This window comes from Ambystoma mexicanum, chromosome 2p (assembly GCF_040938575.1).
Source record: "Ambystoma mexicanum isolate Mex_15411 chromosome 2p, UKY_AmexF1_1, whole genome shotgun sequence".
NCBI classification, from domain to species: domain Eukaryota; kingdom Metazoa; phylum Chordata; class Amphibia; order Caudata; family Ambystomatidae; genus Ambystoma; species Ambystoma mexicanum.
The window spans coordinates 399610567-399682655 of NC_090923.1; positions in this window are offsets into that span (position 1 = coordinate 399610567).

Here is a 72089-nt window from a genome sequence, read left to right on the forward strand (position 1 = left end):
ACACACACACACTCAAGTACAAAATAGTCAAAGTGTTGCGCACACACACACACACACACACATTCCATAACATTTGAAATATAATGCATGCATTCAAACATGTCTAAAACGTCCTCACAGTGATCTGGTGCTTTAGTTTTTGTTTCCTGACTAGAAGCATTCACTGTCACCCCTTCAGAACAGAAGGAACAAGCGGTCACACAGGTGGAATCATTGGTTTGGTTGTATAGTAGAAAAATGTACATGTTGGCCAGTATGCGCTCAACAAATCCCACATGCACACCACTAATTTCTTTTTAGGTGCTCTCTTATAATCAATTAGTCAGGTCAGTGGGTATCATGGGGATGCACTGCATGAATATATAATGGTAATAAAGGGGGTGGCTGCCCCAATTCTCCTCTGGCTCTACTCCTGAATAAAATTGAAGAATGAGAAGAAGTTTTGTTAAAGCACATTTTTTTAAAATGTAACTAGCACCATACATATATCAATGCCACCACTCATGAGTGCAACTCTTGTGCACTGTTCCTTGAAGGTAGGCACATGAGGCAGACATAGAAAGTTGTGGAAGCACAGGCAGAGGAGAAGGTGAAGGGTTAGCAGATATCCTCCAGCCTTTTTCATCCTATGCTGCTTTGGCTGTGACATTGACACCTGCTGGCTTGAAGGACATAACATAGCTGTAGCTGTATCTGCAAGCAAATGTACAAACGGCTGTATATCATTCCAAAACGTCGATTGACTATCAAAAGGTTGCCCTAAATATTAGTATTTCTGTGTGACAATCATGTTTTTTCATGTTTTTTTCAGGTGCTATTTTGTGAACTGTATGAAGAATTAAAAGTTGTGAGGCACTACAAATGAGTGATCCAATGTCTGTGACATGATTTAGGGATTTGGTAGATCCAACCCAATATTTATTTTGTCCCTTATTTTTTACCCCATATGACTTGTTGTGTATGGCTGGGTCATGAAAGCTAACGGTGGGTTACTGGCAACCTCGCATTACTGTTTCTGCCGCCTGACATCCCGGTGTTATTGGGATATCACAGGGGTGGCGGTACAGTAAGTTCCCATAGGACTCCATGGAAATGGGAACACTGAATCACCGACACTGTTGTTAATGGTGCCGGTGCTTCCGTGAATCTTCTGCTAGTAGGGGCCAGACCTAGCGGCAGGTCAGGACTGCCGCTTGTTCAGTGGCCCTATCAGCAGACTCAGAGTGACCCAGTCCGGAAAAGGTGCCAGTAATGTTGTTACCGGCACATTTATTTCCGGACCGGGTCGTAATGAGGCCCGTGGTGTGATTGTGGTGTGATTGCATTTGACTTAATGCAAACTTGCTCTGATCTTGTCTACAGAAGGAGTCAGACAACACACAACATTCACGCTAATTTGGGAGTGTGGGTTGTCTTGATTTGGGTAGGATGACAAAATATATCAGTGAGTTGACAGAGAGAGTGCTACAGACTTCCCCCAAGATATCAAAGCAGATGGTTGCTCCAGCACATATGTGTGGGACATGGAACAATCACTGCCTAAAGTCCCTATTTGAGAATTCCAGCAGGATTTATGTTTCCTTTTAGGTGTTTCTTCTTCCCAAGGTAACTGCCATCCAAAACGGTGTTTGTGATCTTCTAGAGACATTGGGGGCTCTCAGAAAATTCAAACGCTCTGTGTATCTAAAGGCGTGTGACTGTTTTTGGGTAAGCTGACTAACTAGAACCAATAATGTGAGAGAGGTATTTATCCACAAGCATATTTTAGATTGGTGTCACTTAACTAATAATGGATTGAAGTTCAAGGAAAATCATGTTTCCTGAAATGAAAATTATATTCGCTTGCCAATCATTTAAACTGCATCAAAGATAACTATAACATAAACATATTTGCAAAGTGTAGTGTTTTAACATTCACTAACATTGGGAATAAAATAATACGTGAGCCATCTAGATGTTCTTCTGCTGTACAAGTCCAATGAGGTACAGATGGATGCATGCAATACATATACCCGAAAAATGCTTTGTACACCATTTTAATATTGAAGCACATACAACATTGCTAGGATGAGAGAAACTATCCTGGTGGTCATTTTGCATGTGACCACTACTGCACACGAAAAAAAGCAGATGAGCGTTAAAGCTGTGCAAATCTCCTTAAAATCTTCCTGCACATGCACAAATGATGGATTTGTGTGAGTATGCTGTATGCAACAAAATAATCAGGATTTCTAACATTTTCAGTTGAGGTTTTTAAAGCCTGGATTTAAATCTCACATGCAGATTCAATTGACGTTATACTGTTCACTTGTGATTCAGTCATTCTTGTGGAGATGTGTCTGAGAACCTAGGTTGAGTCTGAGTTCAGGCATGCATTTAAGAAGCGGCAACCTCCTGTTTCCTTTATATGTTGTGTTTGGCTGCAAGAAGTTGAGAAAATGCTACAAGGAGATTAGGCAGACATTTATTTTCTTACCAGGTGTAATATTGTGTGTTGTGTGAACCCTTTGTTGTTCTTGTTGTTCTTGTAAGGAAATGCCATTCATTGGAAAGCCATATTGTTTTGTGAAAGCAGTTTGTTTGGAGGAAGCCATTTATTTGCTGTTCTGTGTGAAAACTCTTATGTTTTTTGTTGAAAGGAGTGGCAGGGTTGGAGTAAAAAGATACAGCGCTGTCCATCAATGAGTACAGTGATCTTGATGTGGTGGTATAAGTGGATCTAAAACTAACTACTGCCCCTACATCAAATGTGAAGCAGGGGAGACAGTTGGTATAATGAGGGACAAGGAAAATCTAATTATTTCTCTTCCATCAGATACTACTCAGATTGTTTGTGGGACTGGTGGCTATGATGCGTCCAGGACTAATAGTGGTCATCACCATGATGGTGAGAGGTCAATATGCCGGGAATGGAGAAAGAATGAAGTGAAAAATGCAGGTGTGAGTGTGATGGAGGGAGAAATGGGGTAGTGGCATGCAGGAATGGTGTAGGAAAAAGAGGAGGAGGAGCATGCAGGTGAGCGTATCGTAGAGTAGGAAAGCGGGGATAAGGCACATGGAGATGAGTGTGGGGTGAAAGAGACCACACAATGCAGCCATTAGTACTGGGGTAAGGAGATGAAGGCACTATGTGTAATAAGTGTGCAAGGAAAGTAATCACTCTGGAGGTACACTGTGGGCAGGAGGAAGTTGCCACTGGCAAGTGGATTTTGTCACTTTTACCAGGTCACTGTGAAGATGGAGGAATTATTGAAATGACAACTGCTGTGCAGGGATGAGTAGTGGTTTCTAAACTCCTATTAATTCCCACACTACTTTTAAACTAGAAGTGATCTTGGTTATATAGGTAAAACAGACCCAACATGAACATTATGCCTCTTTCATATCTTTCAGGTAGTGTGGGCTGAAGGAAGGCTATATTCTTCCAGAGTGGTGTGAACCAGCATGGATTCATCAATAACAACAATAGTACTCTGTAACAGATTTTAGAACACGGCACACTCCAGCCAGGGATTCTTTCCACTGACAATGAATGTGGCGCACAACAAAAACACAATTAATTCAAATTTCTAACATCATCTACATTAACCTTTAATAGAAAGGAGAAGCAAAATTACTTTTCTTCAAAATGACAGATGGCACACAGGTTATGCACTCCCCCTCCAACACTTCTCCCAAACACCTACTAACGAAAATGTTTGTGGATCGAAAGTTGTGGCAAGAAGTCAGTATAAAGAGGGGCAAATCAATTTTTAAATTCAACTCACCACCCAGGATGGGAGGCCGGAAACAAATTGAAAACCTTCAAAAGGAGCAAAATGGCATATTCAGATTTTACTGGTTACTTGTACATTAATTTACAATTGCAGTGGGAAAGCCAGGACAGAAATATGTGTGGCAGCACTTAAGAGACAAGGAAGCTTATAGACTACTGAACAGGTCACCAAAGCAACGTGACACAGGTAAAGGGAGGGAGGAAAACAATGCAGAATAAAAAACACACGTGACAAAATTGCAATTTCTTATTTTAGACAGGCTTTAAAATGACAATCAGCTAAGAGAAGGGGCTTAGCTGTCAAAATCGGAAATCAGTTTTTGGATGAGAAAAAAGGACACATAACAGGCAGGATTCTGAGGGGAAGGGAATCTTCTTGATGGGATTATGTTTGGGTTTTCGGAATTAAGAGAAAATCAAAATACACATGCAAATACAGTTTTGGCTGCACAATGACCAGTTCTACTGAGGCTATATTTTAATGACTATATTTATTTAAAAAAGGCACTTGACTTAAGGTGGTTGAATTTGAAGTGCAACCAGCTCACTGTGGATCTCTTTGTAGGGGAATAATTAATTTATTTCAAAATGGTACTAAGGACTTACACAGATAACTGAAATAATTAGAAAAGGAATACACTAACAGATATGGACTAACATAGATTCTTTTAAGGAAAAGGTGAATAGATGGCACTGGCAATTTTGGATTGTGTATGGGACATTAAGAGGATTTGAATAGGATGCAAGGGTATAAGAGTGGGATATGCAGTGTTTGGGTACTGGGTGATATTATACTTACAAGATAAGCTTGAGTTTGGTAATTTGGACAGCCAGTGAGGCCTCTTGACAGCAGGGCCAAGGATCTGGTCACTGGGACAGCAGGGTCAAGGGATCTGGTCACTGGGACAGCTGGGCTCTCCTTGATGGGAACAGCTGGACAAGGTCTGGTCACTTAGCTCTCCTAAATGGGATCAGCTGCCTTTCCTCCTTTCTCCTTGGACGCTTGGATATGGCTTGATCTGCAGGGCTGGTTCTACCTGGATCTGGATGGTCCTGCCTGGATGGGATCAGCTACCACTGGATTTGTTTTTTGAGTTTTTGAATCTTTTGAATATCCTATGTTTCCCTGTCTCCTGCTTATATAGCCAGAGCGACATCATAGAATTTTACAATCTGGACGGAAGTACTCTGGACTTACTCCTCAACTGGGATAGGTCAGGCTAGTGGAGTTCCCTCCTTCCTTTGGGCTGATTGGTTCAGGTGAACTGACATCATTTTATGTGTGTACATTTATGACCTCCTTTGACTCTCAAAAGTTACTTTTTACAAAAATAAGTTATGCAGAAAAACGTCAAATCCATCCTAGTCACCATCATAAGAAACAGATATGCAGATTCCACATTTAACAGGGAATCGGACAGTCCAATCACCAACTGTGTGCAAGGTAGAATCGCTTTTTGGCAAATTTGTATCCATTTCTAGGAGAAACAAAATGGCTACACATATGCCCACAATAATTGTGTATATTTTCACCATGTTTTATATCGGTATCATTTATAGTTCACCCAGAAATGCATATTTCCTGCAATTTCAGTTCCCCAGGTGCTAGGAATATATGCTTAGTCTCATTGTACTTGTTTAAAAATCACATGAAAACTGTCATAATATCACATTGCTGCTTATTCAGATTGCGGGGAAAAATATCTTAAAGTATAAATGTCCTTTATTGTCAAAGGGGTAAATTTGTCACAGATGTGGGTGGTGCTACAAATCCACACAGCAACTGTCTTCCCCAGGGTCAGTCTGAACAAAGGGGTTTCATGATGTCATTTGAAACCAGGCAGTTGGGCTGGGGAGGGGTGTCAAAGGAAATCACACTTCTTGGTGAAATGTGAGTTCCCCTTGGATCCTTTGTTCCTTTTGGGTAGGGATGCCGGCTAGTCTGACGAGGCTGAAACTCCCACACTATGGCCCTTTCATGTGCCCATGGGGACTGTTTCAATTGTGGAGGTAAGGTAATCTTTTTCCCATGGAAGGCAAGGCACCTTTTGAAGTAAGTGCCTGGGCAAAACCTGTTCTAATGATTTCAATTTCATTTTCTTTCTTTCAACAGAACCCAAGCCATTTTGGGAATAATTATAATGTACATTTTAGGTTGCTATGTCAAGCAACCCCCCCACATATACAATACTGTTTTTGTGTGAGCAACACTTTCATTTGTCAGTTCACGTTTAAACAGCATTACCCTGATTTTCAGAAGAGTACATTCACACGTGTGTTTATTTCAGGTTTTTTTTAGTTTACCAATGCCTTTTTTTCTGTGCACAGTTTCTGGTTAATTAACCTTCTGGAATGCTTTTACAGATAAGATCAGTTTCTGGACACAGAGAGATATACTGCCAAGTATTTCTTTGAAATTGACGTGAGAAAAAGAAACACTGCTTTATTTCTTTCATTGACAACAATTTTTTTTCTTTTCTAGGCAAAAGTCCCAATCCCTTCAAAGTCTTTCCCTTATTCTTGGAGCATGTGTGTTCCCAGTGGCAGAAGGGGAGTCACTAGGACTAGTGACCAACAGGCAGTGTAAGAATAGGTTCTTTAGTAGCAAAAGTTAGAGTTCCTTAAGAAGAAAAATGGGCAAACAGGTGAGTACTTTACTTTAGAGTTGGAAGAGAGTCCAGGGGCTTCGCAGAAAACACACTAGTGCTACACAGAAATCCTAACAGGCTTAAGGTAAGTACATACGTAAGCCAACACAGTAACTTTGCATGGAAGAAGATTTTGAAGCAGGAGAACTTCAGGGTCTGCAGCTAAATACCCGGTCAGTGGATTCCTTGTCATGGTGACCTCAGAAGGAACTTTGCAGCAGAGATCGATGAAGAAGGCTCTAGGCAAGGTTTCCCTGGCGTCTGAATGCAGTTCTGTGGATTTGGCTTCTTTTCAAGGAGCACAGAAGGTCCAGCACTCTGTTGAGGGGACTTTTCTGACTCGATTCATGTCTGTGGAGATCCACCAGGATGCCCATGAAGTTTCAGTGAGATTTGGAATTCGGAAGACTGTGCACCGCACAATGGCTTGTAGTCCCAGGGTATTGCAACAACGCAAGGTTGCAGCAACGTGTGGGATGGCTCAAAATGCAGGTCTTCTTGATTCTAGTGGGTCTCACCAGATTCTGGGTCAGGGTCATCATTTTTGGAGTCACCATGTCGGATGGAAGGAAGGGCTACAGCAGTCTCTGGTTACACAGCAGGCTCTCTGGTCGCTGGAAATTGTTTCAGCAGTGTTTCCTTCATCTTCCTATTCAGTTTTGGTTCCAGTGGTTGACTTTTCTTCAGCTTCCAGGTTCACAGTATTTATTAGGAACTACAGCACAACCTGTGCATTCTCTCCCTGAATTTTACAAGAAGGGGCGGTACGGTTGTCCAATTAGGACAGCCAGCCCCCCACTGGGATTTGTCCCCATTCAAGCAAGTTGTAAAACAAAGGGCTGTGGAGTTTTGGACTCCTCCCTCACTTCCTACTCTCACAGAAAGACTGGGGCCTGGGCAGATATAAATCACACAAAGGTATTTTCTGCCCTGGATGTCAGGGGAAGGAACAACAAGAAACACTAAAATGTCATAAAAAGAAGACAGGGGCCATTTTGGTAAACATGGACACCCTTAGGTCCCTTTACTGCAGCTGTGAAGACAGCCCGCGGTAAAGGTTCACCACATTAATACAAGGTATCACTGCCACCAGCCATTGAAGGTAAGCTTGTCACTGTCACAGAATTGTTACAGTTTTAAGGTGAAAGGGGATACATTGTAAAACCCAGCACTCCACATAAGGTGGGGTGTGCTTGTTTCACAGAATAAAATGTAAAAGGGATCCAAAGATCCTTTCTACTCATGGGAACTGTAGTTCACTCAAGGTTAGCACAAGAAAGTTAAAAGGGGAGCCCCTAGGGCAACCCAGCAACAACAGGCACTTATTGCCTATAAGTTGTTAAAGAGGATAACTTTAAAAATACACTGATTAAAAGAGTAAGAGATATGTGAGTGTGGAAAAAGGTTCCCACTCACAGAGGTATTATGGATAAATATCCCACTAATAAAGCAAAAAGTCCTAGGGTTGACCCAGATCAGGAAGATTTACCAGTTCTGTGAAATTCGTACCTAACACGTTTGTTTCACCAGGTGATGATGATACCCTGTTTGTTAATTTCCAGCATTGATATGGACAATTCTACATTATTGCTGAGATATTCTTGTGTAGTCTTTATTGAAGAAGAAGGTGTTTTTTCCTCCCCAAGGTGCTTCGGTATGACAAAACAGTGAGTATTTTGAACTCACACATGCCTATGGTCACTATATTATTAACAACAGTTGTATGCCTCTCAAAGCCTGGCTCTATGAGCAAGATAGGTGTCTGACTGCCTGAACTCTCTTCCACTCTGTGATTCGGTTGCATACATCCTAATGCGCTCCATCCATTGACCTTCTTGTATATTGTATGTATATTGTATATTTCATGTATATTTGTATATTGTGTGTCTTCAGGATTGTATGTATATTTGCAACATGTAAGCTAAGCACCCAGTTGTCCAAGGGCTTGTTGTGGTCTATTAGTAAAATAAAATAAACTAAAAAGAACTTATATTGCAGTGTAACCATATCTCACTGCAACAGATGGAAGTGTTATGCTTTGAGCAGATTTGCACCTATGACAAGGGTGGTCTTCATGATGCATTGCATGTATGTGATTACAGGTAGATGAGAGAGTGTTTTGTTTTGTATTGGTTTATACATTTGTTTCAATTGATGCATATTTTTGTTTTGTTGTTTCATAGATACCCATTTCACAGTTTTTATATTATTTTGTATATTGTTTTATAGGCATGAGGATGCTGATGTATGGTGAACTGTGACTGTTGTGACTTTATTTTGGATTGCTTTGGACACTATTAGTGAAGTTGGTATTTCCTCCTATGTTGATTGATGCACATCATGAATTCTAGTTGAAAAAATTGGTATTATTTATATTATTTTGTTTGGGAACTTTAAATTGTTCACCCTGAGGAAGGAAGAGTATATTTCAAAGTGTGTCCAAAACAAGTTGGTGTTGTACTGTATGAGGATCAGTGTACTAAACACCTAACTGGCTGTTACATATTATTATATTATATATTTTGGCCATTTTGTAAAAAATTATTGTGTACTTTTTGAGTCCCTGTTTTGTAACTTGTGGTGGTTTACAATAGTCATGTAGGTGATCTTGAATATTTATATTTGATTTGCTTGATGTCACTATGTAGTTAATCTGCTACGTTTTTCATGAAATCATTTTTTTCATTAATCATTGAATGTTTATGTATCTCAGATTTTGGACACAGCTCGCTTTTATGTACTTACAATTTTGACCCTGTAGGGCAATATTGATTAATTAGAATGTTGATAGTTATTTCTTCATACTCAAGAATATCATATCTTTTTGACGGTTTTCTATTTATTTCTTTTAGACAGCAGAGCATCCTAGTGTCTATGGAGGGAACCTCTAGATAGAGGCAGTTGTATTTTCAAACACAACAAAGATTGGTAAGTAAGAATTCTGATTCCGATTGTGGGAGTGGAATGCTGGCAATTGCAGTGAAGAAGGGCCATTATATCCAATAGATATTTCATATGGGTCTCTTTCATACGTATGTCTCTCTGGTGCACAACACTACAGAACTAACTTTAGAGGTCTTCACCAGCTGTTTAATGGTCTTGGGAAAATACTAAGTTCCCTAAAGGGTCCTTACAGGACGTGGTGTATATTGCATGCATAGCAAATGATGGGTGAGATCTCTTTCTCCACTAATCCTGAACCACACATGCCTTTCTTGTTTTCTTTGAATGTGTGACACTTTCCAATCCAAAGCCATGGCTGATACAAACCATTAAGAGGCAGGGAGGATGATGAGGTGGTTATTTCTGCAAACTAGGAAGGTTAATGGAAACAGCACCACCATCACAAAATGTTTTCTACCTTGTTTGCTGGCTGAGGGAACTGTCCAACAGCTTTAGTTCTCCTCTCCCATTTCAAACCCAAACCTGGGGAAGCTGATCTCAGTATCAGTGTCACAGACAGCCTAGGAGAGATTGCTTTGTGACCATAGGAAACAAGATCCACTGCACAAGTGTTGTTGATAATCTGTTTCTCTGTTTGTGACTGTACCCTTTGGTTAGTGCACAACATGTCTGTTTAAAAAGGTATGTTGTGAAGATGCATCCCAGCCTCATGAAAAAAAGTGATTTATATATCTGTGTTTAAAATTGGCGATCTATTACTCCCAGAAAACTATCGGCTATTATCGCTTCTCGATAGCACTGGGAAAGTGTTTACAGGGGTTAAACGTCTGCAGTTCTGGGTTTCAGAACAGAATATCCTGAAACCATATCAGACAGGTTTTCCTAAAGGTTCTTGCACTACCCATAATATATCATTGCTAGATGCAGTGATGGCGCAGGGTAAAACCAAGAATAGGCCATCAGTTTAAATCACTATTATCGATTTCTGCGCTGCTTTGACCAAGTTAAGCGGGAACTGCTGTGGTCGAAATTGCAGGCACTTAGGTGCCCAGAGTGGGTGCTGCAAATTTTAGTTGCACTACATACGGGGACAACAGAGCAGATATGACTGGGCAATAATGGCTTGTTATCTGAAGCAATCAGCATTAATAGAAGGATAAAGCAGGGATGCCGACTTGCAGCACTGCTTTTTAACCTTCATATTTCTGATCTCCCTTCTAGAATGACTGCCGTTGGTAAATGCCCGCCCGAAGATTGGGTCAAGTACAGTGGCAGTCATGTTTTATGCAGACAATGTTGTTATTTGTGATCAGATCTTTTCAGCTATGAAGGAAATGCTATATGCATTGGCCTGTTACGCAACACATCATGGGTTATTCATACATTTAAACCAAACTAAATCAATGTTAGTTTCATCGCGTATGGAAAAAATGCCCCCTTTGACCACCGATTTTGGTCACATTGAATATGTTCAGCAGTACAGGTATCTGGGAATTGAAATGTCAGACAAAAGGGATATGGTGAGGTGGTTAGTTGTAAAATGCAAAAAGTGAAATATATATCTTTGTTGTTGAAGAGATTTGGCCATAATCATGCTGGATTTACACTTGGAGGCACCTTTGTCCTATATAGACAATGGGTTTGTCCTTTTGTTCTATATAGACTTTAGGCATTAGAGATGCATGACCTTGAATGGCTAAAATGCTTGGTAGGTTACATGTGGTGTTGTGTATTGGGGTTTCCCCCTTCTACATCTATTTAATACATACAACTTGAACTAGGAATAATGTCGTTAAAATCCATCATTGAAAAGCCGAGGGGTATTTTTCTTGAAATCAAAAACAACACAAATATGCCTGTTACTCTTAAAGATGGGTAATAATTACTGTCTAAAACATGGAAGTAGAAAAGAGTGTGGATTTATCAAGCTAGTCAAAGATTGGTTCAAAAGCCTGGACTGGGTTCCAGATTTTCACAGGGGTTTGAATTTGAAAATAATAAAGAGGGCATTTCTTTCCATCTAAAAAAGTGGGATTGGGTCAAGAATTATCATTATCTACAGACTTTATATAATTACAACCAGATTGGGCAAGTATACCATAAGTGTATGTCATCTCAATGATACTTGCTGTTTGCCCTGACCCTAAGGTTCGATGCTTCTGATTGTTAATGCATACGAACCAACACCTGGTAAGATCTATTAGAGGAGGTCAATGGAATATTCCTAGAGAGGATAGAATCTGCAGAATTTGCAAAGTACCAGGATGTATAGAAACTGTTAGCCACGTATCTGGATGTTCTAAGTTAGGTCACATTTGTGTGACCATAAAGGGCCATCTCACATACGATTATGACATGATAAAAACAGTTGATTTCTGGTCGTATTGTCGAACATTGAATGTGGTGGGACTCGTATTGCTTTGTACAGAGTTTGGTGTTGGGCAAACAAGCTTTTTGAAAGTATACAGGGAAAACCTCCAATGGGCAAACTGGAGGAAGCAATGGCACATATGAGGGTAAATGTAACAAGCGATATGAAATTAAATCAGGGAATTCATGTTTTTTACGAGGTATTTTTTGCTGTGGGCCAAAACATTTTTAGTTCAGTTTTAAACTATCAAAAATGTGAAAGTACTGTATATGTTTTAGCTACAGATCATGAATGATATATAAATATTTATATCTGTCTTGTAGTATAATTTTGTAGTTTTTTAATTCTACGTATAATGAATTAGATTTTTCTTTGTGATAGGTAATATGTGCGTGGATTGTTTTTCTTGTTGAGTAATAAGCTTGTGTATTTTTATGCATCCATGTATTTTTGTATTTATTATAAAAGTTCTTAATGAACTACATACAAATAAATAAATAAATAAATAAATGAATAAATAAGAAACTCAGCTTGGACTTGAGAGGGGTTTTCATAAAGAATGTATTTTCTCCATTTGAACGTAGGTCTCCTGAGAGAGACATACCAATTATGTGTGTGTGTGTGTGTGTGTTGTGTGTGTGTGTGTGTGCATGTTTGTGTGAGTGTGTGTGTGCATCCCTTTCCCTGTGGGAGTTTAACACAAATAATGTGTGCCTAATTACCTGACAAAGAGTGCAGCAACAGTTGTCTGTGGGCTCCCATTGTACCTTCATCCCTGCAGGTGTACAAAACAGAGGCAAAAACTGTGTGTATGTGCCCCCTGTGGTAGTATGGAACAACTTTGGTGTGTGTCCTGTTACCAATGGCAGTAAAGCAAACACTGTGAGTCTGCTGAATCTATATGGGAATGGAGCAAAAACTAGGAATGTTTCTCTACATTTCGAGAGTGTTTCACAATTGTGAATGCATCACAAATTACATTGGGCCTCTTCCCCACAGTGTGCTGTGAACTTTGTGTTTGCCCCCTTTTCCCTACAGAGGTGCAGCAAATATTAGGTGCAACCCCATCCCTGTAGGAGGGCATCAAAAGATATGTGTGAGCCCCTTTCCTGTGGGAGTATTAATGCATTTTCTGACTCTTTGTCTAAAGGGTGGGGTGGACATGGGGTCCAGGAGATGTCATCTGCTATGTGTAGCTGTGCCTATGGAGGTCTGGGAAGGATCTCCTGCTCTACCCAATTGAGCTTCTATCATTGGGAACAGGTTTAACAAAGGAAGTACGGAAAAGCTGCAATTACTTCAAAGAAAGCTTGCAGAAGTAATAGACTTCATTAAACATCTGCACTGCTTGTATACAATTATTTTCATACCCCATGTCAGGGTAGCAGGATCCTAGCCACCCCTAGGAGCAGTATACTGCTCAGTCATTACTCCTGGCACAATTGCATTAGGACAGCTGGGGGAGGCTGGATCCTTAAATCCTATATGCAAGGACAGACTCATTTTACAGGCACTAGGATGAGGAAAATGTCCAACTGCAGAAATACAGAGTCTCGCAAATCACCAAAACACATGTTTGATTTTGAATTGAGAAAACCTTGATACTCTGAACCACAGACATGGTTGCCCAATCCTGAAGTTTTTTTTTACGAGGATCAGAACTCCATTGCCACAGCCCAACTTCACATATATGCAAAAGAAGAAATTCAAGATTGCAGTCATTGCAGTCAGTCAATATGATTTTTTGCACCACATTTCAGAGCAGTAAGTGCTGGAGAAGAAGTTATTGCGGGAAAATCACTCTCAATACAAAATTCACTGATCCATTTGCACAATTAGCAGATATATACCTGTGTCCAATTACACAGGTATACAGGGGGGGGAGGGGACAAGACTATAATTACAAATCCACTAAATTTCTCCTAGTGATGTGAGTGTTTGAAGACAGGAAAGGGGCAGTACTGGAGAAGGCTGGCAGTACAAGTAGGAAGTGTCTGAGCTAGAGCAGGAGAACAGGTCTGGATAGATGAGAGCAGATGGTAGGAATTAAACTGGAAGGAATGAAGAGAAAGGATAGGGTGTACAGTAGAGCTGATGAAGAAAATGAAGGTGGTGAAGAGTGGGGAGAAGATGGAGAGTACTTAGTGGCTGGAGGTATTGTGATTATTTGAATGGTGGGAGAAAGAACCAGATAGGAGGTGGAGTTAGGACATCTTGGACTGAATGAGGCTAAAGAAGTCTCAGACCAGGAAAGCTGGAAAGTTCTAAGGATAAGATTGGAGATGAAGAGAAGAAGGAGGAGAGATGAAAAGAGCTCAAAGTAGGCTAAAGAAAAAGCCATGCTACATATGAAGTTAGGAGGAAGAGAAGCAGAGGGCTCCTTAGACATGATACCAATCCCAATCAACAAAGAGGTAGCTGAGTTTGGGTTTTTTGGGAGTTGTGCCCCACCAGCCTGCTGGTAAAAGCTTAGGAAGTTACCCTGACAATTTCCCAGCGCTATCTTTCACTGCTGCATGGGCGTAATGTGTAAAATCACGTGGGCCCTGAGATTGAGAATCCAGGACTGTGACAGAGTACATAATCAGGGAAGGACCCCAGATTAAAGATAAAGAATAAACCAGAACACGTTATTGCTTCAAATCTAAAGGGAAAATCTCTTGTATCTAAATGATACTCTGTTTTGGAAAATAGAGGAACCCCTTACAGAGCATCATACCACTTAGGGACTAATTATTTGAATTGTGGAGAGTCTTTCCTGATCATCCGATATTGTATCTTTTCTGTAACTTCATCAGAATCCATTGGATCTGTTCCCCTACTAGTCAGTTAAGTGAAGACCTGGGTAAAGTGGTTGTGGGTAGGGCTGGGTAAATTGTCTGAACCTATTCACACATTTCATATAGTTTGCTACAAAAATTTACAAACTTCAAGAAGTTGTCCAAGGGCACTTGGCTTACCCCAAATAAGGTTTTGTGGGCACACAAGTAAGCATAGGATACATTATTTGTCCTAAGGCCAAATCCCCCAATTTTAAACTGTATTTGGGATCTACCAAACATCCCAAAATTGTATTATAGTTAAGTAACAGATGTGGCTGGCTATTCATAGATGGGATTGTTGAAGCTCTTCCACAGTCACAGGAGATCTTTCAGAGAGGAAGATAGTGCGGTGGACTGGTGTCTGTTTTTGTTTGAGAGCTGCCACAATTTAATATTATTTTTATGTTGTGTATTTAACACAGGAGTGATGATTTACAGGGATGAAGATAATGAAGGGCACATTTAAAAGGAAATTACACTTAGGTCATGGGAAAGAGCTTGGGCAGGGTGATTTTAGACAGCGCAGGACCGAATATATATTTACAAACACCAATTTTTTTAAAAATCTACGTTTCACAGCAAGGAACAGGACTTCAGGATTTTCTTTTGGAGAGATTCCAATTTGTCTTCAGGTACGTCAACAATGTGCATATTTCCTCTGGGGAAGCTTAATTGAACACACACTCACAAATAAGACATTTTTTTAAAACAACTTTAGGCAAACAAAAAAAATGGGGGGGTTGAAAACAGTGTTGGAGTTGGTGATCACAGGCCATAGGCAATACAGGCAGGTTGATTGGCTTTGTGACATAACATACAACCTTCTTGAGCAGTATGTTGGATTTAAAAGGGACTTGATTAATCATGTATGTGCCTTTCACCTACTTTCAGCAGTTGATCTGAGGTCAGGTGCAAGAGCATACAGCCCTGCATACGTTCAAAACAGGCTCTACCAGGGCTTCCAATATCTTTGGTACTTGAGGTAAACAAAACACTCAATAAGATGTCCTCAGAACAAGTAGGCACATGTGAGATGGGGAGAGGAAGGTGCAGTGTAAAGGATTCACATTTCACTGTAGACAGTGTACCTGTTGCTGTCTTTTGAGATGCATAAATCTTAGGTAGTAGAATAGTACAGTGCCAATTTGGCATCACAAGTTGCACATCAACGACTGCTACAACAAGTATTCACATTCAGCGTGTGCTGGTGGCTATTACTGCTTCTAATGTCACTTCTCACTTTGCAGTCTCTATCACTTATTGCAGCCAGTCCACACACCAACATTCTTAAGATCTGAGTTTTATACCAGTGGGAATATATTCAATGCTTCCTTGCTGCTATAGACCAGAGTGCACATCCAGGTTCTGCAGGTCAAAACTGAAGATCATGCCAATTCATCTTCGGCAAAACTGAAGGGATATTATTGAGGGAGGTTTGGAATTTCAGCGCCCAGTAGTATGTCAGAGGCAGTAGAATGATGGCCAATTGTCTATTTTATTATGAGACTAATGTTTCCCCTCTGAGTGCACTTTTGGCCTCTTATTTCAATGATGCCAGTGCAGCTGGTGAAACAGAGATTGATGGTGATGAACATGGTGCGGACTACACACCAACGTCTCCTAAGAAAACACTGGGTGAGGCTTATACAGCTAAGTGCACTGATACCAAGGGCAAACCCTGAAGTAGCCCAGATGGATGGTTGGAGGAACAGACACCATCTGAAGGGGCATCTAGCACCACTAACCCACACATGTCTAAAGTGTTGAAATACTATCACAATGCATCCGACTTTATGCAGCTTGTCAGAGAAATTCTGGCAATATTCTACATGTATAAGTATATAAGGAAGTATATATCAGCGTCATTTGTTTATGCCTATTTTGAGGTTACATTGGTTCTGTTTCACACTTTAGGCAATATGATGACATAAACAAAAGAAATAGTTGGAATATGCAAGACTGCACGTGAGAGCCATTTGCAGATAATCCCCAAATGTCATACTTTGAAATCAAGGGTGGGGCATGGCCGTGTGTGTTTTGACCATATAACGTGAAGCCATTCAAGTAGCGGTCCTCCATCAGCATGATTTTGGCCTTGTTGGGGTTTAGCTTTAGGAAATTAGTATTAAAAATGAGGACACACTATTAGGCTTAAAAAAAAAGCACTGAAATCTTGGTTGTTCAACAAATACAAAATTTAGCTACGCCCAATCAATCATAGCACCAGATTGTCCCTGACTTACCTCGATTTACCAAACTGTAATATTAAATGCTTATTAAATTCTGGTCCTAAGGCCTTTATGTATGCCCAGTAGCCTAATTTGTCTGTAACAAGAGTTTTAAATTGAACTGATACTGTCTTGCTGGATTGTAACATTCTATAAGCAATTTTGATATGCTGCATGTAATTTCGCCGTGATACCTTCGGGTCTGGGCGCGTAACAAATGTAATAAATAAAATAAATAAATAAAATAAAAATTAACACCCATCCAATGATAAACAGATTTTAGCTACCCCATAACATTGACTACACGTGTTATCATTTTACTATATAGTTGCATGTCATTCACCTAATTAGATATGTGGATTTCAAAAGACAGGGCCTCATTACGAGTATGACAGACTGGGAAAAAAGAACGGTAACAGTAATCCTGTTGTGCGGTATTCCAGCAGATTTACCACCGGAATACCGCCCAACTCCTAATGAGGCACTATGGCAATGTTAATAGTGTGTCTAGCAGTCTAGATGTTGAAGAGGTGTAATCCACTTCACTGAATGATGCAGAGAGGTCTAAAAAGACCAGGGCTGCAGTTGGTTCAATCTGAGTCAGTTCGAGGCATAGGATAAAAAAAAAGGCTCTGTTTGAACTTGCAAAACATCTGTAAACTGTTGTGTTTCTGCTCATTTTAAATGTTTTGCCTCCTAGATGTTGTTGGCAATTGCCTCCATGTTTGCCAAAACCTCTGGGTCACCCTGCTTTGGTTTATTATAGGAGTCACATATGACATGTATTGGCATTCAGAACTTTTCCGAAATTCAAAGAAATGATAAACAAATCTACTATGGGCTAGAGGTTGACTTAGACTAGCTGTTTCCTTGTGAAACCTATGTAAAATAATGACAGTTGTGGATGCAGACCACTTCTTTTGATCAAGCAATACAGTGGCTAACTTTTTCCATACTAATGGATGGACATGTTGCATGGATACATGGATTGTTGTTATCTTATTAGAGATGTTGTTACAGAGACACTTTGATGGAATTACCTTAGTAGATGACAATAGAGGGTGGCCCAATTACCTGTGTATCTGAAAGAAATATTTCTGAAGAGTGTATTGTCATAATAATGTTGAAAGTCTTCTCTTTTTGCATGGATGTCATACATCTAAAATTGTTTTAATGAATGTATTTAAATAAGAGTTATGTTCTGGAATATATTACATTCTCAGGGCTCGCAAAATCTACTAGGCGACTAGCACTGCTAAGTAGTTTGTATGAATGGTGAGTACCATTTGCATGATACTTGACCTTGCTGGTGATTATGGGAATGCTGGAAACATATTTTTCATTTGCTGCGAACACACTTTGTTTGTAGTATATGACAAATACAAGTTGAAATGTTCATGCTTGACAGCATTGCGCTAAATATGATGTGTTCTTCTGGTGACATGCATGATTTTACAAAAATCACTGGTAATTATTTTGTCACCAGCCACCTTGAGGCAAGTGATTTTGTCTTAGTTCGATTATGCAAACTCAGGAACTTGCCCTGCAGGTCTACTGGGATTTTAAAGAATTTTCAAGGCCTGATTCTCACTGGTGTTTCTTCTTCTTGGCCACAGCAACTAGTAAACTACATATGAACATGCCATTACATGCTGACATTCCCAATAGTCAAAGGCTTGTGCTGACCCAGGCCTGATGATACCCAGAATACAAATTGTTGTATTGGACAGTGATGTTAGAAAATGGGGAGAAACCCTTTCAAAATAGTGCAAGATATGTTATTCAAATCAAATTACGAGCATTGTATCTTTAAGTGAGGTTTAAGTTTAAGGTCAGCTTCAATGGATAACATGATTATCTCTCCAGACAGGAGGTGGAGAGACTGACATTCTTGACTTTATAGGATTACTAAAAATGAAATCTAAAGTTTGACCAGCATTGTATTGTATTGTTACGTTTTACATTTATAAAGTGCATCTTGACCCAAAGGTAAAGCAGCACTCTACAAGAAAATAATAATAATAATAATAATAATAATAATAATAATAATAATAATAATAATAATAATAATAATAATAATAATAATAATAATAATAATACAAAGAAAGAGGTAGAAATATAGAGCTAAATCTTCTGGTTTAAACTATTAGGCAAGTATTGCAAAAATATTTATTTTACAGGCTTTATGAAAAGGCAGTAAAGTGGTGAGCAAACAAATGGATGGCATCAGGGCCGTATGTTTTAGATAATGAATAGGTAGTGTAAAAATGTCCAAACTTCTAATGCAGGGTTGTCCAACTCCAGGTCTCCAGGACCGGGTCCATGCCAGGTGTTCACAATGTCGTTCAATAATATTAATGAGATCAATTTGCATACAATGGGCCTCATTCCGAGTTCAGAGATATCCACGCCGCTATTTGCAGCATGGCTGCCTCCGAACTCGTCCAAACTCCGGCCTGGTGAATGGAGAAATTACCGGTCCATTCCGAGGTCGGAGGGACCGGTAATTCCCCATTCATCAGGGCCATTCCCCATTCCCATTCGAGCCCCCATAGGGCTCAATGGGAAGGGGGAAGGCCGCAATAACGGTACTGTAAATTACGGTAACTTTATTGACCCCGGAGTCCCTTTGCGGGTCCCACCCTTAATGCCTGCTAAAAGCAGGCATTAAGGAAGGACCCGCAAAGGGAACTCATAGTAGGGCAGTAAGGGTTTAACGGCACCGGTCTTGTTACCGGTGACCGTTAACCCTTACCACCCTACTCGGAAGGAGGCCCAATGATTTGAAATGTATGCACATTTTTAGCCATGAATATTAATGAGGGATATCATGAAAACCTGTCAGGATCGGACAACCCTCTTCTAATGGATGTCGATATTCTCTAGATGTGGTGTTAAGAAACCAGGTATGCCTACTGACCTGTTAGGTAAAGCGACATATCCTGAAAAATGCTCTTAAAGAGCCATCAAAATTGTGGTTATCTGATCACATTTTCAAATGTCAAAAATCAGATGTGCTGCGGAGGGTATTACTATCTTAAGAGGAGCCTAAGACCTAGCTAGCCCAGTAAGATGGCATTTTCATCACCCAGATAATACAAGAACTTGGATAGCAGTAGGAAAATCTAATGGAGGCAAAACAGATTTGATCTTCCATAAAGGAGTCAAATGAAAAAAATCAAGAATGGGATAAGCAAGAGATATCAGTCTTAAAGTAAACATTTGAATCAAGAGTAAAACCAAGAGACTTCACAGGTTAGGAGTCATACAAATCAAAGATAATAGTGACAACCATTTACCAAGAAATTGAGAAAATCAAAAGTAACTCAGTGTTAGAAGGGGTTATGTTTTAAAGCTAAAGAAGACATCTAGTACTCATATGCATCAATCCAGTCTCACCGGCCAAAGGATATCTGCTGGTGGGAGCACAATAAGATAAACCTAAGTGTCATCAGCATACTGGTGCACCTTGAGGCCCGACCAGCACAACGGATCCCTCTGGGGTTCCATTCAGGGTTAACTATCATGGGTAACAGGATCAACCCCTGAGGAACCCTGCATGACATGGTTGAAGAGCCTGACCAGACCGAGCCTGCCTGCACAACCTGCAACTGATTTCAATGAGAGTAGGTGAAGCATTCCAGTATAAGACATTAAGACATAAGACATAAGACATTACGACATTGAGTAGCATCTCATTGCCAGACATGTCGAGTGATGCTCAGAGATCCAGAAGTATAAGTAGATAGGCCCCACGAGTGTCCATTATGTGCAGCACATAATTCACTGCATGTTGTTGGGTATTTTGTGGATATTTGGGGCTTTGCAGTATTTTCTTACCGCCAAAATACCTTTAGCAATAATCACTCTCTGTATTCATATTGGGTCACACATGACAATAATACATTGCATTATTTCAGAATTCAGACCTATTTAGATGGTATGCGCGGTAGTTTGCGTGGTTGGTTGGTATAGTGGTTGGTTTATTTGTGGCCCCAATATCCAACATCCCTTGTTTTTTATCTAGATTGTTCTTGATCACTAGAGAGACCATAGGCCTACATTTTAGGGATACCACATTTTCAGTGTTAGTGTTGTGTGCCACCATGGGCTATTGTGGTATTTTTTTGGTAATTTCCACTACCTTATATACGGTAGGGAACTATGTCCAGAGAGTCTCTCTTCCCGTTGACTCATGTACCTCCAACAGGCTATGCTACAAACAGTCACTCACAACTGTCCATACTGAATAGAATCATGCACACATCTGTTTTAAAATGACAATTGCACTGTTTAAAAATCTACCCACGTTTAAACCTTTCCCCATGCAAAATGAAAGAGAGAAATAATACACACTAGCTATCTGTTTTCAAATATTTTTGTATTATAGAAATTTCTTTTAAACACAGTTTAACGTTTTTTACAGAAATAAATGAAATGGTACAACATTATTTGTGATAAAATGAACAGAGAGCTGCGAGAATATATTCAATTGGTAACATTAAATATGCTGATAAGAGACTGAGACTCCCTTTAATACACTGACTGAACAGTTTCACACACTTTCGCATAGCTCCCACTTGCTTCTATAATTACCTTATCTGTTCAGCATGAGTTTTCTTCGGCTATTCTCTTTCTGAATTTGGCTCCCTTGAAAAACAACCCCAGTGAGAACAAGCGTCTGCCGTTCTCAAACCAGGGTTATTGCCTGGAACTCTCAGCTTTTGCAGCAGGAATGCCCCAGCCAGGAAACAGATCCTTCTCCCAGCTCTGCAAGATCTCGATTGTTCTCCCCCTCCCCTCAAGCTTCTCCAGCAAAGTCCTAATCACAGCCTCTAGCATGATACTTGCTATGACGCTGCTCCAATCAGAATCAATCATGTCATCTCCTCCCTCACTACACAATGGCTCACTTCTACAGTGGCAATTGTAACAAACTGATGTCCTGTTCCTTCGAGCTCTTTGCTTCCTGTAGTTATGTCGACAGAGCAGCAGAGAAAAAAGAAATGAATGTGCGTTTAAAAGTTCACTTTCATAGTAGGCCTAATTCTGCAGTGGAGACACATTTTTATTAGTGGGTTGTGTTAAATGAAGTTTTATTAGTCAGGTTAGTTATTAATAAGGTTAGTTATTAATTTTCAAATGTGTCTCTTGCAACATAGGCATTTCAGGTGAACAATAGTGTGCATTTTGAATGTGCACATGTGTGCTTTTAACTGTAAAAATAGATTTGCATCTTATATGTAAAAATCGTTTTTGACTGAATAGCCTGTCTTTACTTATATGTCCATGTTACTCTGGCAACACATATAGCAATGCACCACACCCATGTGGTGGTGCTGCATCAAAAAAAAAATGCTACCTGTGCAGTAGTGCTGTACTCTGTGCTGTAACACGCCAAATATCCTTACATACCCTCCTTTTGTTTTTAGAACTTGGCTACGATCCAAGCCAATTCCTAAAAACAACTTGTTCTTTTTTTCTTTTAAAATGCATGTGTATTGGGATATCTTTCTCTTCCTGACGTAGCTACTAAAATCAGTAACATTTTCATTTTTACTGATAGCACAATCAACCATCCACCCATGATTAGCACCAGGACAGCCAAACCCACTATTGAGCGTTCCCCCCAGGTTCCCCAATTAAATCTTTCCACTTCTATTATCCCCAGATTACTAATTGTAATATTGTTTTTTCTCAAATTCATTTTTATAACATGTCTTTCTTTGTGATTCAATAAATATTCCACATCCGGATCTATTGGAAAAGTATCCCTTTGAAAAAAATTGATATTTTCCACTTGGCTTTCCCAAACATCATTTGTTACATGAAACAATGTTAACCCCCCAATTGACACAATTGTATCCTTTGGAACCTGTAAATAAAAAACATTATATTTTACCTGTTTAACCACGTATGTTCCATGGTTTAAATGTACTACCGTCATGTTCTTTAAACAGGTGCTGACCAACCATTTACCTCTGACCATCTTAGCCTGTGCCAGTTCTTCACTCCCCATATTGCTAATAATCACTTCACATCCTTCTGATATTCTTGGGTCAGATTTCAAACCACAAATAGCATCTGTGGCATCAGGAACAAACGGTTTACCTGGACACATATAATTTTGTTCTTTAAATTTGACACATGTTTCCAGGTTTGGTATTAAATAAACTTCAGGTTCCCATGACTGAAATGCCACCACTTCTGGAGTCTTAATCTTAATAAATGTGTCCTCTTGCCAAAATCCCACGTTGTGTACCCACTTCGTTTGATAAATAAGTTCAGGAGCTACATATGGGATGCATAGCAAAAATCCGATCTCTAGTCTTTCCAAGTCCACGTATAACGGCATTGCATTACCCATTTCAAATGCAATTTTTACCTGTATTATATCAAGTTCCCTCCTGGTCAATCTTTCTATCATTTGACGAATAATATCCTGCGAAACAAAATACAAGGGGATATGTCCTTGAATCAATTGTGAAACTGCAGTTTGAACTTCTCTCATATAATTCGTTAATAGTCTATCAACAGGACTCATTATGTTCAATATTCCATTTAAAGTTCTGTCATGCTTAAGTATTATTTTAGTCGCCCGTTGCATCACATCTGCTTGTTCATTTAGAATGATTGCAGTTTCATTTATGAATCTTACTTGTTCATCCAGTCCCCCTCTAATCCCATCTAATGTTTTTTGTATTATTTCTAGGTCAATACCCGGTTGTTGCGCTTTAGTACTCAGTGTTCCTACCGAAATAGAATTGGCTGTTGATATTGTGGTACCTATTATGGCTCCAACTATAGACATTACCAATGATATCGCGAGCATCACCGCACCTCTCTTTCCTCTCCTCTTCTTAATGTCTGCTGAATTCACAAATGTTTTCTCCAACTGCATTAATATATCTCTTATTGACTGCTTAGTGTCCTCTTTTCTTATTTCCAGCCACTCTTTAGTCTGTTCAATCTTAATTCCGGTATTGTTCAAACGTTTTTCAATCAAAATCTCAGGATTCAATGGTATGTAGATATTTTGGAAAATCATCCTTCTATCATTCATGATGAATCCTGGAGCCTCTTCCACCGCGATACCAGATGCTGGTCCAGGTTCAATGACAACCTGTGCTTCTGAATTCTTGAAGATCCCTCCAAATATCATCACCATTAACCATATCATCGGTATCATCTTCAATGCTGATCGCTTTGCAGCCTTGGTCTTCACCCCTCTTTGGGGCTTTCCCGGAATCCGGCCACGTGGGCTCCAGGACTCCATTGTCTCCCGTGACCTCTGGTATAAATAGTTAATGTTCTAAACCAAAATAGAAAAGAAACAGATCAAGTATATTGCAAATACTAACTTCACCCTTTTTCCAAAAATAAAACATGCTTGGTAAAAACATTTTTTTTTTTTTTTTTTCCTGAAATTAAATACAAGTTAAAAAGAAAACGAGCATATATAAAACAGCATTCAATATTTAATACATTTTCTCTCTGCACACCAACCATGAGCTTCCATTATTTATTTATTTATATATTTATTTATTTATTTATTTACTTACTTATTTATATTCTATATTTTTACATATATTACAGTGTTTGTGTGCTATTATACCAATCAACTTTTTAACTTCTCTGTCACTACCTCCTGATTGTACCCATTTATTTTCTCTTTTTGTGTTCAAGGGACTTTATGTTGTATTGTGTGCATCAGTGGGTAGTAGCACCAGGGCTTTCTGTTTCTACATGCTCAAGCCGCCTGATCTCGTGTCTGGGATGGCATGGTTTGATCTGATTTACATGGACAAACTGCTCTATCACCGTTTCACCTTCATTTTTCAAAATTTTATAAACCACAGGAGAGACCTTATCTATAATTCGAAATGGCCCCTGCCAGGCTGCTAGAAATTTAGAATTTTTCTGTTTACTTTTTCCAAAATGAAACTTGTACACCTGATCCCCTACACTGTATTCCTTTACTGATGTCTTTTTATCATAATAAGATTTTGCACTGTCAGCAGCTCTTTCCATATTTCTATGCACAAAAGCAAATGCATGTTGCAAATGCCTCCTCAGTTCATCAATATATTCATGAACTGTGGATGCACTCACAAGTGTTTGCTCATGTGTTCTGTATAGTAGGTGTTGTGGTAACACCATTTTCCTACCTGTCAAGACCTCATGGGGGCTAACACCTGTTCCTTTGGCAGGAGTTGATCTGATTGCCATCAAAACCAACGGTAAACGTAAATCCCAGCTGGAACCTGCTTCTGCCACAAATTTCTTTAAAATATCCACAACAGACCTATTGCTTCGTTCAACTCCACCTGAAGAGGCCGCCCGATATGCAATATGTAGTTTTCTTTTCACACCCAGTATTTGCCATACCTTACTCATTAGAGTACTTGTGAAATGACTTCCTCTGTCTGACTCAATTCTTTGTGGCAACCCAAACCTTGAGAACACATGGTTCACCAGCAATGTGGCTGCTGTTTGCGCACTACAATCTGGTGCAGGAATGCGTTCAATCCACTTTGACATCAAACATACCACACTTAAAATATAACAGTTTCCTCTGCTCGACCTTTTTAAAGGCCCTACATAGTCTATTTGCAAATCTGACCATGGAAGAGTTAGGCCTCTTTTCATTAATGGGGCCCTATGCATTGGTGAAGCAGGTTTAAATTGGGCGCATACTGGACATCCTCTAGTATATAATTCCACATCTTGGGACATATGTGGCCAGTAAGCATAATCTTTTAGTATTTCTAATGTTTTTTGTGAACCTCTATGGCCTGCAGTTATGGCATCATGTGCATGGTGTAGCATTAGCCCTCTGAATGAAAGGGGTACCACCCACTGTATTTGTCCTGTTATGGACTCTCTAATCATGAGTCCATCCTGTAATCTAATTCGTGTTTTGTTCTTTAATAGCACCCTCAACTCTTCTTTTCCCGTGCAATCATTTTCTGTTAAAGGATTTTGTTCAGGATCTATCAAATGATTATAATAGATTCCCAAAATTCGATCATTCTTTTGTGCCTCAATCAAATCTTGGTCTGGCGTGTCATGACTCCACTGTACCACTGGTTGATCTACCTCCTTTGGTGCTTTAGAACGTGTTACTGCATGAATTTGTATTTCACCCATTAAATAATCAATAGGTAGCAATTCTCCCATCACAGCCCCAATCTTAGCCAGGTGGTCTGCCTTGTCATTTCCCTCCTTATCCTCTCCTGGTGTTTTTAAATGCCCACAAATTATTCTCCAGTATATTGTTCAATTATTCTCTGACACCAATTTGTCTATGGCTTGTATCATGTTTCCATGTTTAAATGGCTTTTTGTTGTATGTAACCATGCCTCTTGCTTTCCAACCAGGCAAATACTCCACAAAGCTATTCCGTGGATAGTCAGAATCAGTCACCAGGACAATTTCACTGAACTTTTTATCAACTGCAGTAGCAATTGCTTTATAAACGGCTGCCAATTCCGCCACCTGACTGCTCCTAGCTCCAATCCTCATCCCTATACTGGGGACGCCTTCACATTTCAACCAGACATTTCCTATTCCTGCCACTAATTGTTTATTACTGTCATTTTCAATGTGAAAAGCACAACCATCCACATATACAGTTGGCAAATCCTTGCATGTTTTTTCATCAAAAGCTTTGTGTGGTGATTGTTCAAATTCCTGCAAACTAGTTTCCACTTCCATTTCATTTGGTATTTGGTCAGCTGCACAGTCATGTAAATCAGCTAACCCTTGAGCAATTGGGTTCTTTTTATTTTGTCCATATCTCACTTCTACAGGAAAACCTTGTAATGCCAGCGTCCATGAAGTGATTCTGGACTGCAGTAGATTACCTGATCTAATTCTTTTAGTCTCTAAAAATTGCAAAGGTTGATGATTTGTTTCAATAATCACCTTTTCTCCCTGAACAATGGAGCGGAAATGTTGTAGCGCCCACACAGTGGTTAATAGGGCCTTTTCACATTCATTAAATTTCATTTCAACTTGGGAAAATGCCTTACTTGCATAGGCAATGGTTTTGTGATTCAAATCATGTTTTTGTAATAACACTGCTGACATACAATGTTCAGAAAAACCTATTTCTATAAAGAAATCCCTGTCCTTTATGGGATATGCTAAACATGGTGCCTTTACAAGGCATTCCTTTAATTTAGCCACTGCATCAGACTGCTCTTTTTCCCATTTCCAGGGAGTATTGAGTTTAAGCAGTTTAGTAAATGGTTGAATGATTTCTGCATAATTTTCAATTAACTTTCTGTTATAGCCTGTCATCCCTAATAAACTTTTTACTCCTTTCACATTTTTAGGATCTTTTAATCTTTGCATGGCCTCTATTTTCTTCTTTTGTGGATTTAGCCCATGTTCAGTCACTTCATGCCCTAGAAAGTTCACTTTTTTCTTGCACCATTGTGCTTTTTGCAAAGATACTTGGGCGCCTGCTTTCTGCAATTGGCCAAGCACATGTCTTATTTCATCAAAATGGCTTTTCAGGCCCTCACTTTTTATCAGGACATCGTCCACGTAAACTATTGTTCCTCTTTCCGCTGCATCCGGCATGGCCTTTCTCAAAAATATGCCCAATTCACTCCCACTATTGATGTACCCGAACGGAGCTCTAAGCCAGGCATATTGAGTCCTGTCAAATGTAAAGGAAAATAAATTCTGTATCTCCTCTGCCAATGGCACGCACTAATATCCAGAGGTGAGATCTAATGTGGTAAATACTTTTGAACCATGTACCTGAGGTAGGCCCTGATCAATGAATGGCAGTGGCCATCTAGATACTGGTACTCTTTTATTTAACTCTCTCAAGTCTGCACATAGCCGCCATTGACCATTTGGCTTTAACACACCTAAAATAGGTGTATTGGATGTGCTATGAATGGGCCTGATGATTCCCCGCGATTCCAAATTTTTAATAACCTCTGCCAATGATTCTAAACATGCCAGCGGTAGTCTATACTGGCGTACAAACACTGGACTTCTGCTACACCCTTCTGGTAGTGTGGCCACATGTAAATCAGTTAAACCACAATCATAAGCATCTTTTGCAAATACATCCTTAAACTCCATAAACTCCATAAATATCTCCCTCAGATTGTTCCTATCCTCATTGCTGTCACACGCATCCGCTAAGGAGATCTGCTCTTCTACCATTTTGGAAAATTCTGGAAAATATTCTGGTAAGGGAATCTCGGCGCTTTCCTCTAACTGTGTGGCTGTGTCGTTTTGTAAAGCTGCCACTTTTAAATATTTTGGCATATCAGCTTCCACTTCAATGGGCTGATTTTCTGTTTCATTTTCATTTAAATTAAATATTATGCAATCCTCTTGATGGCAGCACACTGTCTCATTTGAATTTTAAATATTCCTTTGGGCTGAGAGTCCAGGTGTTCTGGCAACTCACCCTTGGCATCTACATACTTTTCAGGGATATTTCCAATCACCATGTTATTTAAATCTGCCGTATAATGTGATTTTTGTATGGCCATTCCTAGTGGGGAGTTTTCCTCTAAATGAATATCCTGACAACCTTTATTATTTACCATAATTTTTACAGATCCTTCACCAATATCTACCAATGGAATGTATTCATAATCCAGGCCTTTCTGTTTTATGGATTCATTCAGGCATACAAATGCATCAGAGTCTTTCATCTGCTGTCCATTTTTGCATTTCAGTGTTATTGCAAACTGTTTTGTAAATGCAGGAACAAAAGTAGCTTTCCACATTTGTAATTCGATTGCATAAGGAACCAGTTGTGCACAATGATAAGCCCTTCTTTTGTCTTCAAATTCAGGTGCCGGACCACCTAGGCGTGACCATATTTTTTGATTAAGGAAATCTAACACCATACACATTCTGTGCATGATGTCATTGCCCATGTAAAATTCATTTTGTGCTCCACTCACTATCCATACATTATGGTAAATTGTTTTCTGCCCAATGCTAATTTTAAGCATGCATCTGCCTGCAATTCGGTTTTCAAAGTCTGGACTGTCCAACCCAGAAACATATTGGTTTTTAATCCTAAATTTCGGGATTTCTTCCCTCTCCATTATTTTTTGCAACAATTTCTCATTAATGAAACTCCTTTTATGTCCAAGCGCTAAAGTGCCTTTTATTGTTTTAAAATAGTTATTTATACCAACATGAACCCATGGTTGCTCATCTTCCATGTGTATTTCTGCCAGAGTGGTAATGTGTTTTTCTGAATCTGTTTTAGGAGCAATATTCTGTTTGCATGTTTTCTCTTTTAAATAAAAACGTAATGTGTGCTCATCTATGGCAGTCTGCCAATTTTTCCTTGGGTCCAAGTATATTTGTACAGGTAGTTTTTCATTGTCGCTCTGCATTTTGTCTTGACACATTAATATAACAGTGACACTAGGTATGCAACTATGCTGGAGATATACCTCCACAGCATCATTTGTTTTGGCAACGGTGTGACATTCACTTATGTTGCTGTTTTGTGATTTTAGTTTCTTAGGCCTCAATGGTTTTTTGGTTATGAGAGGAGACAATCTTTTCAGGCAATCTGTCCCCATCAGAAATGGAATTTCACAAATAGATGTGATCAATACCTCTTGTTTCATTCAGTGCTTTCCTATTTTTATGTCAACCTCAGTTACACCTATGATGGGCACCTCCTCCCCATTAAAGTTATGCACTGGACCTTGATTTTCCTTCACTGTGATCTGACTCTGTGGGGGTCTCCCTTCATTGATACTCTTTACCAGCTGCTTGGACATAATTGTGGCCTGTGCGCCAGTGTCAATCATAGCAAAGGTGTGGCATTTTTCTTCTACAGTGATGGGTGCATAATATCTGTCCTCAACTTCCTCTAATACACATAAGAAGTGTGAATTCTTACTGATTTCAGGGCTCACCTTTCTCAGGCCTTTTTCACTTTTGGCTAAGCACATTGGTAAATGGAAAGACATTTTTCCCTCCTTTTTACCCATTTCTGCGCGAGAGACTTTATTCATTTCTCCATGATCAGAGGTTTTTTGGAGTGTGGCCACTGTTCGCCCATCCATCTGGGTAACATCAGAGACCACATTACAACCTTCCAACTGAACATGTGTAACAACATCATTCAGCAATTTGTCATTTTTTAATTCTGTGCATTTGTGATCATTTAGTGTGATACCAGCCCTTTCAGCCTCTTCAAAAATATGTGGCTCAAAGAATTCTTCAGGTGATTGACTTGTACCCTCCTTTTGAGTATTTCCTTTTTCTGCCTGTGTTTGGTCATTGTTTTGCTTGCCCAGGGAATGAGCTATAGCATCCCCACTTACTCCCTGTTCCCTGGTATTCCCCATGCATGAGTCATTTTTCTTAAATCTGTCCCTTTGTTCTTTTGGAATTCCTAATGTTTCTTTTTCATTCGTGGAAATCTTTACTGTTTTATTTAGCTCTAGGTTAAACCGTACCTCTTTTTTAGAAGTATTTGCACTTTCTGTCACATGTTCATTTACTGGCACTTTCATTTTTAATTCATTAGGCATCTCAGAGTCGTTATGCAAAATTATATCAGAGCAATCTGTCATTTTGGCACTGCAGTTATCATGAGTACTAAGTCACTTTTCGGAAGCCCCCCGGTCATTGCTATGGCCATCAGCCCCCTCTTTGGAAGGTTGTTTTTGCGCTGTATAGAGCTTTCCTATTTGCTCAGCTAACATTTTCACTTGGGCCTCAAGGCACTGGAACCTTTCCATCTCTCTAGAATCCTATTTCTGTGGCCTAGGTCGATATTGGTTGTTTTCCCCCTGATTGGATCTATTCTGATACCTCTCAGGTGATTGATATCGGTTGGGATGGTTTCTGAACTCTTGATTCATTTGTGGAGGGGAGCGGGGTGCACCCATCCTTTGATTATAGTCCCCTGGTTTGGAATCATTGTACTGAAGTGGATTGTAGTTCATGTTTTGCCTCATATCCTGTCTCTCAGATTGTGGGTACTGGCCCCTATGTTGATTTCCATTATCAGTAAATCGATCCACATATCGGGGTCTATCCTGATTACCATATATCATGGTGTTGGGATCAAATCTTCTCTGTGTCCCCAATGACTGGTAGGGACCATCATTTCTTTGATCTTGATTTTGTCTCTGGTTATTGTTCGTACCTGCCCTATCAGGCCGATATCCTACCCGGGGTCTGTCCCCTAAATACCTAGGGCTGATGTAGCTCTTCCTATTACTAGGATCATGTGATTGGAATATTGGTACAGGGAATGGCGATCTTTGTTGATTACCCCTTTGTTCAGGTGTCACATTATTTTTACCTTGGCTTTGAGCAGACTCAAGGGACATTTTGGCTGACCTGATTTTCATTACTGTGGCTGAGGATTCTTTAGATTTAGGTCTAGTATCTTTCATTTTATCACTTTCTCTACCCTGACAATAGAGTACCTCATATAGTTTTGTGCTTTGATGTACAATCCATTCAAGGGACTTGTCACGGTCAAATTCACGGACCAATTGGGATATGATATATTTCTGTAGCCCATAGAAGTATGCAGTTTTAAACTCATTGGAATTTGGGTCAAAAGATACATCAAAGCGAGAAAATGCTCTTTTTAAGTCTTGTAAAAATTGGCAAGGGGATGTATTAGGTCCAGCAGTGATTGTGTAAGCGACTTTCTTTGCCTCCTGCAATGACTGAAAAGGAGAAAAATGATGCCTAATTTATTTTTCAAACTCCACCCAAGTCATATTCTGCTGTTCATTTAATCCCCTTATGATGCTGGCTGCCGGGGCATCTAAAGTTAAATGAAAATATTGTCTGTACTGTTCCTTAGGTATCCGGAATGCTTTAAAAATGTCATGCACCACTTCTAAGTGATCCTCAATGCAGCATTCACCTCCCTTTTTAAATGGTTTGATCAGGGCTTTAATGGATTTCATTATTTTTATGGGGCTACTTGTTGCAATGCATGGAATTGCACTATTTTGTGATTCGTTCCTGTTTTCAGGTGTATGAGATTGGTGGCTGCCCCAATGGGAGTACCAAATCCCCCAAGGTCGCTGCAACCAAGTTCAGTCACCGGCCCAGTCGCTGGAGCACTAGCTCTTTGGGCAGAACTAGAGTTCACCTCCACTCCATTGAATGTGGTACCCTGCCGCCTCTTCTGGGACCTGGGAATGCACATTTGCTGTTCTAAGTCCTTACACTTTTTAAGGAGTCTGTTTGCTTCATTTTGCAAATAGTTGTTTTCATCACTCATCTTATTAATCACCTCCTGCATGTCGCACATTTGCATTTGGCATTCATTGAACTCTTTATTTCTCTTGTCTCTTTCTTGAGTCATTTTAATCATTTCTTGTTCTGCACTCTGGAGATCACATTCTTTTTCACAATGTTCTTTTTGTAAAATCTGCATTTTTAAAACAACCTCATCTTTATCCTGTCTAATTTGGTCCACTAAGGCTTCTAAGTGTACCAATTCTTGCTCACTATCCTCAAATTGTTTCTTGCTTTTGAATAACTGAGCATCAAAGTCTCTGCATTTTAATTGCATGTCTTTTTGGCATACATCCAATTCTGCTCTTAACATTTCCTGATTTTTACTTGCCCCATCTAATTCAGTCTTTAACCTGTTAATTAGCTGGGTATCATTTTCCTGTATTCGCAGGGACTTATTCAAAATAAACCATATTTTGCCGCATAGCCGTATTAAACAGTCTTTCTCTGCACTTTTATCGGCTGCATTCAATGATCTTGTAAGGCAGACTTGAATTATGCTGCCTTCTGCAAAAATATTGTCTAGTTTTTCTTTCTGCACCTCACCCTGAATGCGGTCACGCCATTCTAAGGTGCTGTTCGACAACCTCGTCCCATGTGCAAACAACTTTGCCTCTAAATATTGCACTAGGTCTGAAAATGTGGTTTCCCTTTGTGACATTCTAAAATTCGTTTTTAGTGGCACACTGCTATTATAAAATGGGTTCCCTTTAATGTGCAAATGGCAGTGTGAGACACGCTTGCCACGCCCTGTAGGTACTCTATGATCACTTTCCTGGCCAACGCACCATAAATATGTTGGGTATTTTGTGGATATTTGGGGCTTTGCGGTATTTTCTTACTGCCAAAATACCTTTAGCAATAATCACTCTCTGTATTCATATTGGGTCACACATGACAATAATACATTGCATTATTTCAGAATTCAGACCTATTTAGATGGTATGCGCGGTAGTTTGCGTGGTTGGTTGGTATAGTGGTTGGTTTATTTGTGGCCCCAATATCCAACATCCCTTGTTTTTTATCTAGATTGTTCTTGATCACTAGAGAGACCTCAGGCCTACATTTTAGGGATACCACATTTTCAGTGTTAGTGTTGTGTGCCACCATGGGCTATTGTGGTATTTTTGTGGTAATTTCCACTACCTTATATACGGTAGGGAACTATGTCCAGAGAGTCTCTCTTCCCGTTGACTCATGTACCTCCAACAGGCTATGCTACAAACAGTCACTCACAACTGTCCATACTGAGTAGAATCATGCACACATCTGTTTTAAAATGACAATTGCACTGTTTAAAAATCTACCCACGTTTAAAACTTTCCCCATGCAAAATGAAAGAGAGAAATAATACACACTAGCTATCTGTTTTCAAATATTTTTGTATTATAGAAATTTCTTTTAAACACAGTTTAACTTTTTTTACAGAAATAAATGAAATGGTACAACATTATTTGTGATAAAATGAACAGAGAGTTGCGAGAATATATTCAATTGGTAACATTAAATATGCTGATAAGAGACTGAGACTCCCTTTAATACACTGACTGAACAGTTTCGCACACTTTCGCACAGCTCCCACTCGCTTCTATGATTACCTTATCTGTTCAGCATGAGTTTTCTTCGGCTATTCTCTTTCTGAATTTGGCTCCCTTGAAAATCAACCCCAGTGAGAACAAGCGTCTGCCGTTCTCAAACCGGGGTTATTGCCTGGAACTCTCAGCTTTTGCAGCAGGAATGCCCCAGCCAGGAAACAGATCCTTCTCCCAGCTCTGCAAGATCTCAATTGTTCTCCCCCTCCCCTCAAGCTTCTCCAGCAAAGTTCTAATCACAGCCTCTAGCATGATACTTGCTATGACGCTACTCCAATCAGAATCAATCATGTCATCTCCTCCCTCACTACACAATGGCTCACTTCTACAGTGGCAATTGTAACAAACTGATTTCCTGTTCTTTCGAGCTCTTTGCTTCCTGTAGTTATGTGGACAGAGCAGCAGAGAAAAAAAAATGAATGTGCGTTTAAAAGTTCACTTTCAGAGTAGGCCTAATTCTGCAGTGGAGACACATTTTTATTAGTGGGTTATGTTAAATGACGTTTTATTAGTCAGGTTAGTTATTAATAAGGTTAGTTATTAATTTTCAAATGTGTCTCTTGCAACATAGGCATTTCAGGTGAAAAATAGTGTGCATTTTGAATGTGCACATTTGTGCTTTTAACTGTAAAAATAGATTTGCATCTTATATGTAAAAATCGTTTTTGACTGAATAGCCTGTCTTTACTTATATGTCCATGTTACTCTGGCAACACATATAGCAATGCACCACACCCATGTGGTGGTGCTGCATCAAAAAAAAATGCTACCTGTGCACTAGTGCTGTACTCTGTGCTGTAACACGCCAAATATGCTTACAATGTAGTGTACATCTCTGTGCTTTAACAGGTCCTGAAGCTGTAAAAGCCCTGCAACAAACCATGATATGAATGGTGCTTTAAAAGTTGAGCTGCTGCACATTTTTAAGACTTTACGTTAAAATGGCAAACAATTAATGGGTCTGTAATTGTCTTTTTCCACAGCATCGAGCCCAGGGAACCATTAGACAATGTTTTAATGAGGAGGAATGGAGGCTTAGCTAAAAGCATTACTAATGTGGAGGCATCAAAAATGAGTAATTATATTGGGAATAAATTCAATAAGACATGATGGAAGAAAATCATCAGAATAGGAAGGAGAAGTCATAGAGAACATTATAAAAATCTAAAGTAGCAACAGGCCAAAAAAGTCATTCGTGAAAAAAATAGGGAGAACGAAGAGTTGATTTAGGGCCTTTGAAGCAAACAGTTATTGAATGTTTTTCAGTTCTTTAAATGAAATATTAATTAAATTAATATGTGTTAGGGCCAGACAAACACTGAGTTGAAACATTGACTTTGTAGCAATTCTGGAGAAATTAAAACTGCAGAAATAAGGAGCAACTTGAAATTTCCAAAAGAATTTTTCATTATGTCTGAAAGCTGTTTTTCATTTCTTAACTTGGGAGTCAGCCAGGGACCTGATTGATTTGATTTGATATGAATAAACCATACACTGACATACACAGACAATCTGACTTGCTACTTGGGATTCAAGAAAAGATAACTGAATGTATGGTATTAAAATTGATGGAAGAAGTGTGGAGGTTTTAACATGCAGAAGATAGAACTTCATCAAAAACAACAGGACAAATATTTTGTGATAATCTACTATATCATGCAAAATTGGAGAAATGTAAAAAATACAAATCTAATGGGGAACACTGATTTCTGTACGACATGAAATATCAAGATTGTGCTGTATGCTTTGATAGTGTATACCTATAGCATTAGAATCTCCTCCACAGATCTTAGGAGCATATATGTTAAGCACCCTACCCTAGAAACTACAGTAGGCTACATAGAGAACTGGGAGTAGAAAAAATCCTAACGGTGGGCCTAGATATGTTTAATTGTTTGGTAGGCAATCTAGGGGTGATAAACAAAAGGATAGACAATGTATAGCAACACATGACACCTGCACCGTTCAGTGGTGGAACAACAGGCCAGTTATTAAAAAAGGAAAAAATAAAAGTTGGTTGATATCCTTACTCTTAACTATGCCACCCTTTACTGGGATGCCTGGGTTAAGGATGCCCTAGAGTAATTGCGTTATATTCCTGCAATGTATATGTACAATGTGACTAATGTCATGTGACCAACATCTGTCCAATCTGGTGAGGCAAGATGGCATTCTCCCCTCTCCCATGCCAAGATGATAGTGCTGCATGCAAAACACTATACGGTGAGACTGCAGGCAACAGAGAGGAAGAACTCACAGGGAGCAGGCATGCTAGTGACAACCAGTCCTCTTGATGATGGAATGGACTCTGTACCTATTGATGTTTCTGTAGATTAAACACATCTAATTCAGTTGAAGATGACTAGCTACGTTGCCAAGTATGGTATTTTGTTTTACGTTTTTCATTAACAGGGTAAAATGTATTCAATAATTGTGGTTGCATGGGAGATGTTCAGCAATGCAGATTCAGATGCATGCTAGATATAACATAACATTAATTTTATGGATATAGAATCGTTTTATTGATGTGTGGTGTTACTTACAACATGTGCCCTTTTTCTGAGAAAGAGGGAATACAGTTGTTCTCCCTGAAATATGACTGTAGCAAGAATGTGGAAGACGCACATATTTTCAGTCTGAATCTCGATGAGAAGGGTAAACAAAAAGGTGATTCTATTCACTTTGTTCTTTTAGGCTTGACAGCATACAAAGATGACTTAATTTATGAAAACCACGCTCAGTTAAAAGAGAACTGATAAATGAAAGCCAAGGTCAGTAAGGTATTGCTTTGAACATGATATAACATGAAAAAAACATATGGTCAAACTCACTGATGTCAGTATTTGATTTTTTCAGAGTAATAATTATTGAGAAATGTCTTGCATAAGAAGTTTTGATGGAATAGGTTTAGACGTCCCCGAGAAGCAGTGATATTAAGGTCAGAAGTAATCAGAGAATTGGTTGTTATAAATATCCATCATTCAAGATCTTCAACTCACCGGTTTTTATTCATTCTTTTTTGTTGTATAATTTTGGCAAAATTAAAGGGGTAGAGAGGAGAATGAGTTTCTTGATGAAATTGCATTTCCTCTTCTGATGAAAGCCTGCATACATTTAGAAGAGAGCACTGTCGGATGGACACATCTCTACAAAAGGACTGAAACACTTGTTGTCACATTTTTAATAGACATCCTTTGTGAACGGGAACTGTGGATTAACCGTAGAGAGTATTTGGACTCTCCACCCCAGGATCAGGCACAGTAGAAGTGTCCGCTGAGGAGGAAGTGCTTCACTGATGATGAACTTAAAATTATTTGATGGTCACCATTTTGAGATATACCCCTCAGTGGGCAACACCCATACTGCGGCCCAGCAAATGACACAGTGTCAGCATGTCACATACCTCATCGATGCCTGTGGTGTTGAGAGGCGCACTGCTATAGAGGTCCAGAAGTGGATGAATGACCTCACATGAAGGACCAAGTAGAAGCTGAGTGACAACCTGGCTTCTGCCAGGCCACTGGAGGGGGTCCAGCAGAGGAGGAGCAGCTGATTCCATTTGAAGAGGCTGCAACTTTACTCATTAGCAGTGAGCAGGTGCAAGGAGTGGGAGGCATGGACGCCTATCTAGAAACATCTGGTGAGTGTAATGTATGTGTATGTTATATGTAGAAAATAATGGTTCACTAGACCATATATGTGATACAGTAAAGTTGGCTACAGTTGTCAGCCATCCTTGTCCAATGCATGTTTGCTACCATGTAAACTTCTGTCACATGGCATGCATTCTGGTGGGTGGCTGTGTGCTGTCCATGAGTGGCACATGTTTGTATCACAGTACAAATCCCTGTCTACTGGCCTTCACATCTGTTGCAGTACTTGTAGGCAGGGTTCTTCATATCCACATTTTTGCTCATTGCAAGGCTGTATTTATTTTTTATTTATTTATTTGTTTTTGGTTTTACAAGAAAACCTTTACAAAAGCATAGTGCATTTCCTTAGATAAAATTACTAACGGTTCTCGGAAGCCAGGGAGTAGCTAAAAATCATTGCAAGGCTGTATGATATGCCCCTCTGACTGACACGCATCAAACCCAAGCCACACCTCTGTGTCACACAAATAAACATCCTCCACATCAATGAATCCTTGGTAAACTAATGGAGCCAGACTCATTGCATTGTAAATCAAGTACAAAAGATATGTTGCTGATATGTGTTTTTTCTGTCACCTGCTCTTACAGAACACCTTGTCAGAATTAATTTCCAAGCTGCCTGTACTGACACACCGTGGTGTACCCGCAGACCACTGCCCTGAGTTGCAGCCATTATGTTGAAACAAACTGGCTTGTATATTGCAAGGGACGACACTATACCAAATATAGGTGTAATTTGCTGATAGCGGGTCATCATTCCAAGGTGGACAGTCTGGCACTCTGCTATTGTACTGTCTGAAGATAACCCATGGGAAAAGAAGGAGATGAATACCACCAATGAGTGTACCTGTCTGCTTTGTGTGTAATGAATGATGATATAGCTCTAGATTCCATTCATCAGTATGTGATGAAAAGTATGTTTGTGTGAATCACTGCATATATCACTGTCCACTATATTCACCCTAATAATAATAATAATAATAATAATAATAATAATAATAATAATAATAATAATAATAATAATAATAATTTAGCATTTATATAACACCACCAACCCTCAGGCATCTGAGCGCTGCTAATTATTACCCAGGGTGTGTGGTGCTCATTTATCAACCTCGGAAGGATGAAAGGCTGAGTTTGGGATTCACGCCTGCAGATGTCAAAGCAAGTGCTCTACTCGCTGTGCTATCAGACCCATAACGTAGCAATGAAAGTGCTCAGGGAACTTTTTTGTGATATCACTTGTTTACCTTCGTGACCTCTTTGGTGCAAAGTTGAAGAGTCGCAATGGTGTGTCAAAGGGAACAGAGACCTTGAGCTCCCCTACTCCGTTTGCTAAATTGAAAAGAGAAAGTGCTCTGATCACACCTTATTACTGCGCCAAATGATATTTACAACGTATTTGGTGTCGAGTTAGTACTTTTATTGGTGGCCCTTTGTGATAACATGTGTTTCTGCATTTTGACTGCCTTTTTCAAATCAGGGTCAAAATGATGCGGGACGCAACAGCACAAATCTCTGAAGATGAGATTTAACCCATTAACCTTCTACATGCTCTAGCAACCACAGTGACTATGACAGATGAAACAGGATATGCCCTGATTTGAAAAAGGCAGTCAAAATGCCGAAACACGTGTTATCACATAGGGCCACCAATAAAAGCACTAACTAGATACATAATGTAGCAATGTCTTAAAACATGATACATACATACTTGTCTAGACATGTAAAGTAATTGGGTTATGGAATGTCATGGCAGCAACATCACCCACTCAGATGGGGCATGAGGGCTCTGCTGCTCCTTGTCTCAGGAGAATTGCAGATGAGGATGGGCTGGGTCTCAGTCTGAGCATGCCCAGTCACCAATAAAGACTCATCTTCAGTGGATAATGTTAATAGACAGGAACAGATGCCCCACAAGTATCACCCAAACAGGAGTTATGCATGTAGCGAATGAGTGTTCCACTTATGGACATTAGCCTGACCATTAATGATCTGCTGAAGCATTCAGAACAAAACCTGTTGTAGGGGGTCCACATTTGCCAAGCCACTGACTCCTCACCATTAAGCATGCCTCAGCGGTCATTTCTGAATAAAAGGGCAGGACCATGCCTTGTCTGACAGTACTGGCATTCACATCTCTTCTTAGTGATGGCCTACAGCCAGTGAAAATCATATTGTGGTGGTGTTAAGTGTGTTTAGCCCAGTGGATGTTCAATTTGAGAGTACTCCGATGTGGACAGTATGACACACTCGTTGTAGCTGCATACGTCAATGTTCCCCTGAGCTACTGTATGGACAAAAGATACAGAGATGGCTCAAGGGACTAATCAGTTCTGCGGTCAAACAGGGCCACAATAAATATAGTGCACAGCCAACACACACAATGTAAAGGGCCACTACATATTGTGTGAGCTGCCAGTGCCCTTTACATGACAGTGCCATGTAAAGCGTAAGTCAATTATTGTCAGTAACTCACTTATAAACAATCATTGAATGACACTTTACATGACACTGTCATGTGAAGTCTGCTGCCAGATCAAACAATGTAAAGTGACACCACCTTTATCCTACGTGAAATCTCACACAGGGTGCTGGTAGACCTGGAGTCGGCACTGATGTGACACATCAGACAGTAACAGACAGGAAGAGTCATATGTGCCGCTTCATATTGGGGCATCACATGGAGGTTTAGACAAGCAGGGTGGTGATTTGGCCAGTGCAATAATCATTGCTGCACACATAACACAGCATTGATTCTACATGGACTACGGTCTGAGTGGTGACACAATGGACCCTGCTGTCCTAACTAAGGTGCAAAGTCACATTGAGGAGACTACTGGCAGTGGTGGGCAAGTTGAGAGGACCAGCACCATGTGTAGCAATGAAGTGACATTCATGAACAGTTTCCATGCATGATTTGATAAGTCATAGAAATGAAGTACATTGTTTGTATCATTTAATCTGTGTCATGTTTTACATCTTGAAAGAATGTGTAGATTTAGCCAGCTAACTGATGCTTTGTGCTGGCACTCAAAATTACAATGCCCCATGTGCAGTAGTTATCACTGGGCTTTGCAAGCATATGCTTGTTGCAAGAGTCATCAGTCATGAGTAGTTCACAATTATACAGCTCTGTCTGCACCAAGGGCATGATGTAGGCATCAGAGGGCAGTCCGGAGGGTGTGTGTATCAAGAGCATCTCAGTGGCTGTGTTCTCAATGTGCACTCCATTATTAAATACATGTATTCATGTTCCTTTACCAGCGGTGTACTCAGAGTCAAATGTCTGAGTCTGAACTTTCCAGTGTCCATCCTGTGTGTCTTGAGCTATGCTCCCCAGGAAATTGCTACCTCTGCATGGACCATGAAATGGTGCAGCTTGCGTGTCAATGGTATGCAACACACATTTGACTTTACACATTCACATTGTCTTGCTTGTGTATTATCCAGTTGGTGAGACAATCATGACTCACGTAGTTCACAAAAATCTGTGCATGTTTACACAGTTCTCCATTACCTTGCCCTTGCGGCCGGTGGAAATGAATGAGCAACAATGTCTGTGCATAGATGCATGAAGGCCTTTTCCCGACGGGACAACACGTGTATGGCCAATAGCTGTCTCTGTGTAGTTATTTACACATACGGATTATCAATGGAGCAGTGGCTGTGCAGGCATGCCTTTGTCGGTTTCATGTTGCTATCTTCTCACACATGTATGCAAGGCATGTGACTGTAACCAGCCATGTAGCTTGAGGGGGGCCAATGTTTCAATTGTGATTGGGGATATCATGGCAACACATATGCCTGCATGAAATTGGTCTCTGATGTGCAGGTCATACTTACACATGTTGTCACATAAAAATGTCTGGGTTGTGCATGAGATCACTGATGATGCTGAGACCTCCATTCTTCCACTGAGGTGTTTCACTGTCACTCATGGCAGGGTGTATCTATGTACCCTAGGACACCCAAACCAAGCCATGTTGCACTGCCTGATATGCCCGCCCATGACTGCACATGTCAGCGAATGCCATTCATCTGTGACGCACAGCTCACAGTGTGCCAAGTCACAATATCTGATGTATGATATGATATGGCATTTATAACGCGCCTTTACACAAGTGTTTCAAGGCACGACGAGGCAAGGGAGGGGGAACAGAGGGAAGACAGACAACAATCCTCCTAGGCCAGGTGTCATTCAGATCGTACAAGTGTATGGGAAGGGGTAGGGGTAGAGTGCGGGGGTTGGGGGGATGGGACAGTGCTGTACATGGGGGTACCTAGGCCTGAGATCAGAGGGTGGGCAGGTAACCAGTGCAGTTTTGGTTTCAGCCAGGAAGTCAGCAGGGGAGAGGAGGAGAAAAAGCAGAAGCAAAGAGAAAGGTTTTGAGGTGCTTCCAGAACCGGAGATGATTCTCCTCAAGTTTCAGGGAGGCAGGGTGGCTGTTTCAGAGGGAGGCCCCAGCCAAAGAAAGAGATCTACCACCAGCTCGTTGCTTGAAGAAGAGACTGACCCTGAGGGAGTTGGAAGCAGATGAGTGAAGAGATTGAGAAGGAAGATATTTAGGAAGAGAGAGTTGAAGGTATTGAGGCCCCAGGCCCCAGAAGGCCTTGTGGACAATGCAGAGGGTTTTGAACTTAATCCTCGCAGCCATAGGGAGCCAGTGCAGAGATTTCAGTTCTGGAGAGATACAATCCCTGGGCTTGAGGCCAAGGACAAGTCTTGCAGCAGTCCTGTTCTGGATGAGTTGCAGAGGGCTGAGAGTAGAAGCAGGCTGATTTAGAAAGAGGCTGTTGCAATAGTCCAGCCTAGAGAGAACCAGAGCTCTGGAGACAGTGAGCTTTTGGGGGAAGGAGAGGAAAGGAAGCATATGTCACAAGTCTCTCCCCGTCTCACCTGTTTTTGTTGAGTACTTGCGACCTTCTGGGATTTCTTCTTTTTTACAGTCCGGGATTTGTATAGACCCGAACGCTGATCTTCGGTGTCCAGCGTGAGGATAGCGGTTCAGTTTCCAGGAGCGTTCAGAAAGTCCAGGGTAACACCAGGAAGCAAACAAGTTACGCTCGAAGGTACGGAGGACCGTGACTTCAGCGCAGAAGGTTTTCCAGGAGATTGGAGAGGGTAGGAATAGGACAGGGAATCAAGGAGCTGGGAACAAGGAATCAAGCGAGAGCCCTGTTCGAACTCCGGCAAAGCACGTCCGACTACAGGTAGCGGTAGCGTTGAGACGTGCAGAGCCACGGGGGCGTGTCTCTCTTGTAGGATGAGCAGCGTGGAACGCATAGACTGATCTGGAGCGCTCTGTTCCGAGCGGCCATGTTGGAAGGAATACTGCATGAAATCCTCTGCGAGTCAAGGACCAAGAGGACCAGAAAGGACATAGACGACGGTTCATGACAGTATGCCTCCTCTAAAAACCAGCTCCTCCGCGTTTGCCCAGATGGATCAGATGAAATCGTCGAACCAATCTGGGCGCCTTCATGTTTGACACTGGTTCCCACGTACGCTCACTGGAAGGGTAACCTTTCCACTCAACCAGATATTGTAGTTGACCTCGTCAATATCTTGAGTCACAAATCCTGGAAACCCCTTATTCCAGTTGATCATTTACAATAACAGGGGTAGATCTAGGAGCTGTTCGGTATGACTGAATGTATGGTTTTAGCAGAGAAGTGTGAAAGACTGGATGAATCCTTTTCCAAGATTCAGGCAACCAAAGTCGATAGGCCACTGGGTTGATGATTTCTTGTATGGAAAAGGGACCATAGTATCTGGGAGCCAGTTTATTAGAGTGCAGGTGTCTAGGAAGGAGCTTCGAGGATAAACCAAACCTTATCTCCTACTGAATAGGGAGGTCCAGGTCTTCTCTTAGAGTCAGCATAACGTTTGACATCTTTTCAGGCCCTTTCTAGGTTTTCTTTAACCTCCTTGTGGACTGTGGTGAGGTTTTCGATCCAGGAGTCTACTGCAGGTACTGGGGTAGGATGTGGGAGTACGGAGGGTAGGACAGATGGATGGAATCCTTGACTACAGAAAAAGGGACTGGTCTTGATAGCTGAGTGATCTGAATTGTTATAAGCAAACTCGGCCATAGGTATTAGGAGTGACCAATAGTCCTGAACTTTGGTGGCGAAACAACGTAGGTATTGTTCGAGAGTCTGGTTGACACGCTCCGTGGCTCCATTGGTTTGTGGGTGGTAGCCAGAGGATAAGGCACGTTGGATTCCTAGAATACGACATACTTGCTTCCAAAACTGAGATATGTACTGGGGTCCTCGGTCTGAAATGATTTTGGAAGGCAGCCCATGAAAAAGGAATATGTGTTCCAGGAAAATTCTGGCAATATCTGATGAGGAAGGTAGTTTGGATAAGGGTGTAAAATGAGCCATATGAGTAAACAAGTCAATAGTGACCATGATTGTTGTGTAACCCCTAGAGGGTGGTAATTCCACAATAAAGTCAGTGGCGATGAATTCCAAGGGTCATGTTGGTATTGCTGGTTGGAGGAGGAATCCGGCTGGCTTCTTATTATCATGTTTGTTCTGATTGCAAACGGCGCATGTTTGGACATGGATCCTAATGTCATCCTTCATCTTCGGCCACCAAAACTGTCTTTGTACTAAATGGAGAGTGTTGGGAATTCCACGATGTCCCGAATGTAAGGTATCATGACATAGCCTTGTGATTCTTTGTCTCAGTCCAGGAGCGGGAATAACTAGGCGATTGTCCTTGAATAAATATCCGTCCTTTGCTGTGAGATTCCATCTGTTATTTCTCTTGTGCTCCTTCCAGAGGTCCGAAAGTCGAGTTTGACCTTGGATATTCTCCAGGAGGGTGAGTGCTTGGGCAACAAAGATTGTGTGGGGAAACATTTTTGGAAAGGTCCGATCCTCAGGTTTTTCATAGTGAGGAAGTCTGGAAAGGGCATTGGCAAATATATTCTGTGATCCAGGGACATGTGGATGTGGAACTGATACTGGGCAAAGAAGAAGGCCCAATGGGCCTGACGACTGTTCCTACACTCCAAGGATTGTAGAACTTGAAGATTTTGATGGTCCGTACGGACCTGCACTGGATGCCTAGCTCCCAGGAGTAGATGTCGCCACTCTGTAAATGCTTGGCGGATGGCTAATAGCTCCTTTTCCAAGACGGAATAATGAGTGTCACTGGGAGTCAGAGTTCGTGAAAGGTAAGCAATGGGGTGCTCCAATTTTTCCTCAAATTCCTGTTTTAGGACTGCTCCTATGGCGTAGTTAGAGACATCCTTCTCCACTAGGAATGGCCAGTTAATGTCGGGTTTAGCTAGGATGGGGGCTTGAGTGAACTCTGTCTTTAATCATTGGAATGCCTTGTCTTGGGCTGCGGACCAGAGAAATGGGGTATCTTCCTTCAAGAGAGAAATGATCAGTTGAACAATTTCAGAAAAGGACGGTATGAACTTTCGGTAAAAATTAGCAAGTCCCAGGAAGGATTTCATTTGTTTGACAGAAGTGGGAGCCGGCCAAGATAGTATGGCCTTTATCTTTGAAGGATCCATTCCAATTCCTTCTGGACTAAGGACAAATCCTAGGTAATGAACAGAAGTGACGTGAAATAGGCATTTCTTGGGTTTAGCCAGGAGTTTGTTTTCACGTAATCGTTGTAGGACTGCCTTGACATGCTCTTCATGCTTTAGAAGGTCCTTGGAGTAGATCAAGATATCATACAGGTAGACGATGACGAAGAGGAATAGCATATCCGAGAACACCCTATCCATGAAACGTTGAAAAACTGATGGGGCATTAGCAAGTCCGAAGGGCATGACTAGGTATTCAAAATGGTCAAAGGGGGTTCTAAAGGCTGTTTTCCATTCGTCACCTTCTTTTATACGAATCGGATGGTAAGCACCACTTAGATCTAATTTAGTAAAGATTACTGCACCTCTGACTGCTTCTAGGATATCCGAGATGAGGGGTAAGGGATAATGGTCCTTGAGAGTACATTGATGTAGACCACGGTAGTCCAAACATGGTCCTTGGTATCTTTCTTTGGAACGAAGAACAATGAAGCGCCCGCTGGAGACTTGGACAGGCGTATGGTGCCATTTTCCAGGTTATTATACAGGTAATCTAGGAGAGCCCTCTTTTCAGGTTCAGATAATATAAACATTCTGCTGAAAGGAATCACTGCAGAGGACTTGGTATCGATGGCACAATCCTCTGGTCTGTGAGGAGGTAGAGCTTGAACTATAGCAGTCAAAAAGACATCGGAAAAGGCTTGGTAGGCTCCGGGAATCTGGATGAAGTTAGAAACGGTGACTGGAGTTTATTGGTTCTCTTGAAAGTCTTCAGAAGGCTTCGGTAAGGTATCCAGGGATAGGCAGTGAGCCATACAATATTCAGATCCAAGAAACAGTGAGCCAGCTGCCCAATTGATGTAAGGATTGTGCCTTTGTAGCCAGGGCATTCCGAGAACCATCGGATAATGGGCTGATTTAATGAGGTCAAATTTGATCCTCTCTTGATGGTGATTAATAGAAAGTAGAATCTCTTTAGTCTGAAGGGTAATGGGTCCTGAGGAAAGAGGCCTTACATCAATGGCCTCTACTGGTTGCATTGTTACTCGGCTTTCATGTGGAATGTGAGCAATGACCCAATCTTGATCTAGAAATACGCCCATGGCTCTGCAGTCAACTAATGCCAGGATGGGGAAGGATTCTGTCTTGGAAGGCGATAGAAAGGCCTGAAGAACCACAAGGTTATTTTGTCCAGGAGAGTTCAAGGATGGAATTGATGTGGAGCAAGCATCTCTCTCCCGACACTGTTCTCCATCTAGGATCGGGAGCTGGCGTTTCCCGAACGCCGTGGAGGAGCAATAGGACATTCTCTCCCCAGATGTTTATCGGAGGCGCAATACATGCACAGACCAGTATGGATCCGTCGCATCCTTTCTTCAGGGGTACTTGGTCCATGGAAGGCTCCTAGTTGCATAGGTTCAGGGTCCAGGTTAGAAGGAACAGTAGGCTCTGCTCTAGGAGCATGTTCCGTGCTGGTCTTTTGGAAACTCACCTTAGACTTCTTTTTCTCTGCTCTTCTTTCTTGGATTCGGAAATCTATCTGTAAGGGTAGGTCCATAAGAGCCTGGAAGGAACTTGGGCGGGCCACCCTTGCTAGCTCATCTTTTATTTCATCGTTCAGCCCCCTTCAGAAGAGAGTAAAACTAGCTTTTGAAGACCAGTCTGCTTCCTTTACAAGTTGTTTGAAACGAGTAACATAGGTGAGCATATCCTGGGACCCTTGTTGAAACTCGAGTAGTCTCTCTTGAGCACTGTACACTTGTTCTGGGTGATCAAACATTTCCTTAAGGGCTCTCACAAAGACATCATAGTCATCCAATAGGGCATCACCAGTAATGACCAGGGGGGTTGCCCAAGTCAATGCATTTCCAGTGAGGTGTGAGATCATAAAACCCACCTTTGCTCTAGGAGTGGAGAAATAGAAGGGTTTGAAGATGAAGTGAACTAGACACGAATCAAGGAAGGCGCAGAGAGTCTTGGAAGAACCGTCATACTTGTCCACTATTCCTCCCAACAACACACTTTCTTTTGTCGCTGAATCACGTGATAGAACTAACTGCTTTAACGCAGCGTTCTCTGCCTTGAGGTTCTGTACCTCTATTGTTAACTCCTGCATGCCTCGCATTAGGTCTTGAATGGCGGCTTCCATCTCTGTATCTGTATTGTTTTTTAAGGCTTCTCAATCTGTCACAAGTCTCTCCCCGTCTCACCTGTTTTTTTGAGTACTTGCAACCTTCTGGGATTTCTTCTTTTACGGTCCAGGATTTGTATAGACCCGAACGCTGATCTTCGGCATTCAGCGTGAGGATAGCGGTTCAGTTTCCAAGAGCGTTCATAAAGTCCAGGGTAACACCAGGAAGCAAACAAGTTACGCTCGAAGGCACCGAGGACCGTGACTTGAGAGCAGAAGGTTTTCCAGTAGAATGGAGAGGGTAGGAATAGGACAGGGAATCAAGGAGCTGGGAACAAGGAATCAAGCGAGAGCCCCGATCGAACTCCGGCAAAGCACCTCCGACTACAGGTAGCGGTAGCGTTGAGACGTGCAGAGCCGCGGGGGCGTGTCTCTCTTGTAGGATGAGCAGCGTGGAACGCATAGACTGATCCGGAGCACTCAGTTCCGAGCGGCCATGTTGGAAGGAATACTGCATGCAATCCTCTGCGAGTCAGGGACCAGGAGGACCAGAAGGGATGTAGACGACAGTTCATGACAGCATACCTCTGAGGAGGTGCAGCTGGTAGTGTGACTTCTTAGAGACATTTGAGATGTGAGGAGAGAAGGAGAGTGTGGAGTCAAAGATGACCCCAAGGTTTTTAGCCTCACAGGTGGGAGCAGGGAGAGGGCCAAGAGAGGTTGGCCAGAGAGTGGCAGGAAAGGAGGGAGCAGGTGTGCCGATGAAGAGAATCTCGGTCTTACTGGCATTGAGACAGAGATCATTGGCGGCACACCACTCCTGGATGGAGGACAGACAGAGATGAGAGAGGGAGAAGTGTTGGCTGAGGGTAGCCTGAAAAAAGAGCTGAGTGTCTTCCACATGGCACTGGAAGTTGGGGCAGAGCGCGGCAATGCAGTGGGCAAGGAGTTCCAGGTATTGGTTGAACAGCGAGGGAGAGAGATTAGACCCCTGTGGAACACCACAGGTAGAGATAGAGATAGAGGAGAGGAAGGACCCAAGTTGAACCTGGGAGGGTCAATCAGAGAGAAAAGAAGTCAACCATGCCAGGGCCTGACTGGTGATCCCCAGGTTATCACAGAGACAGTTGAGCAGGATGGCATGGTTGACCGTGTCAAAGGCAGAAGAGGGATCAAGTAAGATGAGGACACAAGGGGTATTGGAATCAAGGTTGGAGAGCAGGTCTTCACAGAGGTTCAGGAGAGCAGTTTATGTGCTTCTGGCAGCTCTGAAGTCAGACTGATGATCATGGGGACAGCCAACAGATTCAGTGTGGAGATTGAGCTGGGAGATGGGCAGCTTTTCCAAGAGTTTGCCCAGGAAAGGAGTGATGGAGATTGGGCGATAGTTAGCCGGGCAGGATGGGTCGGCAGAGGGATTCTTGAGAAGGGGGTGCACAAGGGAGTGCTTCAGAGGGAAAGGGAAGACTCCAGTGGTGAAGGAGTGGTTGCAGAAATCGGCCAGGCTAGGAGCCAGGGAGTCAATGTGGTCCTTGATTGTTTTGGAGGAACAGGGATGAACCTGTTTTGACAAGACTTTCATAGATTGGACTTGTCTAGAATTGTCTGGGGAGAACAGGGGAAAGGCAGAGAAGGAGGGAGGAGAGGTGGCCAAAGAAGGGCCAGAGGAAGAGCAGGGAGTAGAGGGAGTAAGGAAGAGGAGGAAGGAGAGGACAGGATGTCCTGAGTTTTAGAGATGACAAGAGAAGCCGTGCCGTGCAGAGGGCCTGGGAAGGGACCTGAGAGGTAGAGACTGCGGCAGGATTGGCTAGTTCTTTGCAGATTTTAAAGAGTTGTTAGATGCCACAGAGACACAGACTTGAATGTGAGCTGTCCTCTTGGTGAGGTCAGAGAGCCGGTATTGCCTTTGGAGCAGGCAGCAGGCCATTTTGTCAGGGGTGTACATGAAGCAGGCCATTTCCTCTCAGCCACCCTGCACTTGCATTTAAGGGTGACTAGGTATGAGTCGTACCAGGAGTTGCACTTGGCTTTGGGCTTCAGGTGGATCCTCATGACAGGAGCAAGAACATCGAGAGTATCAGATATAGCAGAGTGGAACATGGAAAGGGCAGTGTCAGGGTGTGAGTCGGGGGGAGAAGCGGGTGAGAAAGTGGCAGCGAAAGCCTGAACTGACACACGCTTCATGGGTCGGATGACCGAGAAGGTGGGTGGCAATGATGGAGTTGGCTTGACCTGAGGGGTACAGAGGGTGAGCTGGGAGGAAAGGAGTAAGTGATCGTTCCAGGAGAGGGAAGTGGTGAGAGGGGTAGAAAGAGGAAGGTCTGAGGAGATCAGAACATCCAGAGTGTGCCTAGCAGCGTGAGTCGGGCCAGAGGGGAAAATAGAGAGAGAGAGTCTCAGAGGTCACAAAAAAGTCAAGAGGAAGGACAGGAAGCATCCAGGTGGATGTTGAAGTCTCCTAGAAGGAGGAGTTGAGTGGCCAAGACCAAGAGGGAAGAGGAGAGGTCAACCCACTCAGAGAGGAAGGAGGAGATCTGACCAGATGGCTGATAGATAGTAGACACAGTAAGGGAATGGCTAGGAGAGAGAGAGAGCCTGCAGACGAGGCATTCGAAAGAGGAGTAAGCCTGCGTAGTAATAACAGAGGCAGGAATCCACTCGGGGAAGATCAGGGATACACCTCCTCTGGAGCGATTTGACCTGTGCACGGAGAGGATCTTGTAACGATCAGGGTGGAGAGTGTCAAAGCTTGTGACAGAGATGGCCATGAACCATGTCTCGGTGAGACCGAGGACATCAAGGTCAAGTTCCCCAGAAGGTGGCAGATGTCGGAGGAGTGTTTGACAGCTGAGCAAGAGATTAGAATGGCAATATGGAGAAGGTTGCCGTCCTTGAAAGATTTCCGGGGAGGGGTACAAATCAGAGGTACGCCCTGTGGAGGTGCAGAAGAAGCCTGAGGGGGGCAGAAAAGGTAGAAGGAGAAGGCAAGGTATCCAAGTTGGAGGCAGCAGGGGGAGGGGAGGAAACTTTGGAGGGGGAGAGGGGACAGCAGGAGAAGAAAGGAAATTGATGTGGCACGGGAAGCGTCTATCGAAGAGGAGAAGGTTGGCTTGAGGGCCTTGGACCAGGATGGTACAATTCACTTAAACATTAATAATGACCCTAGAGGAGTGGAAGGAGGGCAGGAGTGACTCCTACCATGTGCCACCATTAATGGGAAACGAAGAGAAGGGAGAGAGCACAGAGACCATATGTAGGGTCCATAGGTCTGGCGAGGGAACAACAAAGAGGATGTCAGTGAAAGTTTACCTGGAGGAGGCACAGGTATAGGTGTCAGCGATAGGGAGACCTGAGTTGGAGACCAGGAGGTCCTTTTAAAACTTCTTCCTACCAAATTTTGTGAGGAGAGCAGGATAGTCGATAGAGAAGCAGTTAGAGGAAATAGGAGAGTCAGAGAGCACCATAGAGTAGGTAGGGAGAGGTGAGAAGAGGAAGGGAGAGGGAAGGGGAGAGCACTAGGGAAGGACACAGGGCAGGGTGCAAGCAGGCCAGAGATGTATGTGTGTCCAGCCATTGTGTGCCTGTATGCATTGCAAAGCACATACGCATATTTGGCAAGGTACTCATGTCTAAAAATATGGTCTGTCTATGTGCAGGTGATGATGCAGTGGATGCATAGGAGGAAGAGGAAGAGGAGGTGGCCATACTTCAGTCCACCAGTGGAGGGCATGGTATTGTACGCCATGAACATGCACAGGTGCTACAGACAATACTCAATCATGTTTCTGAATCTTCTGAATCTTCTGACTCTGCAAGTGAGGTTGCAGCCCAGGTGTGGATGACATTTGAGGGACATTGAGGTTGTCCTAATGGGCATGCCTGATGTGGCTGAGGAATCTGAGGAAGTGAGCCAGGCTTCAGAGGTCTAGTTAGTGGTAAGCCCCACGTGGTTACAGCTGCAAGATCACCCTCACATGAGTTGGGTTGCAGCCCTCAAGGCTCTCCTACAAACTGGTCGGGGAAGCTGACATCAAAGGCTGACGGGCTGATGTGAAGTGTGTGCATGACTCCCTGCATTCAGATGCAGTCGCACATAGATAAGCCTTGAAGCAGGAACTGTTGGAATCTAGAGGCTACAATTGCTGTGAGATGGAGAGCTTGAGGGTTAAACTGCATGAGGAACTTACAGCAACAAGGTCCCAGCTCCATGAGGAGATGGATGCCTTGAGACAGACCCTGTCCCAGCAAATTGATGTGTCACCAGTGAACGACATGCAGGCTCTCTGGACACTCGGGAGGAAGTTCATTGTGACCTCTCAGCAATTTGGATGCGGGTGCATGCATCTGTAGCACGGGTAGCACTAGCCAATGCAGACCAGGCTTTGGCACTGCATGGATAGGATGCACCACCATCCCTGCCACCACCTGACGATCCACCACAGTATGGTAGTTCCAGTCCAATGACGCCACCTCAACAATCTGTGCCCTGATGTCCATGAGCCAATCATTTCTTTTTTGGGGTGTTGATTTTTTCTATCCACTCATATGGACATGGATGCACACGTCCTGCCATGAGCTTGCAAGGATCCTGACTCCTCCAGCAACTGCATTCCTTCTGAGTTCCACCCAGTACCCTTTCACTTCCCTAGTCCCCATGCATTCTGCCGGGCACTGGCCCTCCATTAACAAATGCAGAGGAACAGTGTTTGGTGGAGGTGATGAGAGATTCACATCAGAGCAGCTCTGCCGGCAGGTAAGGTTGTGCACTGTCAATCATGTAAATGGCTGGTGAAGTGTGTACCACAATGTTGGTGCAGAGTTTTGACAGGTCATGGGATTTTGGGATGTTGACTGGGAGGGCAGATATGAGTTTGTCCACATGTTTGTGTGATAATGTTTCCTTGAACATCCATGTATGTGCATTGGTTTTCTGGTTGCACTTCCACAAAGGACAGCAGACTCAGGAGACTGTGCAGCACTAATCCCCCTTGAGAAATTGGCAGTCTTTGACACATTCTACGACAGTATCCTCATCCTCAGACCCCAATCCCTAGGCATCTGGACTCTGCATTCTTATTGTTCACCTCTGGCCTCGCTGACCATTCTCAAGTCGTCTTCCTACCTCCCTTCCTCCCATGTCTCCTATGGGGTTCTGCAGCTGTACTCCCTGTCTACCCTACTCTCAGCCCTGTGCCAGAACACACCCCACACCATTATCCACTCACATGACCTGCCCTGCTACAACTCCACATCTTACACACACACCCATTCACAGATCACCCAGACCTCAGTTGTGTCCCTTCAGTGACCTTGCCTTGGAAAACATAGATCTGGATGCATGTCTCCATGCTCTCCACAGGACAGGTTTAGCACACTTGGACCATCTATATTTGTATTCCTGTCCACATGAGGACCCCTGGCAGCCTTTACCTGTGTTCCCATATACGTCACGTGTTGCATATTATTGATTCTCTGTATGGGTTCTCCTCCTGAAGGTTTTGCATTACTTTTTTGTCCATGACTTGTTGTTCTAATCCAGCACTATGAGTGACTGCAATGTATGTGTATGTACATTGTGGGCACATACATGTGGAACATCATCTCCTCACAAAAACGTCTGTTCATCTGTCATCCCTGCATGTGTTTGCAGTACACCCTATGATCCCAAACACTTCCTGGGAAGAGTTGGTCCCGGGGGTGTGATCTAGTAGAAGGGGAGGTAACAGCTGGTGAGAAATGACCTGTCCATGAACTGTGGTATCCAACAGGTGGAGTTGGTGGGTCATGAGTAATCTGGAGAGGGGAGGAAAAACCTTATTTGTGTGGATATTGTGAACATGGGTCTCTTTCTGGCTTACATGCCATGATGTGTTCACCATGTTGTTTTTGTGATGAGCTGAGGGGTTTCACACGTGTACTCCCAAAACCCTCACCTCCCTACTTGGTGCCCCTTTCCCTCACTTGCATCCAAGGGTCATCCAAATGCACACGTGAATACTTGAAGTCAGTGAGATATGCATCTTTCTTGAAGTCAGCTTGCAATTTTCTCAATCTGTATGACTTTTAAGGTGTAGATGTGTATTGTGAGAATAATTGATGTCAGCGTGATGTGGCCACTCCACCTGTATATTGTTATAAGACACGCATAGGGTGGACAGCACTACTAAGCAGTGTTCGTTACTGCTTACATTTTGTGCTGTGACTTCCTACTTGTGTTCTCCTGTGTGGGGGTCTGTGTGCACACTAGTTGGTGGGAGGCATGTGAAAGTGGTATGGGATTTCGTAGATTGTGTTGTGTGCTTTTGTGTGAGCAACATATATACTGTTGTTTACATCTTTCTATGATTGTGTCAGTGGTCGGTGCAGCTGATTTGATGGCTAAGCTTCCAGACACACATTCACAGGTTGTTGTTATGGGCATGGTGGATTGGCCCAAAATCATCATTGAATGGCACATGGATGTGGATTTTTGTGTGTTCTCCCATGAGGCTGGTATTCATGTGAAGTAGGTTTGCATGAGCTCATTGCATGCATCCTCTCCCTGTGCCCTTTGGCTGACCAAGGGCATGGGTGGTGCCTGTGGCTGAGGCTGATGTCCCTCCTGCATCTCGACTGGCATGCCATGCCGTGTGGCAACATTGTGCAGGACACAAGCTGACACAATGATTTTGCATACTACTGGTGGAGCATATAGCAATATGCAGAGAGTGGTCAAGGAAGTGCACACGTGACTTAAGCACCCTGAATGTGTACTCCACTATGCCCCTAGTGGCTATTATTACCACATTGTACCTTACCTTGGCAGGTATGGTAGGATTCCTGAATGATATGAGCAGGATTGTTGAGAGCAGGTAGGCACTGTCCCCTGCAATGGTGTAAATGGTTGTTATTGGCATTTATTGTCATGGTCTGTTGTTCAGTGTGTCACGTGACTGCATTCATGTGCGTGACAGTTCATACTCACTGATGAGCCAGGCATTGCCAAAGGCTCCCTATGCCAGAGCCCGGTACAGTGGTGACTAAATGAAGCTGTCATGTGTTCTTCCAGGGAACTTGGCATTGACATGCATGATGACTCTGATTGCCTCACAGATGACCTGCACATTGACTGAACGCCAATGCTTCAAGTTGCGGTAAATGTGTTCTGACAAGCAGGCTGTAGTGCAACATGTGTGCAATCAATGAGAACACGTGGGAAGTGTGCTACGGCATAAAACTCCTGCCATGCTCTCTGCCTTGCCTGCAGTGTCCGTGGCATCTATATGTGCCTATGCACACATGCATGTTATGTGATACAGCCCAATACCTGGTTTAGACACACGGATTGCCTGGGCTGCAATATGCTACCAACAATGGCAGTGGTGTGCTAAAATCAGCCTGTGGCTAGGAAATGTAGGGCTATCAGCACCTTCTCAAAGGATTTGAGGGAATGGGAGCTAGACCTGGTCCCACTCCCTGACTAGGTCTAGGATGACACGGGGTGGAAACCTGTACCTTGTATACACCTGGTCATCTGGCATCCCAAAGAGCGTTGTACATGGCAGGAAAATCCGGTCCCTCGCCATCTTCCTCAACCTCCTCCTTCTATGGTTATGTACGATTGCTCCCAGTATACCTGTATTCATCCTGGTTGAGCAAGCAACGTTTGAATGGTGTGCATTGCCTGCTTTATATACGTTTTCTTTGCACATTCTACTTTGCGTCTCCTACCATGTGGCAGTAAGATCACAAGGTTTGCGTTTAACTTTTCACGCAAAGTCCGATCCATGAATCAGTAAAAGGAGTTTTGAATGCAGAAAAGTGGGCAAAGTCACTTTTCAGAACGAAAAAATTATATGAATCAAACACTTACTCTTTATCTAGCAAAATGTTGTTTTTCCATGGGTTGGGCCGATTTAGTTGACTTTGTAATGAATCAAGAAAAAGTAAACCAAAACAATAGTGGTATGAGTGAACAGATTGGCTATCATGGCTGGGCTCTCTAGTGCCCCCTCTGGTGAATAATGCTTTACTGATCCACAAACATTTCTGTGTTCTTTTCATCACCCGTGCTTGTTATCCAGGAGGCTGAAATCAACTGCTTTTACAATACACATCACTAAGCCTGATGCACAGCTCTCCTCTCTATGCATTGCGGCCCATTGGTGTTGATGTAGATAGTGGGCCTGATTCACAGAACTTTTTCCTATGGGATTTCGCCATTATAAAACACTTCCATGAATCAGGCCCCTAGTCTGGTTGAGAGAGAGGATTTTACTTTATGAACAATTATTGGATATTTTTATTTTCCACACATTATCGTCTTTTGGTAATTGTAATTTCAGCGAACTTGGTGTTGGTAATTATGATGGGCCATACCTGAGGTTGATGCACATTTCTTTCTAACAAGTGTCCTTTCACCAAAACTATTTCACTGAATGTCGATGTGTAAGCCAGCACCTAGCTGCACATTATGCAGTGTTGTTTTGGTTTCCATATCACTCAAAGATTTGGCAGGGAGTTAATGTGCAAAATGTGTTTCGAAATTATGTGAAATATTTTTCATGACAAGTGGCAGTTGAATTCAGCGCGTTTTACCGATATATTCCTTTCTAAGCATGATACCAAGCTTTTGCTGTTAATGGGTTTCACCGTTTTCAAAACACATCAAGCCTCTATAAATATCTAATTACTTGGATGACTTTGAAGGATTTTTCTTTGAATTCGGAATATCTGCAGCACAGACGCAGGTCATTGCTGAATGATGGCCTTCGTGACATGTTGAACTGTGGGGAATTGGGAATCATGGCTCGCCGAATTTCGAGAAAATGCAAGATCCTGCAGTTTTACCCACATGCATTCGAAAAATATTCCAGTCTCTTTTGGTCCCCCAGTTGAGCAGAGGGGGTTTGAGGCGCTTCGCTCACTTTCGGGAAAGGAGAACATCTTTGCAATTTTCTCTGCATGCTTTTGAAATCGGGGTTGAAAGTAAATTATTCTTGAGTTTTAAAAGCATTACTCGGATGTCAAAGTGATCATTATTGAACGAGAAGCAATCAATAAAACAGAAAATGCCAGTCGTCCAGTAAAATGTCTGTTTTTTCTTGTAAATGCGGCTAATTCGTCTGTACACGATGAGTTGGCAACGCCAGGATAGCTGGCAAGGCGAGGCGTGGTGAGAGACGACGTGGACTCTGGTTTGCCATTTCAATTATCTGTCTGACGCACATACAGAATGCATTTGTATTTAACTGTGAGTTGTCAACTCTGTTGAGGAAATACACTTTCCAGTTTCGGGTGTTACAGTGTGACTTTACCATCTGTGCCTATATTAACCTGGGTGTTTGCAGTATCCAGATTGTCGTACAAGCCTTTTGCCGATCCTTTTCTAACACCTGGACCACAAAAGAAAGGTATGAAAGCAAGGCATTTGCCGTGTACACCTTACTTGTAGAGCAATTTAAGAGAAGCGTTGATGCATAGAAGAACATGCTCATGTTCTAGAGTAATACATGCATATGACGCCTGCTTGAAAATTCCACACCATATCTTCATTCATTTTTATGGTGAAGGGGCGCCTAACACAATATCTGTTTCTGCCAAGCCCATCCTCCACACCATACAAAGGTGAACATATGTATGCCATCATGATATGTTCTATAGGACATAATGACACTTTCTATAGGAATCCATTCATTTTGCACCTTCAAGGCGGAGGAGAAAAGCATTGGGAAGACGTTCACGCTGCTTCATACCCGTTCTCCAGCCATTGAGAATGGGCCAGAGCAGTAAATTAAGCCATAACAACATTTTACACTTTCATCCACTTATCCATCACCCCGAGCATTAAAAAATGACCTACATTGTTTAACGCCTGCATGTAATTTTTCCATTGCAAAAGTCATCGGCAAAGCACTATTAAAATGCAGCATTTATAGGTTTTTATAAAATGCAGAGTAAAATAACAGTAAAGGCTATTTTTTGTATTTTTATTTTGTTTAAGGCATTTTTATTTCAGAAACAATATAAGTTAGTATATTGTTACATATTATATTCAAAATAAGGCCTTATCACATGCAATCATAAAAGGTTACAGCCATAGTTTACATGGAAAATAATTAAGACATTTACACTAACTCAACATATATTTCTGGCCGTAAACATGGCCTACCATACACATTACATTTCAAGGTTTACCAAGTCGAGACGAAACATTATACACGCACATACAGAAAGGACGAGGGCCATGAATATTCATTAAAAGGAAGACATTAGGATAAAAATACATTGAATTTTAAAGCACAGAGTGGAGGTTGACAAATAATTAACAAATACGCTGCATTTCAATCCATGCTTTTTTAACAATAATTGGGAGGAAGGAAGCCAAGCATTGATCATTTCTATGGACATTACAGACCGAGTTCCACCACATTTTGAGTGTAATACAGTATAGCTTTTTTTCCAATTGCAAGTAATTGTTTGAAATGCAATACTCATCAACAGATCAAATAAGGCAAAAGCTTGTTTTTCCAACATATCTTCTGGAACAAAGCTACCTAATAACAAATGATTATAATGAAAGATTAGTTTTAACTTAAAGATACACATAACTACACACCCTACCTTTTTCCAGAGTTGCTTAATAAATGTGAATTCAACACATATGTGTTCACAGGAACCTTCTATTATTAAACAAGACCAGGAATTATTTTCCAGTGAAAGATTGCATAGAAATAATCTAGAAGAGGAAATAAATACCCAATGTTAAAGGAACTATAACGTTTGTTAGGCTTGCTGATGTCCTGGTATGTAAAATTATACTTTCAATCTTAGGCCACATATTTTCTCCATTTACCAAATCACATTCTCGTTACCATGTTAGTTTTGACACCCATCTCGGCTCATTCGTTGGATTACAATTAACAGTTTTATAAAACAGGAAGAATTTTAGTTCAAGATTTTTCATAACCTTTAGTCTATCCTGATAAGGCAATACATTACTATTCAACCACATCTCAAAGTTGTCCATTAATGAATCCAAAATCTTAACAAATTGATGCAAATATGAGTGAAGGAGGGAACATTTAAATTTAAATTCATTAAAGGAAATAGAAATCCCATCAACCAGGAACTCAATAATAATTGTGATGCCTCCACATAGCCAAGGCATCCAAAAAAGACTTACCATTAATATGAATGTGTTTATTAAACCATTTAAATTGTGAGATTAATTCAGTTGGCTTCCTGATGTGGGGAAAAGGGATATTCCTAAATTGGTCTACTTAAACATTTATATTTATGTTCTTAAATCATCTGTTTTTACCTACTATATAACAGTCATCTTCTAAAGAAACAGGGGATACCAATAATCTAACAATTACTACATATAGGAGAATCTAGAAAAGGTTGATTTAAGTACCATGTTTGGGTTTGCTTAAGTATAAAGGCTGAGTGATCGGTTTAGACATTTTGAAATTATACACCGCTATTAAAGGTACATTTTTCCAAGTTTGCTCAGTTAAATTCTGTGTCTCCTATAAAGCCATAAAAATGTCAACAAACAAGAGTCAATTGATCAAAAGGAAGAGGAAATAAAGGGCATAGGCAACATATATAATGTGTTCAATACAATTGGAGATATCATAATTTTATTCGATTACAGATGACCCCACCATGGCAAATGCAAGGTGACCTTTAATTAACAATTTCATTCCTCTTGTCCATTGGTAGTCTGGCATTTTGTTTCATAGTATCTTTAAAGGAAGAAGATGTATGGATCAACAAATATTGAATATTTTTCGGACACCCATTTCATTCCAGAACTCCTAAAATCATATTTTAAGATAGAACTTCAGATTTGTCTGTACTTAATTCATAACCAGAAACAGATGAGAATATAGAAAATCTATGCATCAAGTAATTAATACTACTATTTGATTTTTCAGAAAGTGTAGACTATGATCTGCATTCACTGCAAGTTCAACATTTAATTTGGAACATTTAATGCAATGTATATTAATATCCAGTCTTAATGATTCCAAGAAGAGACCCAGAGCTAAAACAAATGAAATGGGAGATAATGGACATCCCTCTCTACACCTTTTAAAATAAAGGGAAAAAAGAGGATATATGACCATTAATGAGAACAGAGGTGTTAGGGTCTAAATGTAATTATTTAATCATATAAATACATTTGGGTCCCAAACCATTCCATTTTATTGCTTCAAATAAATAATCACACTCCACCCTATCAGATGCTTCTTCAGCATTGAGTGCCACTGCAACATAAGTACAAACAATTCAAGACCAGTCTAGATTTGACAAGAATAATCCTGCTTTAACAAAACCCACCTAGTCTCTTTTTATTAAAATAGACACACAAGGATTTAGGTGAGTTGTCAATAATTCCACAGAGTTGCTACAATCTGAATTAGGGAGATTCGTTTGTAAATTTGGGGAAGTTCAGTATCCTTATTGAGTTTAGGGAAAACATTGAACATGGCTTCAGGAAAGGTTCCAACTTATATGCCTTTAGATTTTAAATATGAAAATAACTCATTATGTTCAGGAGCTAGAAGATTCTGAAAGTGTACATAAACATCATTAGTAACACCATCTGGGCCATGGTCTTTACCATTTAGAAGATCCCATATTGCTTTGAGGATCTCCTCAAGATAAATAATATTTTCCAATGGAGCAAAATCACGTTTCAGATATGATGACTGTGGAATGTCATTAAATCATTCTTGAACATTGGGGTTGTTATTACATGAATCAGAGGAATACACGTTTTCATATAACCTACGAAAAACAAATTTAACAACAGAAATGTTAGTTCTTTCTTTTTTAAATTTTAAATATGATGCTAGAGATTTGCTGGTTTAATCTGAACATGTGTATATCGTAGCTCTATATTTTAACCTGGTAGCACAGGAGCAATAAGATGTTATTTTATTAAAATTGAAATGTTGCTCCAAAATGAGTTCAAGTGATGCAGTATCTTCTTTTTGTTATAACATTTTTCTAAGTTTTTCAATGGTTTTAATATTCAGTCTGATTCGTAAATTTAATCTTTTATTTTTCTTTGCATGATAGGAGATATGTCCTTTTTGAATGGACTTTTAATAGTCCCAATTATTGGGAATAGAGGTATCTTCATTCTTATTGTCACAAAAGAATGGATGATGAATTTCCCTAAAAAAAGTAGTGAATCATTTGTCTTGTCATAAGGAGGTATTACATCTCCATCTATTTGACCTATGATCATTTTGCATTACTGCCAAAGTTATGTGTGTTGGTGACTGGCACAATAGGGTTATACTGTCAATCCTACCATCATTTAAAGAACGCAATAGGTATGTATAAGTAAATATAAAGTCAATTCTCGAAAATAAATTATGTGGGTTTGATTGGAATGAAAGTTGCATATCAACTGGATGTAGTATACTCTATGAATCCATAATACCCAATTCAGATAAAAACGTTAGAAATTCTGTATGGGATTTACTGTTATTAAATATCACTTCAGATCTCGTATGAAGAAAGGGGTCAATTATTTCATTACAGACACCACATACTATCAATTTATGGATATAAATTCGAAAAAGGTCAGATCTTTAGGCTTTATTAGGTAAAGTGGGGCAAAACACATTTAAAATTGTATATGCAATTAAATCAGCTAACATTTTTATAAAAACCCATCTACCTTGACCATCTGATTCTGAATGTAGTATTTTATACTTAAATTATTGAGTTAGAAGAATAGATACCCCATTCTTTTTTCCACATGCCACACTTGAAAAAACGATTCCAACCCAATACCTGAATGTTGCTGATTCCAATACTAATAAGTGGGCCTCTTTGATGCATGCAATAGATGGCGTAGATCTCTTTAAATAAGAAATAACTCTTTGGCCCTCATTACGAGTTCGGCGGTAACCATGCCGCTATTGGCGGCATGGCTGCCGCCAAAATCGCATCGGGGTCTGGGTCCTCGGAATGAGGATTTACCGGGCCATTCCGAGTTCGGAAGGCCCAGTAATTCCTCCCTCCAAGGACCCGGACACAGTCCTTCCCCATTCCCATTTCAGCCCCCATAGGGCTGAATGGGAATGGGAGAGGGAGCAAACAACGGGCCATTACGAGATGGCCCGTTGTTTGCTCCCTCTTCCCCTCGCGGGACCCGGTAAGCATGCCTGGTTTTCCCAGGCGTGCTTACCGTATCCCGCAAGGGGAACTCGTAATGCAGCGGTACGGAGTGAACAGCGCCGGCACCTTTTATGGCGCCGTTCTCTCCGTACCGCCAGGGTCGCAATGAGGCCCTTTGTCTTCTGATTGGATTATTAATTTCCTTTAACATTCAAGGAGGTTATATTTAATAGCATTTATTATAGGAAATATAGGAAATACAGAAATTCAAATTCAAATATGAACCCACTAACTTTAATTCAAGATAACAGTTCCACTTATCAAATGCATTCTCCTGCAAAGACAACCAGTAACAAGGACAGATAGAAGCGGGGTGGGGAGGGAGACAGCAAGAACATCAACATGAAACATTGCATCAATTATTCAAATATGAATTGATACATTTGAGAAAATTTGAAACAGCCACACCTATTCAGGTTGACTCAAATGAGATGGGAACTGGAACCAGACAAGTGGGGACCATCCTACTCTTCATTCCATTTATATATCATATGTAATGGGTGTGAGCCATAAAATATATGCACACAAGTCAGAGGAAAGAACACTGAACCTGTAGACCCTTTAAGACAAGGTAACAGTATCCGAGATGGATGGGGATGCAGATTTTACTCATACATCAATAATCAGACCAGCTCAGGAAGTTTGCAAAATCACAACTGTTTTATTAACAATTATCTAAAACAGGGAGGTTTTAAAGCTTTCAGCTCCTGGACAGTTCTTGTAAAATAAAAGCACTCCTGCACTGAAATAAAGTAAAAGCACTCCTGCACTGAAATAAAGTGTTCCTGCTCACATCTCTATATGAGCCTGGCGCCAAAGGCACCAGGACTGAGTCCAGCCAGGGCCCCGGTGTTTATGGGTCCCAAAGGGACATTAGTGAGTCAAGAGAACCATTGCCCCCATCACTAGATGGTGTGGTTTTTTAGTTCTGGGCCTGTGGCCATGACAGCACTCACTCTCAAGGTCCCTCTCATGCGTGGTTTCCCCCCTGGCCCTGGTTTGGTGGGGTTATTGCGGTGGACCTGCCTGATTAATCGTGGAGCCTGGACATGCTCACTGGGTTCCCAGGTCCGATCTTGGGGTCCATAACCTTTCCAGTCTATAAGGTAGCATAACTTGTACCGGACCATCTTAGAGTTTAGGATCCTTTTAACTTCGTATTCTGGTACTCCTTCAACTATTTCGGGATCCGGTGGAGTATCAAGCAGTCTTCAGATATTGTAGATTGCGATGATCCGTGACAACGGTGACTGTATGTCTAGCTCCAAGAAGATAATATCTCCAGGCTTTGAACGCTGCCTTAATTGCTAGCAGTTCTTTATCAGTGATTGCATAATTCAATTCAGGGGCTGAAAACTTGTGAGACCAGAATGCCACGGGATGCAACTGACCTGTTTCGGGGTCTCGTTGTGACAGGACTACTCCCATTACTATGTTGGACTCATCAGTTTTGACCACGTATGGTAGTTCTGGTCGAGGATGCCGTAGAATTGATGCTGCAGTAAATGCTTGTTTTAGCTCCTAAAAGGCGTTCTCTGCGGACCAATTAAATTGTTTATTTTTCCGTATGAAAGAGGTGATTGGGTGGATGATCTGGTAGAACCTGGGAATGAACCAGCGATAAAAGTGGGCGAACCCAAGTACACTCTGTACTCCCTTTATGTATGTCGGTGAGGGCCAGTTAAGGATAGTGTTTAGCTTGCGCGTGTCCATGCGTACGCCCCGTGGTGTGAGAATAAAGCCGAGGAATTCTACCTCTGTCACATGAAAGAAGCATTTCTCCAATTTTGCATATAGCCAGTGTTGCCGGAGTTTCTCCAAAACTGCCCGGACATGGTTGACGTGGTCCTCCTGGGTGGTCGAATAGATAAGAATGTCATCAATATAGACAAGAGCACAGACGTCCAACAGTTTGCGGAGCACGTCATTCATGAAAAATTGGAACGCCGCTGGGGCATTACATAGTCCAAAGGGCATAACCTGATATTCATAAAGGCCATATTTCGTTGCAAAAGGCCGTCTTCCACTCGTGTCCTTTTTTGACTCTTACTAGATAGTAGGCCCCTCGTAAGTCCATTCGTGTATATATCTAAGCATTTTTTACTTGAGCCAAGAGCTCGTGGATAAGCGGTAACTGGTACTTTTTTTTACCTGATCTTGTTAAGTGCTCTCTAGTCAATGCAAGTTCTCAGGTCTCCCTCCTTTTTAGGCACAAAAAAGAGGGCCGAGGATGCAGGGGACTTGGACGGACAAATTAAGCCATTTGCCGGATAGTGATCGAGGTATGTTTTTAGATGCTGGTTTTCCTGTTCTGTTAGTGTGTAAATCCGGCTGCAGGGAACTTGAGCTCCAGGTACCAGATCAATTTGGCATTCATACGGTCTGTGCGGAGGTAGGGTGTTTGCTTGCTCTTTTTGAAAGACATCTTGGTAATCTAGGTATTCAGGTGGTAGTGAACTGGGGAGGCCAAGTATGGTTTCTTTCTTCGATGAACCTGGGTTGGTAAGACCTTTTAATGAGAATCCCTTGCTATAACAGGTGTCGGCACAGTCTTGGGGAAAGGTCAGAACTCGTTTATGCCAGTCAATACTGGGATTGTGGGTCTCCAGCCAGGGCATTCCCAATATCATCTGGAACTGAGGAGCGCCAATGAGATTGAAGGTGATATCCTCTTGGTGACCGTCCTGACACAGAAGCGTGACCTTCTCGGTGTAATGCGTCACTGGGCAGGATGATAGCAGAGATCCATCAACTGCTGTGACCTTTTCCGAAACCTGCTTCTGTCGGAGAGGAAGGCCTATCCGGGTAGCCAGATCTTGGTCCATGTCATTTTCCACAGCCTCACCGTCAATGTATGCCTCCAAGGCATGTATTTTTGATGGTTGCTTGTGGTTTACCAGCAGCACAGGGATGACTAGATGTGAGGTCTGTATAGGTTCATTTTCATCGCTCAACAAGTGGACCCCTATGCTTGCCGAACATTGGAGTTTCCTGAGTCCTGTTCTTCTTCACCCTGGCATTCTTGGAGATAGTGACCTGCCTTACCACAGTACAAACAAAGCTGCTGCTGTCTCCTTTTCTCCCTTTCTGCCTTGGTGAGTGGGCTCCGCAAGACTCCTATTTTCATTGGCTCGGACTGATCATGTGATTTGGTTTGATTGTCACAGGGTCGCACGTAAACCGACCGCCCCTCGGAATTGGCCTGATCCATCTTTCGATCCTGCAATCTGTGATCGAGCTGCACTGTCAGGTCGATGTATTCAGCACATCTTTCCAGGGGATTTACTACTTGGGCTAATACGTCCTTAGGTTCCCCTCGCAAGCCTTGGTAAAAAAGTGCAGTTCTTTTCTCCTCTGGACAGTTAGTTTTTGCTATCAGACGATTGAATGAAGTGATATATGTTAGTAAGTCTTGATTACCCTGCCGTAGTGATAACAGTTCATTGTCCAGAGCCTGCACTTGAGTATGCCTTGCAAATAGTTTCTCAATTTCATGCTGGAAACCTCCAAAGTCTCGAAGCAAAGGGTATTGACCAGTCTGCTGCACTACCTCCCAAATATGAGAGTACAAATGCCACTCTTGCTTTATCGTTGAGGAATGCCCCAGGTCTGCACAAGAAATGTAGGCGACATTGATTCATAAAGATGGCATACTTATTCGGATTGCATGTGAAGCATTCTGGTGGGGCTAGGGGAACTCCCCGTGCTAGAACCACCTGTACTGGTGTGGGCTGGAGGGGCATACCCCGGCAGTGGGATCTGGCCTGCCTGTGCCTGGAGCATTTGCCTTGCTAGTTCATCTGTCCGCTTACCGGTTCACAATTAGATCCCTCCTTAGGGCATTGGTTTCCTGTCTTGAGGCTAGAACTTCAGCCCATAATTCTCCCAGTAATCGGGCCAACTGGTCAGTTTCAGAAGTTTCCATAACGCCCAGGCAGAGATTCATAGAGACTTTGCGTTCTGTTATGCTCACCTAGTCTCTGTGGTGGTGTTGTAGCATGGTTGCAGCCCTCTCGGGGGTGTGGTCACTCGGTTATGACTTTTCCCCTCTGTGCTTATGTTGTGACTGGTGGTAATGGGTGATGCTGCTCGGGACTGCTCCTATGTGGAGTATAGGGGGTGTGAGTATGCCAGCTTGTGCACCTGATCCCCTTTCAGACGCCTTCTCCCAAACCCTGGTATCCATGGGATGCGCTGTCCCTGGAATGCTCACCTGTTGATTAGTTTTGGCGATCACTCTGTCCTGCTGCTTCTGGCAGGGGTGCTTGTATGATCTGGACCAAGTTCCTTCACTGGTCCCTTGCACGTGGTAGTCCATTCCTGCTGTGACTAAGCCACTATACTTCAGGTAAGTGTTCCTGTTTGCCTTTGTCTTTCCTCATCTATTTTTGTTGTATTGTGAAGTTTGTTGTCTTGTATTGCTGTCCGTTCCACTTTTGATGTTTGCTATTTTGCTTTCTTCCCTTGCAGGTGATGTTGCCGGCCCGGCAGAAGCTGTGGAGCTCAAGGCGGCTGTCGGAGGGGATGAGGAACAAAGGAGCAGTGGTACAGTAGCTGGTAAGTTATTAACTAGGCGGCGCACAGGGTTCAAATGCGGCGCGGCCCTAGGGCGGAACTTCTAACCTTGTCTTTCTTCCTCTTCACTGGTTCTGAGTTTGTGGATGCGGAGTGCGGTGCTGTGGCGTCGGGATCAAGATCACTGGATGTCAGGAGATGAGTCTGCAGATGAAGTGATGAAGCACCGGTTTCCTGGAGGTGAGTATGCAGGAGAACGCCTGGTTTCAAAGGTAAGTAAACTGGTCCAAGCAGCGGTGAGCGTCATGTTGCACGCAAATGCACAGTAACGCGAAGCACCAGCCTTAAGGATGGAGCAGCTTATGTAGCTGAGCTTCTGAAGCCATGCCCACCAGGTTCAGCCTGCCTGCCACACCCTGCCACACCCGATGAGTCAGCACATGAAGATCAGGCCTAGAGAGCCACACCCGATGAGTCACCACATGAGGATGTTCTCTGGAATAAAGGCTTTCAGTTCCTGGAAAGTCCTTGTAAAAAAAAAGTACTCCTGCACTGAAATAAAGTGTTCCTGTTCAGATCTTTATATGAGCCTGGCACCAAAGGCACCAGGAGTGAGTCCAGCCAGGGCTCCTGTGTTTATGGGTCCCAAAGGGACATACGTGAGTCAAGTAACCCATTTCCCCCATCGCTAGATGGTGTGGTTTTTGTGTTCTGTGGTCTGTGGCCATGACAGGTACTTGACTCATCCTTTACAACACCATTCTGATTCCAGACTAAATATACATTTTTTGGGAGAAGATGCCAAATCTTGCCTTGTTGCATGGAGAAATGATGAATGCTTTCTTATCAGGGTTTTGCATACTGTGAAACATGTAATAAGTAGGTAACAATGCCTCACTTACTAATTAATTGTACTACTACACAGACAACATAAATAGACCACAACACATAAAAACATGAGCATATATAGGACAAGTAACATAAGAAGAAAGGTAGAAATATCTTCATGCACAGACATGATTACTGTGTTTCACTCTTGCTTCTTCCCCTACGTATATGTATCAAATGATGTGACAACACAGTAAGGAATGCAGTGTAAGAACATATCAGGAGGGTAAAGTCTACAAATGTAATACCTTTTAAATTTTTAATTCCTGACTGGCAGTCAAGAAAACCACCTGGCCTAGATATGTCTGTGAACAAAAAAAGAAGGAGCCAGAGATGTGATGTCATCAGTGATGTCATCAATGACATTTGTGTTGTCATCTTTGATGTTATGGGTGTTAGTCTTGGCAGAGCACAGTGGTGGCGTGAGTAATGGTTGCTTGGCTCACCATAACTGGCGAAGTTCTGGGGTTTTTGGGTTTTACATGTACTCATAATATGGATAGGTAGTTGATAGTGCAATGTAAGTAAAACGTGCCTTTAACAAAGTGTTTGCACTGAATGTGCTGTGTTTTTCTTAGGACAACCGAACCATAATGTGCCGTGCACAATGTTTTTTCACAGAATTTGATAGGTTTTTAGAAGCGCAATTTAACAATAACGTCCCTTTAACAGCATTTTGTTCACTGAATTTCATTGTTGTTTACCCTTAGTTTGTATAGACTGACCATACAGCATACCAAATGGATGTCGGCATGCCGATGGGCACAGTAACCGTGGACTTGCGGCTAGCTATCAAACTGCTGGAAAAAGCAGTCGGTTCTCTTACATCGTGGTACCATTCAGCAAAGACAAGTAACATATACAAAGACCACAATTTGCTTGCATTGCAAGGAAAAATAGAGTAGGTCTGCAAAGTTCATACTTGTGAAACAAACAGAGCAAAGCCATAGGGTATACACCATAATGGAATGCACCAATAAGGGAAATAACGTCTGTGTCAAACGATATTACGGCACTGCTGCTTTACATAGGAACGAAGAAGGAAATGGCAGAGTAAGGACTACAAAGTATTGAGAGCAGAACATCACTACAACACGGTAAGTACACTGAAGTTTCTTCTATAATTACATAGTGTTTTGTCACTGATTCCTTGGCTGCCTTCATGATGAACTTGTTGAAAGCCCAAATTTACCTGTGTGTGTATCCATTTGTGCTACCCCTTCCCTTTCCTAATAGTGTTGGTGTATCTTAGAAATTAAGGGTGTACATGGTAAGTGTTGGTGAGTGTGTGAGTGTTTTTTCTTTTTGTGTGAACATTGCATGGAGAATCTGTGCCACACATTACTGGCCGAGATGACTGCAGGTAGGAAATATGGAGGTTTCCTAGGGAGACTGCACCTGGCCGGTGTATGTGCAATCACAATGCAGGTACCCGTAGGACTCCAGTACTGGCCGCATGGCCCCATCTTCTAATGCAGTTTTAATTAGTTGTGGGAGTGCACGTCTGTCCGTTGCACAGCTATGCACATTTGTAGGGCATCCTCTGTGTGCTGGTAACACCGGCCCTGTTGCCAGCCCTAGGGATTCATATGGTAGGCTACCACTTTTCAAGTAGTCCTGGCGACTACGTGGGTTGCTGTGAAAACCCTATACCAATGTATGGCTGTAGCATGCATGACTGTATGAGGCCCACTGGAAAACAAGGAACAGCAACCTCCAGTGCAAGGTGGGCATGTTAAATGTGGCATTAAATTGATTGATGTGCTGCTTGCCTTTCCATGAACCGTGAAACAGACACACCATCTCTGCACTGAGCACTGTGACAGAAAGTGTAAAGGGTTCGCCTGCGGGTCATAGAGTTGGAGAAAACATTTAATTGCAGGTGTGATATTTTGTAGGTTCTCCTGCGGGTCGTAAAGTTGGAGAAAACATTTAACTGCAGATGTGAAAGTTTGTAGTGAGTCTGCAGAAAGGCAAACGCTGGTGCAGCTTAGTCACTCACATAGTAGTGCATGTAAGGAGAAGTAAGTAAACAGTAGATTCTTTCTTTGAAGCGCAAAGAATATCAGAAGTGGTTAGAAAAGTACTGTAGCCGCATGGGTCTCGCTGAATAATTATCTTCCTGCTCCATGTAACGAAGCTGTGTTTTTCGTTGTTGTAAGCATTCTTGTATTTCAGAGTGTATTCATCTCCGTGAATGCTAGTCCTACGGCTAATGCCTTACCATGAAGTGCCCATACTGAATGTGACGACAACTGAAATTGAAGCACGCAGGACCAGAGTGCAGGGTACTGCCCTTCCAACAATGCAGTAGGGTAATTTCATGTGTGGCATTCTCCACATCTGCTGCGGCCAAGAACAGGGACACTCCAGTAGGGCAGCAGATCTTTAAAACATCCTTGCAGACCATATGCTGCTCTGCAGACCCTTACCTGGCCAAAGGCATTGTATTGTGCATGTACTGCGATGCACTACACTACAGAGGGAAGCTACTTGGAAGTGCTTGTGAAGGGTCGGTCCGGGAGCATGACAATTGAGGGCCACCCAACATTTCCCTTTCTCTGCACATCCCCTATGTTATCCCTGTAGGTGCTGCCCCTTCTGTACCGGACCTTGCCTTCTGTTCCTTCTGTGTCGTGTGTTACAAGACCAAAATAAATAGAAATCAACTGGAAAAGAAAAAAGTTAAATAAAGAAAGCTCATTTCAGAGTTAAACAATGGAATACCATAGACGCTCCACAGAATATGTGCTAAATAAAGGGAGGCGTGGGAAAACACTGTAGTGGAATAGGGTAGAAAGGGCTCAATCCCCACAGTACCATTTCGATTGGCCAGCATGGTGAGAAGTGCAGAATGTAGCACTTGTGCTTACCCAAGTACCGCAAGGGCCATGCCCCAGTAAAGCAGGAGCAGTCCTTCTCCCATTTCCACTATTTTTTGTCCATCACTACCTCATTGGGTACTTTTAAATAGTCACACACACATCCACCAATGGCATCCAAGATGCTAGCATCTAACACTGTCACTTCTGTACAACACTTCATATGTACCGTTGCACATTAAGCCTCCAAGTGTCGTGTCATTGGAAAGCACGTCCAGTAGAACCTTCAGTAGAAGAATGCAAGATTTGTGTATCAACATTCATCCACATGAGTACCCATAACCACAAAGTGGAGGTATGGAAACTTTTTCGGCAGTTTGTTTACAACTCTGTTATAAGTGCCGGTGTGAACAGGATCTGCCAGTAGCGTCTATTACGTTCATAAAAAGGTTACTGTCTTTTTCTCCCATCCACTATCGTCAAGTGGCACTTCAATTGTATATGCTTGCAACGTTTACATTTTTCCAAATCACCCATTTAATATTGACACAGGAACTCTCTTCTTTCCTTTCGATAATACTACGAATTTGTTTCCCCACTAACGCATCTCCTACATAAATCGTAAAAATATGGCACCAAAACCAGCACTGTATGTATGTTAGCAACCTAAAGCAATGTTCGAAAAGCTCACCTTCTCCACAGCTGTGGATATCTCTAATCTAGACTATTGCAACACCGCACTCTAAATCTGCCTGCTTGTACTCTCTGCGTCTGCAACTCATCCAGAAGAAGACTGCGCACCTTGTGCTTGGCTCCAAGCCCAGGGATCATATCTCTCCAGGACTGAATTGTCTGCATTGGCTCCCAGTAGCTGCGAAGTATAATCTCAAAACCCTCTGCATTGTGCACAAGGCCTTCCGGGCCCTGGGGCCTCAATACCTGCAACTCTCACTTCCAAAATATCTCCATGCTGGAGCTCTTCCCTCATTCGATTCCAACTCCCTCAGGGTCACTCGCTTCAGCAAGCAACCAGTCATGGTAGATTTCTTTCTACGGCTGGGGCCTCCCTCTGCAACAGCCTCCACGCCTCTCTGAAACTTGAGGAGAACCGTTGCAGGTTCCAGAAGCACTTCAAAACCTTTCTCTTTGCCTCTGCTTTTTCTCCTCCTATCTCCTGATGACTTCCTGGCTGAAACTGATTCTGCACTGGTTACCTGGCCACCCTCTGATCTCGGGCCCAGACAACCTCTCCCCACCAGTCGCAACCATGCACTGCCTTTCTGACAAACCACACACTTGGGGACTGTTTTCTGTATCCCTAACAATTCCACCACCACCTGATGTCTGAACTTATCCTTGCACTTGCCACAATCGAGCCGTATTTGTACTTATTGTTTGTGTGTCTTTTTCCGATGTACTGCGCTTTCTCCTCCCCTCCCCATGCACTTGGGAAATCTGAGTGACACCTCGCCTAGTAGGTTTGTTGTCTCTGTCTCCCTGCTGTTCCCCCTTCCTTGCCTCGGCGCACCTTCAAAAACTTGTCTACATGCATAGTATAAATGGCATATCATACAATATCACATCATATGATATTATTCACACACTTTACATGCATGACAACAGGATGCTGGCCACTTACCTTGTACACTTCACAAAAAAAATTCTGCAGCTCCCCACTTACTGCAAACTTATTAAAAATGATCACAGAAAAGCAACACTAAGTGTACGTTAGCAACTTCACGCAAGTACATACAGTGCATGCAGACAAACCGGATGCCTGCCCCTTATCTCGCACACTTCTACCATAGTTTTCTGCATTTCTCTGTACAAAGAGACCTTCTGCCACAGTTTTTTCCATACACACCACAACCAGAAAGCCTTTGTGTTTCGAAGTTATTTTGATCGAGGCAACCCGTTGTGTATTTTTAGTTCCAAGTGACATTTAGTTTGGAATAACTCCTCAAGCCTTAGAAAGTTGATATTCCATATGGCACCACATGGGGGAGATATAATAAACAAATGTGGATTTTCAAATGTAACCTTGCCTTGCCTTATTTAGCTTTACTTAATGTGCCAATTTTTAATTCTATGATGTGAAATTTTCTTTCAAACAATCATCCTGGCATCATTCTGGCAATTGTCCCGCCCATTAGGCCATGTTTATCAATAGGTACCACACACTGCCAGGCTAAGTTTGGTATGGCCCTGTATATCAACGATGCTGATGTTCCCCCTATGAGAGAGAAATATTGAGTAGATGTAACATTGTTTTACCCACACTCAAACTGACAGTTAGTGCACCTATAATGTTGAGATGCAAGTGCAACACCCTAACCGTGGAAAAAGGTTTAGGCTGTGTACATTGAATTAATCAAGAGAGCTGGTCATACAGTGTCAGTATTTTCCCTGTTGGTCTGACAGTTGCGCACATTGTTATTTGTAGTTACCATTGACACACGTTTAGAGAACATCAAAGTGCCTTACACCGTAAAAAAAGAATCAACAAATGTAATTATGTTCTTTATATATTTAGAGGATAAATCTAGGGCATATTTTGTAGATAGTAGTAGTAACTGAAGTGGCATTTTTAAATTACAGTCCAGGTGGTGGATGCTCTCCAAATTAGGAATAAAGATGACTCATGCCACCTCGTCCTCCTTGATCTCTCGGCTGTATTGAACACCATCAACCACTGCACCCTTCTCTCCCTCC